Source organism: Cryptomeria japonica, chromosome 1, assembly GCF_030272615.1.
Source record: "Cryptomeria japonica chromosome 1, Sugi_1.0, whole genome shotgun sequence".
Lineage (NCBI taxonomy): Eukaryota > Viridiplantae > Streptophyta > Pinopsida > Cupressales > Cupressaceae > Cryptomeria > Cryptomeria japonica.
Window position 1 is genome coordinate 252,990,384 of NC_081405.1, and position 72,089 is coordinate 253,062,472.

Consider the following 72,089-nt stretch of genomic DNA (forward strand, 5'->3'; position numbering starts at 1 on the left):
TGGAAGATAAAGTTCCTTTTAAGTCACCTTTTAAATTTGAACCTATGTGGTTTAGAGATTCTTCCTTTTTGCCTTTGCTCAAAAAATGGTGGGTTTCTGCTCCTTATTGCTCTGGATCCCAAATGTTTCAGATTGCTAAGAAGTTGAGATTTTTGAAATTTAATATTAGAGAATGGAATATATTGCATTTTAAGAACATCTTCCAGGAAAAATAGAGGATTCAAGATATGATTGAATGTCTTAATTCACATGTGATTCAACATGGTATGGTGCCTCTTGTTTTTGATGAACTAAAATTGCTAAAAGCAGAGCTTGAAGAAGTTTTGTCCAGAGAAGAAATCTATTGGAGACAGAAATCGAGGGAGATTTGGCTTTCAGATGGTGATAGAAATATAAAAAAATTCACTCTTCAACAAACATTAATGGAAGTAGAAATAGGATATCTTGTATTGAGTGTATAAATGGCAGACTTTTAACAGAATAGGAGGATATTGCTTCAGAGGCAGTTAGGTTTTTTAAGTCACTATTGTCTTCGGAGCATGGAGATCTTCATAATAATATTTCTTCTAATATTCCTTCTTTGGTATCTTTGGAAGATAATAAAATGTTGATGTCTCCTTTTTCTTTGGATGAAGTTAAGAATGTTGTTTTTTCAATGAACCCTGATAAGGCTCCAGGACTGGATGGATTTACTCCTTTATTTTTTCAGAAATGCTGGGATTTTGTGGGGAATGATGTTTTGTTGGCCCTTGAGGAAGCTAGAAGGACTAGGTCTATTTTGAAAGAGCTTAATACTACAATGATTGCAATTATTCCTAAAAAAGAGGTTACCAAGACATTTGCTGATTTTCACCCTATTGCTTTATGTAATACTTTGTACAAGATTTTTACCAAGGCTATTTCTTTAAGGTTGGCTAAAATTCTGCCTAGGATCATTTCTTTAGAACAAGGTGGTTTTGTTCTAGGAAGGGAGACAGCAAAGGGAGCTATAGTGGGACATGAGGTTTTGCATTCTATTTCTACTCAAAGAATCCCGGCCACGATCCTCAAATTAGATATGATGAAAGCATATGATAGAGCAGAATGGGGGCGTTGTGTGTTGTTCTACTTAAATTGAGCTTTTCCAAGGCATGGGTCAAATGGATTCGTGCTTGTATTTCTTCTGCAAGGTTCTCGGTTCTAATTAATGGCTCCCCTTGTGGTTTTTTTTCCTCTTCTAGGGGTTTGAGGCAGGGTGATCCCCTATCTCCTTTCTTGTTCATTCTTCTAGCTGAAACGTTTAGTTGGGCTATTAGAGCCACTAAGCTGGGAGGGCTTTGGAAGGGAATTAGGATTCATAATGTTCCACAAAGCATTTTGCATTGCTTGTTTGCAAATGATACCTTGTTATTTGGTCAGGCCTCTTTAGGTGAGGCAAGAGTGATAAAGGGGATAATACAAAATTATGTATCCTTTTCTGGTCAGAGAGTCAATTTTAATAAGTCAAAGATTTTTTTCCTTCATGCTTCACAATTGGTTAAGGATAGATTGAAGATTTTTTGGGGATTTGCATCTGGAAATCTTCCTTGTTCTTATCTTGGTATACCTTTCTTCATTAAGAAGGATAGAGTTGAGTTTTGGGATAAGCTCATTTCAGTTATCTCTAGAAGGATCCTATCCTAGAATCATAGATGGTTATCTTTGGCTGGTAAGATTGTTCTTATTAAGTCTGTCCTAAATGTTGTTCCTATTTATCTCATGTCTGTTTTGCAGTCTCTAAAAGTGGTTCTTGTTAGTTTGCAAGATACTCTTAGGTCCTTCCTTTGGAGTAATAATAAAGAACGTAAGAAGAAACTCCCTCTGGTAGCATGGAATAAAGTTTGTTTGCCTAAAAACCTTGGGGGCATAGGCATTAGGAGTCTGGAAAGTCAGAATTTAGCCTTAGGTGCTAAGTTGGTTTGGAAATTATATGAGAGACCATTCTCCTTTTGGGCACAAATTATGTTTGCTAAATATTTAAATAACGGACCAAGAGAGTATGTTTTTCAAGTTTCTAATTTACCGTCTGGTTTAGCTATTTGGAATTTTCTATGTAAATGTAGATTAGTGATTTTGACTCATCTCTCATGGATTGTTCATAATGATAGAAAGGTCAGGTTTTGGGAGGAAGTTTGGAATGGACATCCCCCTTTGGTGAACTTGAGGGATTGGTCTCCTTTAATTTCCACTCTTTCTTCCCTTTAGGGTGTCTTTGTGGCTGATTATTTTGAAATTGAGTATAGTGGGAATCTTAAGGTGGCAAAATGGAAATCAATTGAGTTTTTAGATATTGATCAAAATGTGAAATTGGAATATGAAAAGTTGTTGGGGGAGAGAGTAATAATTCTTTCTGATGCCGATGATGAGCTTATCTAGACAAGGAATATCTCTGGTAAGTACATAGTTAAGGATGGCTATAATTCTCTCTTGGTTGCTAAAGATTTATCTACTTGGAAGATTTATCTACTTGGCCATACAAGTTGTTTTGGCATATGGCTTGCCTCCCAAAGGCTGGTGCTTTTGCTTGGTTAGCAATGTAGGATAGGGTCCTTACAAGAATGAGGTTGGACAGGTTGGGTATTACTGCAGTATTTTCTTGTGTCTTTTGTAATAAAAATTTAGAATCCTCTGCACACTTGTTTCTTCACTGGGATTTTGCCTATGCTTGCTGGCAGTGGTTGTTTGAAAAGCTTAATCTATCATTTGTTATTGGTAAGGATCTCCTTTCCCACTTTAGATCCTGGCCTCTCCTGTTTGCCTCATCTTTCTATGCATATCTTTGGATTATTTCTCCATCTATTGTGATTTGGAATATTTGGTTAGAGCGTAATAATAGGATTTTTAAACAAACAAGTTCTTCCTTGGCTGAGGTTTTGTTGAGGATTGAATCTTCCATCTCTAAAGTTGCTTTGTCTTTTATCTATAAGAATTTGGAAACCCTTACCTCTTTTTCTCATTAGGATGGTAGGGTAACTCAAGTTTGGAGAATGTTATCAGTCTTACCTTCTCATGGATCTCTTTTAAATAAGACTAATGCTATAAGTAAAAGAAATTTTGCTTGCTGGAAACCTCCTCCGCAAGGGCACTTTAAATTGAATTTTGATGGTGCTTCTCGTGGGAACCCTAGCCTAGTAGGGGCAGGTATGGTAATTTATGATCATAAGGTAAGATTTGTTCAGGCTCGTTGTCATGCAATTGGTTTCAAGTCTAACAATTGTGCAGAATTCTTTGCTTTGTCCTTTGGTTTGGATATGGCTATATCTTTGGGAATTAAGGACTTGATAATTGAGGGCGATTCTATGGTTATTATTCAAAGTGTCATGAAAAAGAAGTCGAATTGTTGGCAATTACAATATATACTTGATCATATTTTGCAAAAATTAGATTTTTTTTATTCCTTTTTGATTTCCCATTGTTATAGGGAAGTGAATAAGATTGCAGATTTCTTGGCTAACTGAGCCATTGACAGTGAACCTAATATGCGGGAGGTAAGTGTGGATGAGATCCCTTCCTCAGTTTTTGAATATTTGAAGTAAAGAAGGGCATAGTTGTATTCTTCATCAACCTCCTTATTTGGTGTGGGTTCTGCTATGCTTGGTCACAATGTTTATTTTGACAAGGTCTCTGATTATGGTTTCATTTCTGCTATGTGGTATCATTCTAACCAGTGGTTTGGAGAATTGTGTTTCATAGACAGGGGTGGTTCGGACTGATGTTTTTTGGCAGTAGTGGATATGCATCCTTCGGTGATCATACTTTAATCTTCCTTCTATATGCTTCTATTGGCGGCTTCCTTTATATCTAATGTGGCTTATGTAATTGGGATGGGTTTTTTGATGTACTATGCCAATGGGCATTTGGTATTGGGTAGAATAGGCTTGTGTTACTTAAGCAATACTAAAGGGTTTTCTTACTAGTTCTTTCCCTTAAGTGCTTTTTGAACTAGACACTGTAAAAAACTTTTAAAATTTAATATAGTTTAGTGGTTCTATCCACTTTTATCAAAAAAAAAAAAAAAATTATCTTGCTATTTAAATTAAATTAAATTTTGAATAAACATTACAAAATTTGTTTCCCACTAATTTGGAGGCAAGGATAGCATGGGAGTTTATTCCCTCATTATTACTAGTCAACATAAAAGTTTTGATTACATCACACCTAATAATTATAGGCTGTGTCCCACTTCCAACAACAATTGTTTAGCCTTCTTCCAAGGGAATTGGAAATTACATTGACCATTATCTAAAGGGAGAGAAAAAGTTGAAAGCTATATTCAGACGTTAGACTTGTGGTAATGTAGTTTTCAAATTAGAATTGAAAATATCAAATGATTCATTATTAATATGAAAGGGTATAAGAAATAAAATATTAGGCTTTCCTAAGTCAAGAATTCTTTGTGAAAGGTAAGTTAGAAGAGTTGATTTGGTGTGTACTAGTTTTTAAGGAATAGAAATTAGAAAAAAATAGGTTTCATTTCTAATGTCAATAAAATGTAGAATAAGAGTTGGAAGAGTTGACGACTTGATGTAAAAATCATCTAGGAAGAGAAATTAGAGAGGGACACATGAATTTGAATCTTTCTTTCTTTCTTTTTTTAGATTTTTCTATCATTCAAATTTAAATATAAAAGTAGTTCAATTTTTTTCTAGAGTGTTGAGAAAGAGAGTTATAATGTGGAAAATATACATTTAGATTTTAAATTGCAAATGTAAATTCAATTGGAAATTTAACTTGCAAATGTAAATTTAGATTTTAAATTGCATAAACACTCATAATTGAGAACATAAATTGAAATTAAAGGTGTAATGAGTTGGGTTCACCAAAATGTAATGGTGAAAATATTAAGGTTTTCACCACAAGAAGGATAAAATATGCTAATTTTTACTTGGGAACAATTACATTAGGGAAAGATAGGAGTTTGATAGATCTAAATCTAATAGATCAAGATGATGGTTTGATTCCAAGGATCTTGAATGAGCCTCTTCTTTCCCTTGAGTTGAATTGATTTTTTTAAGATGCTAAAATTAGGGCAAATGCACTGAAATAGAAGTAAAAATGTGTGAATAGTGAGATACAGTCATCAAATCGAGCCACAAACTTGGATCTAGGGATTATAAGAGTATTTGGATCTATTCCTAGAAGGAGCTCTTGGTTTGTTGGGACCATAGCGAGGATTGCTCTAGTCCTCCACACTTTTTTCACTCCAATGGGGGATTTGTTTGTCTATGTAAATAAATCCAATTATTAAGATCATAGATTCGTACCTTCTCTTGTGCACACTAGAGAAGGGAAATAGGTTGCGAATAGTTGTTTTCCTAAGTCAAAGCTCATTTTAGGAATTAACCTTGAATGAAATACTGTAAATACTGAAATAAGCACACAATAAACAATGGAAAGATATACCTTAGATCTATAATGACTGATAATGATGTTGTGCTTCTTGATTGTAAACACATATGTTGTATGAAATGGCATGGACATGACAAAACCCTAATCACACACATGCTTGCATATGAATGGTGTGATTTTCTCCACAATGATTGAAAGAAGGAAATGTAGCCTTGAAGATCTCTGTAAATGCTTGATGATGAACACTTCAATACTTGAATGCTTGATTGCTTGAATGAAAATTTCTAGTTAGGATTTAAATGGATTGATTAATGTCTTTATACATGAGATCCTAGGTCAATTTGTCGATTAGGCAAACCTCCAATTGTCACATAGAGCCACAAAATTCATTTCCCACTGGAGAGATGGGTCTCATCCCTCCCTTGAAAATTGGGTCCCATTGAGGGGGAGCAAGACATTGGGTGCTAGCACCTTGGTCCTCCTCAATTACGGACCAAATATATGGCCTCGAGAGGAGGACACCCCTCCAATGAGTCATTTGGTAGGTGTATGTGGCATAAAAAATGGAGTTAAGGCATTGAATAAACCTAGATAGGAGATGAGGGAGAGGCACGCTAAAGTAGGGGTGCAAACATGAGGTGTAAATTGGCTTGATGACAATTCACGATGCTACAGATTCACAACATTATCAAAATCAATACCAAGGTCATCTGGTGAAAATGCAAGAGACTCAAACTCAACCACATTAGTAGAATGGGAAGGCAAAGGATTGGTGAATATTTGGAGGTTTTGATTAGGAGGAGGTAAAAAAAATTTCCTTTCTCATTCACACTAGCTATGGATCTGGTATTATTATCAATGAAATCTTGAATCTTACTCTTTAAGGTATAACACTTCTCAGTATCATGATCAGGTTGGCAATGGTATTGGAAAAAGGCTTTGGGTTCATGGTAAGATGGCCAAGGTTTGGAGGTATCAATTATCTTGATGGGAGGAAGTTTCAACATATTATTATTTATCAATCTTGACATTAAACTATACAAAGACTTAAAAATAGGTGTAAATTATTTTCTAAAGTATTTGGATAATGGGGCCACACCTAATGTCGTGGATTCCACTTGAGTATTGATGTTGTCGTTTATCTTGATGTATCCTTTGTTTGGTTCAAACAATGCAAAATATTATTGAGCAATCTCATTCTTATCAATCAGAGCCATTAAAGGAGACGATTCAAATTGACTCACTTGAAGTTGATAATTATGATGCACTACAAACAATTGTTTAAAGGAAGTAAACTCATAAAATAGAAGCTTATCCCTAATGTCTTTGTGTAAATTAGCAATAAAAATTCGTTGAACATAATGATTAGGAATATGATAAGAAATTTGAGAATACAATTGTTTATATCTACCAATAAAATCAATCACTTTTTCTTCAACACCTTGCTTACAATGAATCAAATCAGTCAAAGTAATTTTAGGATTAATATTATTATGAAATTGTTAAATGAAAGCATTAGCCAATTGTTGAAATAATGTAATAGAATAAGGAGACAAAGAACAATACCATTGCAAAGATTTATCCCTAAAGGTTAGAGTAAATAATTTAACCATAAGTCTTTGGTCATGAGCAAAATCACCACACAAAGTTTGAAATGTTTTCACATGAGTCAAGGGATTACCTTTTCCATTGTAAAACTCCAATTGATTGAGGGGCTTCCATACGATTAGTAGGGACAACATAGACAATGTCTTCAGATAATGGGCTCACCACATCAAATGTGGGCACATTAAATTTGGATTGGGTAATATAAACCAATTGTTGTTGTGGAGATGTAATAGTTTGAGCTATGTTATTGATGGTTTCTTCGGTGGATGGATTGAAATTAGACATGTTGGATTGTGATGGAGGAGTAACATTGTTGTATGTAGGTGGAGGTTGAGAGTAAGGAATTGGAGCACTATGATATGTGGGTACGATAGATTATTGGGATACAAATGGAAGACTTATGGAAGGAGTTATATAAGAATATTGATTGACGATACTTCCCCACATGACTAACATGTGTAGGATTAACATTTTGTGCAGAAGTAGTCATGATATAATATGTAAATTTAGGCACACTAGGCAAGAATGTAGACATATGAATGAAATGATTAGCTTGATTAGTGAGTTAAGAGTAACCAAATATTTCAACACAACTTTTGATTGACATGATGTCAGTGTCAATAATATGAGAAAATCCATGCAAAAAATCAACACCAATTTTATCACTTTGCACCATTCTTTCTAATCCTTGAATCAATGAGATTGCCTCACTTTCTAGGTATTGTTGACTCATCCATTGTTGAAGATTTTAAAATTGATTTTCAATCTTCTCCAATTGGTCTCTAGCAACCCTAGTTAGCGATTCATCATCATCATCATGAGAATTATGAAGAGAATGTGGATAAAAGACATTATTTGTTGGGTTGTAGGAAGTACCAACATTCTCATGAAATAAGTTATCCAAATTAGGCTCAATATCCTTAGTATTTAAGCCTTGGGAATCCTTAATTATACAACTTATTCTCATGGGAATATTGTAGGTAGGAGTAATGGTAATAAAAATCATGCACAAAGGAGGGAAATTTGAATGCACAAATTAAAGGTTGTGACTAAACAATGCATTTTTTTGTAAAAGTTACTAATTAACCAATTAATTAAGTAATTTGATTTATGAATTTGAAAGATAAACACCTCTAAATCATAGCTTAACATGTCATATAGATTAGATCTAAAAATAGATTTGAAAAATTATGCAACCCACAAGTGGATTTTAGAATTATAAATTAGGGTTTTTGTGAAATCAACCTCTAAATTCATGTAATTCAATTGAAAATGTGATCTATGAGTTCAAATTTAAATTTTAAAATGTATAAACAATCGAATCTGAGACAATGAATCTAAATTATGCAACCCACAAGTTCAAATTTAGAATTATGAATTAGGGTTTGTGGGAAATTAACCTCTAAATTTATGAAATTCAATTGAAAATAAAACATGTAATTTTAAATGTGAATTTAAAAATGCATAAACAATCAGACCTGAGAACACAAATTAGAAACTAAGGTGCAAGAATTTGGGCTCACCAAAATGTGATGGTGTAAAATTAGGGCTAGGGTTTAATTAAGATTATAAAACCACTAAATGACCTAATTATCCAACACATTAAGGAGAAGAGGAATCTAATAGATATAGCCTTGATTGACCAAGATTTTAATTAGATTCATGGCTCCTATAATGGGGCTATATCCTCTTTGAATTGAATTGAATTGAATTGTTGAAGATTAGGGCAAGATAGTGAATTATTAAAATAATCAGATAGAAACAATGATCTACAGATGTCGTCTAAAGACACTAACCTATATATGAGCAAAAGAAGATGATTCAGATATGTTCCCAGAGGTTTGGCCTAATTTTTCAAGACCAAGTATCAATTCGCCATGGTCCTCTAATTTTTCTCATGGTAGAAAGTTGAACATGTTTGTTTCTGCAAATCCTATCAATCTTCCTGAACGTAGCTCTACAGTTGTTCCTGTACATAGTGAAAAGGGGGAAACTTTTGGGAATAGTGGTTTTCCTTAGGTCAAACCTTGGTTTTGGAATCAACCATGAAATTGGATTGAAAGTGTAAATGAAGTACTACAATAAAATAATTTCCTTTTGAGAGAAAGACTGGGAATGAATGAAAAAATAATGATATACCTTAAATGAAGTTTTGTTTGTCTCCATCAAGGAATTAAGGTTTCTTGTAGATTGTCTTTATAAAACATAGAAAATGAATGTCATCTCTAATGCTTGAATCTTGACTTCACTTCTATTCTAATGCTTGATACAAGACTGATTGCTTGCTCTCTTGAGTTGATTAGGAATTCGAATTAGGTTTGAAATGATCCTTTTATACTTTCTTTTTTGAAAATTAAATTAAATTTTTGACATAAGACGACATAGGATCTAATTGCCTACTCTCACTAGGTGACCATTAAGAGGGGCCAATTTGGGCCTTGATTGAGGGGTCTAGGGCGTATACACCTTGGTCCTAATTTAAGACCAGAGCATGGTACATCTTGGTCCTAATTTGGGACTAGGGCATTGCACATTGTAGTATTGGAAATCAAGACTCCAATAAAGGGTATCAAGCTAGATATGTAATGAAAATGTAAGATAAATAGGTGGTGTGAGTAGAATTAGTGTTGTAATTAGGCCTTGGAGGACAAAACGTCAAAGTGAGGCCTAAGTGAGGACAAAATTGTAGGCAAGTACAATTTAGGATGCTACAACACTATTGTAGTATCACCCTGGTGTCAAACATCATAGATAAAAGATTGACTATGTTCTTCAATGAAGGCTTAGTGAAATCACTTAAGGGGCTAGTCAATGTTTTGAACCACCTACCCTACAAAAAGTTGTCATGTAGTATTTGACATTGGAGAATTCGATTTCAAATAATTTATTTCAAACAAAGACCTTCATTCTAAATAATTAATTTCACAAAAACATATGACAACTAGATATTTTTCTATCAAGACCAAACATTGAGGCAAGGAATGAATTGAGAAGGAAAGTTGTGTTCAAATTAGAAGGAGCCATGATGACCCAGGAATAGTTGTGTTTCAACTTTTGTAAAGATCTAAAAAAATAATTGCATTAACCTCCTCTCAAGATTAGTGTAGAAATTTGTTTCACTACTGAGAACTTGATCACCTTTGGTTTTAGTTCTGGGTTGTAGGATTTTTTAAACTAATCTAGATTGGAGGGCAATTGCATAAAAGCTTGTTCCATACATTTTCAAATGAGAAGTTCATCAAGGAGAATAGAGCTAAAGAATTTTTTCAAATATAATTTTGAGATGTGAAAATTGGAGATGCAAGATATACTAATAGATCAAGATTTGTGTGATGTTGTTGTTGAGAATATTTAGAGGCCTACATATCCTACTTTGGTTGCTCATATGATGTTATATATTGTAAAGGCAATGGTCTAATTAGATTGTGCTTGACATTCTCTATTTTAATCAATGTTCATGAAGGGTCTTCTATAAAGAAAGTATGGAAGAAACTTGGTGATATGTATCAAGACAAATATTTAGGGATTATGATTTCTTCTTGAGGAAGAAATTATGTTCTTTTAGAATGGAAAAGGGTGGACAAATCATCAACCAATTAGAAGCATTCAATACGTTGGTGCCTCCGTTAGTGTCAAAATAGATGTAGAGGACAAATGTCAAATTGATGAAGAGGACAAATGTCAAATTTGTTTTCTTTTCTAAATTCATAGGATTATGTTGTTGTTACAAGTGCGGTTGTCGTGGCACCAAAAGATCGACCTGTTATTGCTCGATACAACCACTAGACTTATAGAATCCATAGGAGGTGATTAAGCCATGTCACAAATCCGAGCGTTGCGCTGCACAACACAAGGAGACCAAGGGCACACACCTTGCAACAATTTCCCCCTAGCGCAAGAGAGGGGTTTGAACCTGTGACCAAACTCTGATACCACTTGTTACAAGTGTGGTTGTCGTTGCACCAAAAGACTGACCTATTAATGCCCAATACAATCACTAGACTTATAGAATTCACAGGAGACGATTAAGCCATGTCACAAACCTGAGTGCTCTGTTGCACAACACAAGGAGACCAAGGGCACACACCTTGCAACAATTATTATGGATATTAGAAGTACTCATGTTATATTTACGATTGAATATGGTGTGAGTTTCTTACTTTCTAAAGAGATGCAAAAGAAGGTATCCATTAGTGCCAAGGAAACCCTAAATATTCATGGAAGGCCTAAAGAAAAAAGGCATGAATAATGAGAAGTGTGGTAGTTCCAAGTCCAAGGGGATATCCAAATCTCCTAGAAAATCCAAAGTTATGTCTTGGAATTACACTAAACTTGCACATAAGTGAAAAGAAGAAAAAGAAAAATATTATATTATGATCCTGAGCTTGAGAAGGAAGATGGTGATGCATTTATTGCAGCTTTGGTGACTCATACAGGTGTAGCATCCTAAAATTGTGACACTTGCAATTTTGACTGCATTTGGGTCTTCACGATGGCGATGCAACACGGAACCTGAATGGAGACCCCGAAACTTGTTCATGACACCAAAAACTACATTTTTCAGCACCCTGGCCTGATCCTCCTTGCACCCTGCTGTCCCTGGAGGTGGGACCATGGCGCCCAGTGCCCTGGTCCTTCAGGACCATGGCGCCCAATGCCCTGGTCCCCCAGGACCATGGCACCCAGCACCCTGGTCCCTGGCCCTATTTTGGGCCCGGTCTCTTATGGGGCTTCGGGTCTTTAAGTTTGCAAATTGGAAAATAAGGTCGCTATGTCGGCCCAAGGTCGAAAAAATCAGTCTTTCAACCCTAATTGGCAAGTATATAAACTACATTTCCTCTCCCATTTTGAGGGGGAAGGACATATGTGTACAAGACGCGGAAGCGATATTCAAACATTCAAGCATTCAAGCATTCCTTCAAGCAATTGATCATTCTAAGTCTCCATTCAAGGCTAAGTGTTGCATTCAAGACAAGGATTCAACCATTGAAGAGGAGATCACATATCACATACCACATACAACATACAACATACAACAACATTTACACCTTCGCATGTAAGAATACAAACATTCTTACAACAAGGTATTAGTACTTGTTTACATTACAAACATTTACATTTACAACATTCTCATTTCTTGGTTAATTCCAAAACTGGGGTTTGACCTAAAGGCAAACCCCTAATCCCTAACCCCCCAATCGTCCTCTCTTTTCTATGTGTAGGTTGCAGGTACGCGGCTGTAATTGAAGATCTAGAATCCTTGTGCAGAGACGAACATATCCCCCTTCGTTTCGCGGATTTTTCGGAGGACCGTGTGCACGCCGGGCGCCATCGTCCCGTCAACTTTCGCTCAAATTTGCAGGACAATGCCATCTCGACATTTTACTGCTAATTCCAGGTCCGCAGCTTCATCCTATATTCCTATCTCTTTTTATAAGTGAATCTTTCTCACTTTACATGCCTTCCTAGCTCAATCCTTCTATCTACATTCTTTACAAAAGAGGGTAGCCTTGTTGTCATAACCCTTGAAACTCATTTAGAATCCAATCTTGCATTGTGTGGGATTGGATCTTGTGGGTTTCAACCCCTCTTTTGAATGTAAAGTCTCTCCTAAGTGAAAACCGTCAACCCTAGTGACCTCCTTTCTCTCTCCTTGGAGTGGTGGGGGGAACACTTAGGGTTCGATCGCGATTTCCGGTTTACAACAGGTAATTATGCATGGTTAATTAACTTAGGTAAATATTTACATATGACATCTAAAAGAGATTGGTTTTCTATATATGAAGAATTTGATGGAGGTAAGGTGTACTTATGTGATGATTCTTGTTTAAATATTATAGGTCTCGATAAAGTTAGAATCATGTTTCCTGATGGTAGAATAAAAAAGGATTAATTGTGCCTTGATATCCCTAGACTAGTAAAAAAAAAATTGTGTGAGCAAACTAATAGATGTGGGTGTGCAAGTAGTCTTGTATGATGCAAGATGCAAGATGGTTAGAAGTGTTATGGTGATTGTTAGAGGTGTCAGATTTGGCACATTGTATAAGTTTGATGCATATGTTAATGAGTGCAATAGTACTTACAACATGAAAAGAAAATCTATGGATACTTTGGAAGAGGTGAGGGTTTTACCTTTAGTAGATGGTCATGGGTTTTGGGTACCCAAGTGAGCTCTTTCTTCTAAATCAAAGTTACCTATAGAGAAGACTATGTTATTGGCACTAGAGACGTGGCCACATTGGAGAAAGGGGTCTAAGGACCTTGAAATATAAAAACCTTATTAAAGATTTGATAAATTATAATGGAGTCGATTTGAGAAATGTGAGATTACACATTGATTAAGATGAATGAAATAACACTTGAAATTATGTCCAAAAGATATAATCACAATGATTTTGCATCCAAAGTAAGAAATATAAACCCCTAGAAATAAATTGACTAAAGAAAAAGATTACAATCAACTTATGATAATATACTTAATATAACTCAAACTCTAAAATAATAAATTACTAATAAATAAAAGTGAATATTAGGGAAAAAAATACTAAATATTCACTTTTATAATCTGCATCCTAATTATCATTATAAAATGTATCCATTTTCTTTACATTATTTTTTATTCAGAATTAAATAATAAAAAGAAAAGTAACTTCCAAATCGCGAATCTTCGACCTTATCTTCTGAAAAGAGACCTAACTTTTCTTGACTTGTAGAGGAAAACAATTTTTCCCTTTCTTATTCAATGACAATGACTAAAGAGCCATTTTCTTAATCATAATCTAAATGTCTGGAATATGGCCTACATATTTTCCACGCTTAGTCTAAACACTAGAGAAAAGTAGGTGAAGAATTGATGGAAGTGGGACCCAGTCACCAACTAGCATTTTTCTTGACCTAGTCAAAATGCGTATGGATTTCCTTAGTATATAAAATATTCTTTCTAAAATAAGGAGCTCCCCATTTTTTAGCGCTTCTAAATCTCCTTAAAAATGGTGTAATGTAGATTATAGCATTTTATAAAATTTTCCACCTTTATCATAATTCTAGGTTTAAAGAGGATGTTAACATAAACATAAATATATGGGTCATTTTTTATTTTAGTTAATTTTATATAATAGATTATTGAGATGAAAATGTGATTTATAAGATATTTTATATTTGAAGTTTAGAGTGTATTTTAAAAGTACAATTTAATATAATTGTGCATTAATAAGTGATATATTTTTGTGTTAAATTTAGTTTATTTTTTATATATTCAATCGTATTTCAATCCATTCGACTTATTTTCACACATTTGTCTTATTATCAATCTAGACTTCGATACAATTTTTAAAAAAAAAATCTTGAGATCTACATTTCTCTATTCTAAGTCAACCTTGCAACACTCGATTTTGATTTCAAGAGGCTAAAAAAATTAAATGCTAAAATTCAAAATCCTAAGTTTGCATGCTTTCCTACTAGCTATTGGGGACGAACTTAATATATATCTATGTGAGTTATTAATGTGTCCTAATGTTTAAGGAGATTTCATGTATAATTAGTTGGTAATAAGGATAAGATCCAAGAATCATTATATATCAAGGAGAAATGATTCTAGGAACAATAGGATTTAGATTTTAAAAGGAATCCACTACAATACAATCATATATAAATCGTTTGCCTGTTTGTTTATTTTGTATTAAATATTCACTCTAAGTCATAAAGCTAGTCCTTCAAGGTGGTTGACTTAAGAGGACTTGACTGCAAGGATTTGATAAATTTTGCAAAGGCATTTTTAAACTTTTACCCTTTCATATACTCAAATACGAGAGTTCACAACTAGAACTAGTTGGTTTTTCTTTACCAAATTAAATGTACAGTCCTTGAGACCAACCATAAACCACTCAAGATTAATCCATGTGTAGTTTGTTTTTATTTTGAGACTATATATATATTGATGAATTGATTATGCATAGCTTTAGCATCTATATTCTATCATCAAATTAAGAGCCAAGTGAAGTTCTCCTACTCATCTAGTTTCCAATTATTTATTCCTCCATTAATTAAGGTTAAACAAAACTAAGACTAGAGGATACAATTTAAAAAACCCTAGTTTTAAAAAAAAGGACCATGAGAAAGCACTAAACAACGAAGGAATCCTACCATAAGAAATATTGTGAATAATGCCTAGAAGAGGATATACTTGCAACAATATTGATCTAGTGACCCACGAAGGGAGAATACACAAACACTAAAATTGAAGCATAGATGATATGAATCAAATCATAGTTGCTTCACCTATAAAACACATGGATACTTAACAAGATACACTAAAATATTTAATAGATACATTCATTTGTAAATGAGGGCAAAAGCACAAACCTGTGTCACACTTGGGGCTAATCAGCGATAGTTCGGTCAAACTTCATCTAACTAGATTGAGTTTAGCTAAACTAAGTCCGGTTAGACTATTTCCCTGCCATGTGTTGTGGACGTAGCGCCTAAATGGCATCAATAATTTGGCCGAACTTTTAGTGCCATAATCCGAGTTTTTTGTGAGCACCCGAACACAAAAGAGTCAAAATAATTGAAAATAGTTTGGCCAGACTGAGTTCGGTCAAACTCACCTATGTGGCAGGCGATGTGGTAGCCAAAACACCTATTTTGTTTGCATTTCTAAAACTTTTTACTTCTGCTCAATTTTCTTCAAGTAGAATATTTTTTTACAAAAATTAAAAAAAAACCTTTTGGAGAGCTTTAAGTCACGAATTTGGACATATAATTTTTTTAATATTTTGATTAATTTTAGTATTTTTTATTTTTTAAACATTGCAAGTAGATTTTTATGTTAAAAAAGAGACTGATTTGAAATTATAAAAAATATATTAAATGATTATAAAAATATATATATATATATATATATTTTTCACTAGATGAGAGAATCTTTTCCAAAAGGGTATAATTTTTTTGATAATGATAAATTTAATAGACAAAAGGTAACGCCGAATGAAAACTACCAAATTCAGCTATGTTAGACTTTAAAATATTATTACAATAAAATATACATCAATTTTTTTTTTTAAACAGTGCATATATATGTCCTCTAGTTGAAAAATTAAAATCATTAAAAAAAGGTTCATTTTCATTTTGTTTGGTGATGTCGACTAGAACTCCTAATTTTCAGCAATAAAAAATCTATCTTTGAATTTATAAAAATAATGTCATTTTTTTAAATAACAGACAAATCTCATTAATATTTCTATATTTTACATCATTTTGAAATTCAATTTAGAAATGTCTCTTTTATGTGGCCAAAGTTAAACAGTTTTAGTTATGTTGGCCACTTCCTTTATAAAAGTGTGATACAACATTGTGCTTTTACCCATGAGCATAAATATTAAAAATTTTATCATTCCTAAAAATATAAAAAAATGTATAAAAAGAACAATTCCAACCACTCCAGAATGAAAATTAGTTAATGGTCTAACTATGCATTTTCAAAATCTTATGATAAAATTTAGACTATAAGGGAATAATAGAATACAAAATAATCACTCAATCCAAAAAGCAACATGTATACAATGATTAAAAGATTGAAAGATTGTTGTAGTGATTATATATAAGTTATTTTTTTCTTTAAAGTTTCTAAAATAAACAACATCTACTTAGGATGGATGTTTTTTCTTCTCATTAGCCTTTGGAGGGGGCTTGTTAGATAGGCCTGTAGCCAAGGTGGAGATTCCTAGTTGGAATGGATTGCTTGCTAGTATGTTGCCCGCTAACACACCGTGAGCCTTCATCCTTGAAAAGGTATGCCAACGTGTCACGTAGTGGACTTTCCCTTTTTGCATTTGCGGGCAGAGAGTGCCATGTGTTAGGTCCACAGAGTTTTAGGACTGTGGAAGAAGGCCTATTTTAAAGCTCCATCAGCACACCAGGTGTCTTAGCTATGGGATCTCCTGAAATGAAAGCGAATGAACATACATTGCTGGTGGCGAATGCCATATCTTGTGCATATGTTGTTTGTTCCCACATGTTTATCGCCTGTTTTGATGCATTTGCCTCTAATTTCTACACATCTATAGTTTTTTTGCTGCATATATGACCTTTTTGTCTATGCAATTTTCTTTTGCTCCTATGCAATTGATCTATTTGTCTATACAATTTCTCTATTTGTTTGCACAATTATCCTTTGTTCTTACATATTTGTTTGCATAGAGTTACCAATAGGTTTTGAGCATTCAAATCCTGCAATTTTTTTTTCACTTCTTGAGTTTTTCAATGGCTAATAACATTCTTTCCATAGTCTTATCTTCACTTTCCAAACATCCATAGAGTCCTTAGCTTTCCTTCTTGGTTATCCTATCATATTACTTCCTTTTATTGAAACCAAATCTTGTGTATTAGCATTTTATCCAAATGAGAAGTGTCTTTATTCCTCTTGATCTTGTACCTCTTTTTGACATTGAACTAGTTGGTTTTTATTGCTTGGGATCTATCATCCTTGGGTAGGAGATCATTCTAGTCCTCTTGAGTAGGGATCGATTTGACTTGGAGTTCATCATATCCTTATTAATTCACTTCCTCTTTAGGCCGTTAATTTGTGGCTATCTATCATAGTCCAAGTTAGCCTTGTCATTACCTAGCTTTATCCTAAATGCATAGAGGGACTTTTGAATTCTTTTTGTCACAAACATACCTTTATCCACATTTATAAGAGATGTGGGCAAGAAGACCCAGATTTCAATAAACTCCTTGAGGCCTAGATTCTAATAAACTCCTTGAGGCCTAGTGTTGAGTTCAAATCCAAATCATTTTTTTGGCACTTGCCTAACAAGGTTCCAATAAACCTTCAAATTTTAATGTGTTACAAGTTAGGAATACCAACAATACAAGTGATACTAGTACTAGTGGATATGGATTTGGACATATTCTTATGCTTGAATCACCATCATCCCTTTTACAAACCACCGCCATGAGACCTATTCATGATCAACATCAACAACAACAACAAAATGTTACCTTCCAAAAGACCAATTAGGGAGCTCAAGGACATACCCAACAACATAACCAACAACAAGGTCTACGTCCTACCAATACTCACTATGTGGGAGGTCAAACCAATAATTTACAATATAATGTTGGTCAAAATTTTGGTCAAAATGTCGATCAAACCAGGGTTTGACTACCAACAAATCCCTCGTAACCAAACCTACAACTACAAAAATCACCACCAATAAAATTCAAATTACATTCCTCCTCCACTTCCACTAATTTTTTGATAACAAAACATGAGAATGACTCAAGGAAATTCTTTACAACCACCAAAAGCTTTGACACAACAAAATCAAGACCTCCAACAACAAATTGCCAACATACAATTGAGGGTTTCAAGTAAGAAATACACACTTGAGGACATATGTACTTATTCTTTTGATAGGAACACACCAATGCAACATTTTTCTCCCAACTTTAAGGTACCAAACTTTTACAAATATAAGGGGAAGGGTGATCCAAAAGACCACATCAAATAATTTTACATAACTTGTCTAAAGGTGATTCACAATGAGACTTATCTTATGCACCTCTTTCCATGTATCCTAGGGGGAAAAGCTATAGTATGGTTTTCATGATTACCCTCTAGAATCAAGATCTTTAATGAGATCATAGAGAAGTTTATAGCACATTTTTCTTACCACATTGAACATGAGATGTCTATGACCAACCTTTGTAACACCAATAAAAAGAATGGAGATTCCTTTTCATCTTTCTTATAAAGGTGGAGACAACTAGAAAGTAAATGTCCTTACCACATTCTTGAAAAATAAATTGTTGGAATTTTCATGCAAAACTTAGACCAGGAAATGGGCTTTCATAACCAGGTCCAATGTTCAACCACATTTGATCACATCATAGAAAAGGGTTAACCACTAAATAAAGACTCATAAAAAAGGACTTATTAAACCTTATAAGGACACTAAGGACAACACTACCCTCAATGAAAAACATCACCTTTGGTCCAAAAATAAGAGCACTAGATGAATGATGGGGTTGTAGATGCCAAAATTTTTAAAATAACACAACCTGCATTGAGTCTTCCAGGACCTAGTACCTCAAACAATCAAGTCAACACCCAAAGAATTACACCAACATCTATCAACATTCCTTGAAGGAAATACACAACTTTGGGAAAACTTGTTCAATTAGCCTTGAAAAATCTAGTGACATCCAATCTCATCACACTTTTGGAGGTTATAAAATATGAACCTAAGGTATAGCCCGCATGGTGGAAAGACTCAAACTATTATGGATACCATCAAAATAAATGACACAAGACAAACAATTTCCACAAACTTAAGAACATTATCCAAGACCTCATTGACTAAGGAGAAATTGTTATAGAAGGTTACACATTCAATAAAGAACATGTGGTATGTAATGATCCTCTACCAAACCATGAGAAAGGAAAAGACTCTAGTTCAGGGAAGTCTAACAACAACAATGAAAACCATGCAAATATCCCTTATGAATCTATTGTCAATCATATCACCAAAGTGGACAATCATGTTTCTTCCACAACCATAAGAAATAAAACTCTTGAATTCAATGTCACTACCCATTTAGGAAGAGTAACACTCCAAGGTAATACATCCAAGTCCACCTCCATGTCCAATTAATACAACCTCATTAACCAACTTGGAAAAAACCTACACAAATATCTATCCTCAAGATTTTACTCATCTCACCTTCTCATAAGGTTATCTTAGACAAATTTCTCAAAGAAGCCTCTATACCCACTAACTTGAATATAGACATATTTCAAGCCATGGTGGGTTGCCTTAAACCTCACCTCAATCCCTTGCATTCACTTAATAAATATCATCTGTACAATGGCTTGTTATTGTTTTACCATTTTGTATCACCCCTCCACCTTTCCATGACAAAATTTTCCACTCTTCCTTCACCCATAATAAAGATGTCGCATCCCTAATTGGGATTATTTATCCTCAACTTAGTGTTCGAATTGGATCCTTGGTACTGCATGTTAAGAGGAACTTATTCTTCCACCATCTCACACATTCACAATCCATAACAAAATTGGCACCACCTATATGTAATAAAATTTCACCCATCACTCTCACCCTTCATAATAAAACATCCACTTCTTGGATTAGGACATTTTCCTCCAACAAACATAGCACTAGGAATTAACCAAATAATTATTTTGTTGGATCAAGATTTAGCATACCCGTGACCTGGCGAATTTTCAGACATTATCAAGCTTCATGAGGATATATATTTTCTCCACTAGAATAGTTCACTTTGACAAGAAGAGCACATCTTTGGCATGAAGATCCAATGGTTGTTGTTACGTTTGGTCAATTCTTTTTCTTTATGTGATTTGATTTTAAAATGATATTTTTATTATGCTACTCAAGGATTTCCTAGACTAGTGAAGCTATGATGAGGCATGGTCGTGTGCTTTCTATGCTTATATATATTGTTCTTTAATAATGCTATGAGTTCTCCAAAGATGTGATTTTCTATGATCATCAAAGACCTATGAATCTAGTATGAACGAGAATACTTTTTATTGCTTTAAAGTGTCCTCTATCTTTGCAAATGGTATGTGAGTCGTCTAGGTCTAACTCACATCTAGATGATTGCATCCACTTGCCATAATTTGTTATCCACAACTAGATCCACATCTATGTATGAGAAGTAAATGGAATGGTCTAGATGTAAGTTAGAACTAGATGAATCACATATAGATAGAGGATCTTTTTATACTATTATGATGATATCTTATTATGACAAGATTATTATGGAGCACCCTCATCCTTTTTGTCTATCCACATCTATTCATTCCTCCATATCCATAACTTCTTCTATGGCCATCAATTATCCATCACCTATTTCTTTTATCATCTCTAAGTAGTCCTACATTGAATGACTAAGTACAATGGCACATCAAAAACATAGGTCCTAGGTTCATCCCATCCATTGCATCTTCATTATGTACAAAACCAAATGTTGGCCCATAACATCGTATAGATAATTATATAGAATCACATCCTACATCAACATAGGTCATTCCATCATAATAAATCATATTCATCATATAACATAGAGTCAATCATAATAAAACCATATATCCACCTATAAATTCATACAATACATCCAAATAGATCAACATAAAGCTTAATCAATCCATATAGCATCCATTTATGATAAGCATCACATATATTAATCATAACATAATGCATCCATAACAACCACAATAGGAACATGCACATCATATAGACCACCACCAATATCATCTCATATATATCCAAAAAATAATCAGTATAAAAGTACAATGATGGACCAATACAAAATGCCTACCAAGAGCCTCCAAAATCACCATATCTCATGTGTCCATATAAAAAATGGTACAATGAGGATCTAAAAGAGCTATTATGTGCTACCACCCATAGACTTAGCTAGTCTCGCCTACTACTAATCTCTCGAAGGTCCAACCCCTCCTAGTCCTCTTGACCCCGATGGTAATCATGATGGTGATGGCCCCATAACTCCTATGCTCTTTGTCTAAGCCCTCCAAGAGCACTACCCATATGAGCTCTAATTGAAACTCCCTTCTCTCTAACCTAGTGGTAGTTCTCACTCATAGAGCATCCTCTAGAACTGAATAGCCTAACTAGTGTGCACGATCTCCCATGTCAATTCACATGCCAATCCTTATGCTACCTTATCCACCTTCTCAATAGTCATCTATGATCTCCCATATCAAGCAATAGATGTGTCCCTATGTAAAATGAGAGTAGAAACTTGTGTATCTTGGGTAGCTACATATCTTTGAAGCATTACTATATGTACATCCCTAGTAGCAACCTATCCCTATAACAGTGCAACTTTCGGCTCAAGTGTTGTAATTTGTGCATCTTTGTCATCCTAGATATAGGGGTGTTTTAGTTGATTGTGTTGGCATATGGACACTCCAATGAGACATAGTGTGTGATTCAAGGTTTTATCATTGATGGCAACCTTACAATCCTATGGCACCGACAAGACATTATACCGGCAAAAGCATTACACAGGCAACCTTACAATCCTATGGCACCAGCAAGACATTATACCGGCAAAAGCATTACACAGGCAACCTTGCAATCCTATGGCACCGGCATTACATTATACCGGCAAAGCATTACTCAAACAAGACATTGCACAGGCATCAGCAAGATCACTCTACACCGGCACCGGCACAGAAAAGAACATTTTACCGGCACAGAGGCCTACAGGATTTTTGATATATAATATTTTGTTTATTATTGTAAGACGACTTGGCAAATTGTAAAATGACTCTTGTATATAAAAGAGATCATTGTAGACATTTGTAATATATGGATAGGAAGCAAAAATAAATTATAAGGTAGACCTAATGTGCGAATTGTAGGTCAAGGGTATATGTAAAGAACAGAGCAAGAACCGGTACTGAATCTAGCATTGAAGATGCTATTGTAAAGCAATACAGAATATTGGATTTGTGTAAATCCTCATTGTAAGTCAATGTGACTTCTTATTGAGCAGTGTGCTCTAGGTAGTTGGCCTTCCTGCATGTGCAAGCCCCCTATTGTAAGTAATATTCTCTTATTGGCCAGTAAGTGAATATTGTGGGTCACAAATCCCATCGAGGTTTTTCCCACACCGGGTTTCCTCGTTAAACATCTTGTGTTATGGTGTTCTTTTCATGTGGATGTTTTTGATTCTGTTATTTGCATTAATTCTTGCATACCGGTATACTGTTACTTTATGTTCTGCATATTCAGTTTCAAGAAAATCTCATTATCAGACATATACTGATTCACCCCCCCCCAGTATCTGTGGGAACTATAACAATTGGTATTAGAGCTTGGTCCTCTATTTTCAGAAGCCTAACAGCTTGAGGAAGATCTTGACACTGGTAAAGATGGAAAATCTGATGAAGCAACTTGAAGGAGCTCTTACTGACTATGATGCAGAGAAGTTGAAAAATATCAAATTAGAAGATGATTTAAAAGCAGCTCAGGACATTATTCAGGGACTTCAAGAAAATCTTACTATTACAAGAAATAGGAGAAGAGAACTTTGTGAAAAATTGCAAAATGAGAATGATGAAAAGGAATCACTAAATGATATGATAAGCAAATTGAAACAAGAGATCATGACAACAAAAAATGAAATGCAGGATATGACTATGAGATTTTGCGAAGAAATTGAGTACAGAAAGAAGAATGAAGAAGAATTGACCAGAAGACTAAGTGATGCAGCAAATGAGAACACAAGACTTAGCTATGAAAATGACATGTTCAAAACAGATCTGATGCATACTCAGAATGACTCGAATGAACTAATGAGACAAAAAGAAATCTTGGAAAGGGAATTGGAAACTGCAAATCAACACAAAGAAAAATTCAAGAAAAGCTTAGAAGAACTTGGTACCTTATTGAAAAATCAAAAACCCAAAGGTGACACTTCTGGAATTGGATTTGAAGTTGGAGAAAGCTCCGGTACTGCAAATACCCAGGATCGCAGCAAACTGGTAAGACCTTCTAATACTTACAAATTCAATGGAAAATGCTTTAACTGTAATAAATATGGTCATAGGGAAAATGAATGTAGATCTAGGAATTATCAGAACATCAATCCTCCCACTGATCAATGCACCAAATGCAACAAAATTGGTCATAACTCTGAAAATTGTAGAATGAATGTAAGATGTTATGTTTCTGGAAGATTTGGTCATTTATCAAATAAATGTAGAACACAAACTGACATAGGTTATGGGAAAGCTATTCAGAAAAATAATGTAACTTGTTATGCATGTAACAAGATTGGTCATATTGCTAAATTTTGTAGAAGTAAAGGTACATCGGTAGACAACAAAAGTACTAGTTTGAAAGGTAAAGAAAAGGTTGAAGAGGTTAAGCAAGAATTTTCAAAGCAATGGATTATAAAAGTTGATTCAAATATTAAGGATACTCCTCCACTGGTAGAACCATCAAATACTTCACCAGCAGGATAGAGCAATGCTCCACTGGCAGGATGTTCTTCATCAAATTGAAGAAAATTATCTTGAGGGTTTGGCAATCTAATGACACGTGCTATTATTCCTTCAGTTAGAGAAAAGAAGTTAAAAATCATTCATTACCGGCAAATAAAGTTAAGCTAATAAATTACCAGCAAGCAATTAATGTGGTAGGTAGCAGAAAAGACTTTATAAAATAAGGTTTTTGGCTCCATTTCATTTCACCATGAATTCAAACTTTCAGAGAGCGTGAAGATTTCCGAGCTAAGGCATTTCAAACAAAGAGGCAAAGCACTTCAGCAATCAATCCATCCAAAGGCAAAAAAAGGTATTTATCATCATGGCATCCTCCTTTGCACTTGAATTCATAGCAAACCCTATAGTTGTCGAGGTTATAAAATGACCTAGGCCCATGTTTTAGCTAGTTCCCGAGGTAGCTAAGAAAGATGACAACACAGGTGCTTTTTCAAAAATTCCAAAAGGTGTTGTTTATGCAGAAGACCCTAGAATGTATATTCATTGCAACATAGAGGAATTAGGTGATGAAGAAATCAAAAACATGTATAAGTCTGTTATATGTGACAACTCTGGGAATGTGAAACCTGAACATAAAATTGTTGAAACCCTAGGATTCACTGAAATCCTCTGCATTCCTGAATTTCCCAAGGAAGTGGTTAGGATAGTTTTGAGCAGGGTACATGGTTCATTCTTTTGGCTTGACTCAGTGCATAAAATTACAAAGATAGCTGTGAAAGCAGTAACAAGGTTACCTTCCACCAGTAACAGACCTGACAAAACCAAGGTCTCCAATGACTTAGTAACAAACTTAACTGATGCAACATCCGACAAGAGATCATTGAGGGTTAATGATGTGACTGATACAAATGTTAGATTTGTTAGCATGATTCTAGGTTACAAGGCAACTCATGCTAATAGGCTTAACTCAGTTTCCAGTTTATGGATAAAGAGTGCTTATGACATGGTTAAGGACAATATAAAAATTGATATCTGTGAATGGTTAAAGGATGAGTTAGTTGACAATTTAGCAAAAATCAAGAAGGATAAGAAAGGAACCTTTCATTTTTTGTTGTCATGATCTCTTGTTTCAATTTGCTTCTCATATCATTTAGTGATTCCTTTTCATCATTCTCAATTTGCAATTTTTCACAAAGTTCTCTTCTCTTATTTCTTGTAACAGTAAGATTTTCTTGAAGTCCCTGAATAATGTCTTGAGCTACTTTTAAATCATCTTCTAATTTGATATTTTTCAACTTCTTTGCATCAGAGTCAGTAAGAGCTCCTTCAAGCTGCTTCATTAGATTTTCCATCTTTACCGGTGTCAAGATCTTCCTCAAGCTATTAGGCTTCTGAAAATAGAGGACCAAGCTCTGATACCAATTGTTAGAGTTCCCACAGATACTGAGAGGGGGGGGTGAATCAGTATTTGTGGGAACTCTAACAGATTGACATTTGTGTAAGGTTTTAGTTGGTTACCCAATTGCAAATATATCAAAATGGCTAAATATGGGGGTGTTTTATCCTAAGGTTTAATCAAGACATAATGCTCAATGAGAACCTATAATGTAGGCTCTAAGCTCTTCCTCCTTGTCCCACAAATTTTTTAAGGAACATGCCAAAATTCAATACTTGATAGAAAATTGGAACATAAGGTTCTAAGTACTCATTTACTTCAACCTCTTGTCATTCTTCTTTAGGTTCCAACTAAAATCAAGAATTTATGGGTTTTATTTCTTTCCACCTCCCAAGTCCAACTTCTTAAGGCTCTAAGTAGAACCTAGGACCTAATAGAAACCTAGAACCTAAGTTCCAGGTTTCTATTCTTTTTGGAAAGATCACCCTCATTTCATCTTTTAATTCTTCCTTTTGCTTGGACCATGGGTCTAGGTTGGAACAATGGAACACAAACTTTCATTCCAAGTTCTCAATGTTGGTATGTGGCGACTGATCATGCTAGTGTGCTTAAATATTGGTGAATTTTTTAGCCATGTTTTCTCCCCAAATCAATTAACGGGGGCATGCAGAGGGGGCAAAAATTTACCATAATTTAAGAAAGGAGTTGGCTATTATTTTGGCATGTAATCTAACCTTTGTAAACCACCAGAAAGGGATGATAAAATAAGTGCCTATGTAAAGTGAAATTATCATATTGTAATTTTCTCTTCATTGGATTATAGAAAAGAAATGGACATATGTTTCTTTATGGATGTAGCCCACATTGGGTGAATTACGTTAAATCTAGAGTGTTATTGTGATTTGTTATTTTTGCATTTTTTATTCTATATTATATTTAATATTGTTTATTTCTCTTGTCTGCCTAAACCCTAACACTTGGTTACATCTAGATCTCAACATGTCTTTTGTTTTCCTTTGTTTTGCTCTTCAGTTTTCCCTACAAGGTTTTATATTCAAGTTAGTAGATATAGGATCAGACTATCTATAGCCAGATAGAAACTTTATATAGGTTGAAAACAAATTTATCCTTTTTTGGAGGTTTGACCTCAAGTACAAGGTCCCACACCTTGAGATAATTCTAAGAATTTATTGAAATACTAAACAAGCTTTAGCATGGGTGTGATTTCAAGTGATAATGTTTTTTGACACACCTAGTGGGATGACTTTGATAAGCTTCTTGGAATATTATTTTTGGTCTTAGTAGCTACAACAATTAGAGGGAATTATTTAAGGACCTAGAAACTCTACAATCACATTTGGTGATTCTAAATTAGTATGCATTGAGTTCTCTAGTTTAGAGAAAATGATTTCTCTATTTTAAAAGCAGGATTGAATAAATCCATATCTCCTTTGAATCTTGTAGGCATGTCAAAATGTCATGCAAATACATTGTCTTTTTATCAATTTTATGAATGTGCACTTTTTATGCCTCTCCATACTCTATATCAAATTAGAAATATTCTTAGTTTACTATATAAACGATATATGTGTGTGTATATATATATTCATATATGTGTATGTATATGTATATGTATATGTATATATGTATGTATATATGTATATGTATATGCATATGTATCTATGTATGTATATATATATGTATATGTATATTTATAGGTATATGTCTATGTATACATGTATGTGTGTGTGTTTTATGTGTATATATACATATGTTTATGTATGTGTAAGTATATGTGTGTATAGGTGTGTAGTAAAATTTTCTACGAGAATATTTAGTTGTGATGACAAGGATCAAATTTGCCTCAACTTATAGTTGTAGAAGCTTGGACAAGCATGGATCATTTATGTGGATTTTACAAAGGGCAAATTTGGGCAAACTATTGCTCCTTAAATGCATTTAACCTAAAGCGATTCATTGAAAATGAATAAAAAATCTCTTTTTATATATGAACATACATTTTTAACACATTAAACATAAAAAGCTTTGAATTCAAAATAAAATGTTCTTTAAATTTTCTACTAGGAAATCTAGTTTAGATGGGAATGGTGAAACATGCCTCAACTTGATGTGTGTAGAAGCTTGGACAAGCATGAATCATGTATGTGGAAGTTCAAAAGAGAAAATTTGAGCAAATTAGGGTTGTCAAAACACATTTAAACAAGAAAGATTAATTGAAAATGACTAGAAAATCTTTTTGTTTTATTTTTTAATCGAAACATATTTAGCCTAAAGTAGTTTGGCTAAATATGTTTCTAGGCTAAATATGTTTCACCGAAACCTATTTATGTCACATAAGCACCACACAAGGTCCCGCAAATCTTTTTATTGATTGAAATATATTCAGCCTAAAATGTTTTAGCCAAATAAGTATAAGCCAAACCCATGTACATCATATAAATACCACACAAAATACCATAATTTTCAAGTTAATTTCTTTTGATTGAAAGTATATTTGATCAAAACTATTTTGATTGAAACCATAGAATAGAAGAACGGATATGATCTACTGTGTATATATTAATTGACTAAAAACAATAAACTATTTGTATCTGACTACCTACCATTGAATAACACCCCAAAAAAACATATAAAATTATTTATACATAACTATCTACCATTCAACAATGCCAATAACAGGTTTATATAGATTTTTGAAATACTTTACAGAAAACAGTGGCACAAGGACAGTGCAAAATCTTAGAAATTCAAGTCTGCAAGGCGTTTGTAGCGGCGCCGAGCATGAATCTGCAGTTTGGTCCTTTCCTTCATCTGACACTGCTTTCTTCCATTAAAAGAAACAAACAGATCTGATTTCTCTTTGCATTTTCCTCCTCTTACCTCAACCCTTGTTAATGCTTTCATCTGTTTACACTCTGAAATACTTTGCAGTTTGTCTGAGATAAATTCATTCAACCCACTCTTATAAACTTGCGTTTTCACCATTTCTGTGACTCCCGAGCTGCACCATTCGCATGAAAAACGCTCCAAATCTATATTTGGATACGATCTACTACAATACCTGCAATACCAACATTGCCAAAATGGGTTTTAATCATTTAAAAACACAAATCTCAGTATTCAGTAATGGACTGAAACTGAAGTATAATCAGAGATAAAAATGACTGAAATCTGGATAAAATTGATTGAATGAATTCTTCAGGGTAGACAGAAGTTAGAGAATGATAATTACGTGTGCTGATATCTGGATAAACAGGAAGCGCATTTGAAGAGCTGCTCCTTCAAACCCACATCACCACAGAGGCTGCACTCAATCTCCGATTCAGTGCTGTTCACAGTCATTTCACTGGATTTTAGCACCAGAGTTTCCATGCATTACAATCCTTGTTCGACTACTTTTAACAGAGTGGAGTATGGTAAATATAATAACAATGTAAGATTTAATTATGCAAGCAAGTTTCCTTGGGCGTTGTTTTGGGCAAAATAAGCTGTACGCGCAGATCTGTGAAGTCGGCGTTTATAACGTGTTTAATGAGTTTGTCAGTGGAATCGATTCGTTTTGTCGCTTGTGTTTCCCATGAGCTCCTTTGCCGCAAGTAAAGTTGTTTCCCATGTTGTCCTTTCGCTTGATCATCGGTTATATTTTAAGCACATTTTTCGTTTTTAAGAATAGTTCGATTCCCACGTGCACAACCATGGTCCCTGTGGTTTGAAAGGGGAAAACAAGGAAACTGCACGTGGTGGGGTATAGAATTCATTTTCTACTTAGGGTAACCCTCAAATCGACAAGATAGTCAAATGGTTTTTTTAATTGGAAATGGTTATCTATTCTCTAGGATGCATTAATATATAAGTTATAATGTATGAAGGTAATATATACATTAGTGCATTCTAGGGGCTCAATATAGTCATTGTCTTTTTTGTTCTGTTGTAGTGGAAAAGTTTTAATGAACCTATAGGAATAAAGTTTTGTTGAGTGCACAACTTTGAAATCACAAGGAATGACATGGGGAGCGTTCCCCAGACGATTTTGGCTAAATGACCTCAATCCTTGGCTCTTAGCAGAAGAGGTTCAACCTCAGACTCATGCTCCCACATCAGATAGCTAAAACGACATTGTGAATGAAAAGACCTCCATAAAAGTAAATAAATAAATAAAAGTTTGAGTTTAAGATTGAAAGAGTGAAAGCCATTTAATAAAAAATTGAAATTTTTTTATATATCTGATGGTCTAACTAAGCTATAAATCGCTAATGAATTTAACAAATTTTATCTTCTAACTTATTTTTCAAATGATTAGCCATAGATAGCCCTTACTTAAATTAAACCAAACATGGTTGGTACATTTTTTTTTTCATTATATCTATTCCCAAGATGAATTATATTTATTTAAAATATTCTCTTTGAAACAAGGAGCTTCTAAAACTCTAAGGAGGAACTTTGCCTTGAAATAACTTTTAAAATGGTTTGATGTACTTTCTAGCATTTGTTATTTTTATATGTTGTTATAACTGTAATTTTTGTTTATTTGAATAGAATGGCTTTATACAGTTGCATATTAATAACTTATTAATAATTGATATAAAATTTGTGTTAAGTTTCACTTATTTGGTTTAATTTTCATTTATTCTTATTCATTTTCATCTTCATATTTCTTAAAAAATTCACATTTCATTTATGTTTATTTCAATATATATTTTTTATTAGATATTTTTCTATGTACTTGTTTCTAATTCTAAGGTTTACATTTTTTGGCTTTAAGTCAATCCCATGATGCTTGGATTTGATCCAAAGGGGCTTGAGATTGACCCTAGAGTTAACATACTCATATTCAAACTCCTAAGTTCCCATCATTTTGTTCTCGCCATTGGGAGCTAAATCAATATGTTTTTGTGTGACTTAATGATACATTGTTGTATTTGAATAATTTAATGTGCAAATAATGCATAACAAAGAATATCCAATAATGGTCCAATTATGAAGGACCAATTGTTCCAAGAACATTTAGATTTGGATCTTAAAAGGAATCCATTGCATTAGAACCCACATTTAGGTCATCTACACAATTGTGTATGATGTCTTCAAATCGTTTGAACCTAATATTGTAAAGCTAGCCCATCAAATGTTGGCCTAGATAAGCATGACCCTAATATTTAAATAATAGAAGTTATAACTTGAATTATTTTGTGCAAGCATGTTGTCTAATAAATTAGATTTTGACAACTAAAAAATAATCCATAAGGGATTTAACATCTATTTTGATTTTGAGTCAATGAGCATATTAAGAATATCATTTTCTATACATAGGTGAATTAGTTATGAACATCTTCATCTTTCACGTTATTTCATCAAATTGAGAGCTAAGTACATTTATCATAAACTCATTTAATTTGAGATCATTTATTGCAATTATAAAATTTTATCCCTTCAACTTCATTAATTAAATATAGGTTAATATGTACTTGATTATATTCATTTATTTAATTAGCTTAGATTAATGTAAAAAATATTTTATTCCCTTATTTTTTGTGAACAATTAATAAGCTTCTCGAGTTGCGCTCTATAATTTATCATGATTTTCAATTAATGGTTTTAGATCTATATATTATAATTACTTTATCATTTTTTAGGTTTGATTTGGATTGTGTTCCTATTTATTGGTATTGCATTTCCATTTCTTTCCTTTTTAGGATTTTTTTCATTGTGTGACCTTGCATCTTCCCCCTTAATCACCCTTGGATTTCTCTTAGGATTTCATTTTCAAATTTCTATCTCTAGTAATTACTACTTTGTTTATGCGAAAAGCTACTCAGTACCCTAATCATCCTTTACGTAAGGAGTGCATATTTTAACCCTACCAATTCTACTCAATATGATGATAATTATGTCCTTTTGGATGCTCATATTGAGAACTATTTGGATGACCAACAAGATTATGATCAACATTCACATTTAGTTAAGTAATATTTTTCATTTATTACATGATTTTTTGATACATTTACTCAATCCAAATCTACACAATTGGCTCTTCTTTTAATAATACATTAATAGTATTTTCATTTGGCACAAATATCCTTCATGATATTTGTTATTATTGGCCTCTTTTAATTCTACATATCATCTCATCTCTCCTCTTCTTTCTATCTCAAATCTATCACTATATCTTACATACCCACTACCACCTATGTTGTTACACCTAGTGTGGTTCTTACCTCTACCATTCCCACTTCCACTACCCCTGTTCCCTATATGGTTGTACCCTCTTCGACATTCTGCATTAGCTTTATTCCTCAATATGGCCTATCACCTAATTATACTCCTTCTACCATGAATACATCTAAACTTTTCATCCCTCTAATGTTTAATGTACACCCCATATTTTCATACACATATGTAAGTTAGTTATATACCCATAACTCATGTGTGTCATACCATCCCTTTTTACCGACCTATAGCTTACATAATTCATCCATATTATGCATGACCAATCACTTCTATATTTTTATGTCCTTATCACTTACCTCACACCTTCACTTCTCTCCTTCCATTAGCTCACATGTTCCTAACCCTACTCTTATGTTTACTTCAATCTTAGATACACTACTAAAAGAATGACTATTTTTTTTCAGAAACAAATTAATGATAATGGTAAATATTATACCACATACAATTATCCATGTCACACACTATTAACCTTTTAAGTTATCATATACTCATTATATGTAGGATTTATGTCACCTAAACTTGTGTGACATGATGTAAACTAAGATCAAACTATACATTTACAAGATTTCGTATTTGCATGTGTAGATTTCACATATGATAATAGGACCATAGATATTTTTTTAATATTCTATACCATTAATAAAAAGACAAGGAATCCTTGAGTTGGTGACAAAACAATCTTTCTATGCATTATTTCTATATGTAGTCTTGTACTTGGAGCCATATTTCTATAGCTAAACATTTAGACATAATGATCTCAACCTAAATGAATATGTGGAATAGATAAGAGTATCTATCTCTAGATCTAGAGATAAGAAGGAACACAATGAATTTTAATTCCCTATGAGAAAGGATTACCATATAATTACAATACAAGATATAACACCCTAACCATAAATGAAGCACTAAGAAGGATTGTGTAAGTGTGTTGAAGGTAATATACCATTTTTTAACAATAAGTATAGCCTCATATCAAAACCATGGACATTTTCTAGAGTATTATCCCTATTTTTAGTTGAAAAATAAATAAAAATATCCTGAGATGATAAAGGGAGATTTTATATCAAGATCTTAAGAAAAGGATTCTATGTAAGGGAGATGCATGCATGTAAAATGGGAAAGCATTGCCAACAACTAGTAACCATACATTTAAAACCATGTTTTTATATTTTTCCTCTTTGATTAATAACTCCTTACCAAGAATCAACAAAGGTGGGTCTTGATATAATATAATAAGTAATTTTGTTTCATGGGATGAACCATAATTAGGTGACCATAGGTATTGTATAGGGTGGAAATAAGGATTCACTATTTCAATTATGTAAACATGGAATTACCTTATTTCCAACCAAGATACATTAAAGGGGAGAATAAGATTAATAGGTTCAACCTCAAATATATGAATGAAAGGGCTAAACATAGATTGAATTTCACTCTCCCCTTTGTTTGAGTTGAAATTGAACAATTGAATGTGGGAACTAGGGTTGATGATGCAAAATTGATAATGATAAGTATATACATACAACTTCACAACATATATGTAGGTCATGAAGCATGATCTGGAAATGGAAGGTGAGAGGAACCTATGGTTGAAATTTGGACTAAAAAATCTAGGGCAGTTTTGCTAGGCATCCTTGTTTAAAACTATCAAATGTAGACAAATGGAATTTTTTCAAAATCAGGATGCCTCTCTAAGTATCTCCCTAAAAGTTTGTCAAAACATTATTAGGCACTAAGGCTAGGTGACCTTGACCCAGTGCTTTAACTTCTACAAAATCTAGGTCTATGAACCTAGATCTAGAACTCTTATTAGATCTATAATGTTTGTCTCCTAATCCCGTCACTTGTGCACACAAGAGGAAAAATATTGTCAAGTTGATAGTGGTTTTCCTAGGTTAAACCTTGGGTTGAAATTAACCCTTGAATGAAATAGAAAGCTCTAAAGTAAAATGTTGAATGTTATATGTTGAGCTTGTTGAAGTTGATAATGGCGATGATGCAATGCTCTTTGAATGTTATCCCAAGTGTTGTGAAATAGTTAACATGACATGACAAGACCTAAAAGAATCAGTCACGAAAATATGCTTTCATGAATATTGTTGCAACTTGTTGCTCCATAATGGTTAGATCTTGAAGGATATTGTGGGCTAAAATGTTGCTTGACGGATGCTTAAGATGTGTGTGGATACTTGTGCATGTGGGTTGATGAATTATGAAAAATGAATTGAAAGGATTCTCTTATATAGGGTTCTCAAGGCATTTTTTAAATTAGGCTGACCTCCATTAGTTATATTAAAGTATCTAGATCAAGGTCCAGCTAGTAGGAACCAAGCATCGACATTTAAAAATGGGCCCTTTTTGGAGGGGCAGGGATGCCCAACACCCTAGACCTCCCAAAAAAGGATGAATCAATGATGTCTTTGGTGCACTCATGCTTAGGACAAAGACCTAGATCACCATATGATCATATGGAAAAAAATTGGTACTACAATGCCTAGAAATATGCTTGGATAAGAGATAGGAGAAAACACACTAAGGCAAGCGAACAAAAAAGTAAAATTGTAAAGGGTTACAATTTACAAAACTATAGGTACACTAACTATAGAATTCATAGAGGGAGGGGCGAGCGGGAAATGTAGGGGAGTGGATAATTCAAATGAAGAAGCCTCTGGAGGAGACAATGATGATGTTAGACAATTCAGATAACTAAAAGACAACTAAGAGGGGGATGAATCAATTGTCATAGATTACCAGAAGCATCAACAGTTTAAACTTTAATACCAGAACCCAAAACAATAATATTGGAATAGCAGTTAATCCAATTAAGCATAAACAATAATCACAGAATAAAAGCCATCCACACAACACTAAGATTTGTACGTGGAAAACCCGGTAAAGGGAAAAACTATGGTGGGAAGCCTACCCACAATCAAATAATATTTTTGTAGTAAGTATGTAAATTACAATGAAGGGGCCTGCACTTGCATGAAGGCCAACAACCTAGAGCACACTGCTCATCACAAAAGGAGCCTCACTGACTACATACAAGTCTAGACTACAATCTGGAGAAGTGTTGAACTACAAAAGATAGCATCTCCTATGCCAGAGTACAATTCCGGTTAAGCTCAATACTGGAGGACTAAATCCTCTTACGCAAACCCAATTCGATCTCCAATGATTGACCAACTCCTCTTCATGAATGATATTGCATTATTTGCACATTACATTCCTTGACCATGACCTCTTACAATAACCATGATGGTCTACAATGAGATCTTACATCTTATTTACACAAACCCTCGACCATAAACAATCAGGTCGGCCACCAGAAAATAAACTAATTACATAATTACAAACCATGTCGGCCTTAGACCAAAACAAATAATATCCATACATAAGACATCTAGAAAATACAACAATAGGTCCTATCCACATGTTTCATTAACGTCGATCCATAACCTAGATCAATCGGGACCAAGTATAGGTCCACATGCTTCAACAATGATTTCCAAATGCCAAGTCTCGAACAAGATTACCAAAAGCATCCTGAAACACCATCAGAAGTTGCACCATAACCAATTATGCAATGCATCAAAGATCTCCACCAAAAGCTCTGTCGGTGAAACCCTCGGCGGAACCAGAAACCAATCTTCATAGCAAGAAGGATAGCATCCAATCACTAGACTGAAACCAACTGACCAAATATAAGTATGAGTATCATGAACAAGCCAATTCCATCAACAGATTCTATCGGTGTCTACCGAATCATGTCGGATTCAAGTTAACCAAAAACTACTCAACCTACTGGAACCAGAAGGGTGCCGGTAAAGCATCCAAATAGCTAGTGTTGACATCAATGACAAAACATCAATGCAACACATAATTAATTCCACCAAATGGCCAACAAATGATTCAGATGATGAGCTTGACTTTGATCTGGCCTCCACTCCCTTTGATGTGTTATTTTGTTGCCCACATTGTTGCAGTCTCCTTCCATTGGAGAAGGGGGTCTTCTCGGGTTGTTGCATTGGGGTCAGCATGGATAGGGTTTGACCTGAGAGTGGTGGGGTGGGGTTTGGGATTTTTTTTGTTGCTTCGAGCTTCAGTTTGGGCCCCTATCTTCTAGAGATGATTCACTGTTTCTTGAGGTTTTGGGGTTTGTTTCTATCTATGGAGAAGATTGCCTTGGTCTGGGCTCCTAGCCATCCTTTGGTATAGATCTTGTTTCTTTGTGTGGTGGTGATAGGGTTGGTTGGAGATGTTGTATTTTGTACTGCAGGGACTTTTGTTGCTCTCTATTTTTCTTCAGAAGCCTCTAGTTGCTGCAAAATGCCCCTTTTGAGAGGTTGGTTGAGTGGTTTGCCCCCCTGTGGGTGTTTGAAGCTCTCTATCTATGGGTTGTATTGTATTTTACTATATTTTCCCTTTAGATGGCTTCCCTTTTATTTTTTGGCTTCTTCCTCACATGGGGGATTCACCAGCTAGGCAATATTATATCACGTGGGTTCATATTGGGGGGTTTAATATCCCAATAATAAGGGTACAATATATTGCTTATCAATAAAAATAGGGGTCTTTTAATTCAGGCTATGAAAAAATGCAATATTTGGTGAAAATAGGGGGCTTTTAATTTAGCTTGTGTATTACGAGGGGATGACAAAAAAGGAGTTTAGGGTAATATTTATTTGAAAATTAGAGGATTTTTTAGTATTCCATGATTGTACATGCTATAACCTAGGTTCACTAAGTGAATCCCCCTTGCTTTCTCAACATCTTTGGTTCTCCCTAGCTTTTCCTATAGAGGTGGCTCTATCTTCTTTAGAGGTGAAGATGGATGGTGTTGGAGATTGTTAATCCTATGAAGATTCGGTTAATACAAAGGGGGGGGGTGAATCAGTATTAAGACAAATTTAAACTTTAAATCAAAACCAAACTTATATTAGATCTAAAACCATTTAACAAATATCTCAACTTCTTTAATCAGATCTAACAACCTCTTGATCATATTTGCTTAATACATTTATCAAATTATTTATCACAACTATCAATAATTTCACCACTTAAGAAATCATATCAATTTGATCATATACTGTCTCTAACAACTTCTTATCTGTACTAGTAGCCTCTGATAAAACAACATAACTAGTGTCTCATAAATAATGCATGAAATGAAACATAAATAAGAACATCACATGAAAAACATTCCACACATGAACACCATAAGTTTTTGATGTGGAAACCCAAATGAGAAAAACCATGGTGGGACTTGGTACCCACAAGTATTTGTACTCTTTTGAAGTATGCCATGTTAGGAGCTTAGACCTGTTAGGAGCTTACAATATGCCTTGTTAGGAGTAGACCCTGTTAGGAGTCACCCAGTTAAGGGATTTTCCTAGCAACCTGATTAGGAGCTTGATGACATGTTAGGATCAACCTTGTCAGAGGATTTAACACTCTTTTGAGAGTTGTCCTATTAGGGGACTTAAATGTTTAAGGCCTATTAGGACCTACCTAGTTAAGGGTTTTAACCTGTTGCAACTGTTAGGCAACAACAACAAGAAAATGATCTATTACATGCATTTCTCTTCTTGCTAAATCAGATCCAGTTATTCTCAAAACTCCGCAACTCTTATGAAGATCTCACACTTCACTAGGACGGCTCAACATATTCTCTAAGACCACCAACACAATTAACATCAATTGTGTCAACATAAATAGCCATCTCAACTAGGTCAGCCACTAAAACCTAAATTACATCATGAATTACAATGTAAATCATAAGATATCATCTTAGATCAACCGTACAGATCATTACATCAAATTGCAATGTGATATCAACTGTCGGTTGATTGTAACATCACAAAAATTCAATCTGTACCAAAGTCAAACCTTAAAACACTCTACTAAGCATTTTGCAGATTCCCAAGAAATTCTTCCTTAATTCATGCAAAAACAACATTCAAATCTTTTCATGTAGGTTGTGTCACATTACCTCCTTCATGTAGACTCGTCATCGATCACCACCATAACATAAATCATTACCAATTTGATGATATCTTCATCGGTCCTTAGACCCTACTAAAACCTTAACAAAACTTCATTAGAAATTTGAAACACATCTTCCGGTAATCATCACAAGATGCAGTTCCAATCAGATACTCCTTTCCATGATAAAAGTTCACCATTCAAACCTCAAATCACCAAACATTACCGATCACCCAATTCAAGCAAAGCATTCCAGTTTTATCGGTTAAAGTCCTATTTTACAGACTTTAGTTCTCTGTCAGTAAACACTGTCTCCGATAGACCAAATCACTTAGATGACAAACTAAACATAAAAAAAAAATCAATGTTCATCATCAAACATCATTTCACATCAGTTTCCATCAATGACAACACAAATAGCTGATCATGACATCTAACCACAAAATATCAGTCTTCTATCCTCTATTGGTTCAGTCATTATCCTTCAACTGCATCACCCACATCATCTCATCTGCATCAGTTATTCCAAATCCCAACATTCTTCCCCTTTGGCATTGATGGCAACACCAATCAAATATACAATCAAAATAACATCAACATCTGCAACTTGTTTGCACATCATCTATCGATTCTCCATATTTTGTCTTCTCCCCCTTAACCAATGCTTCTCTCAATCTGATCTCTATTCTCTTTCTCATATCTGATCTTTTTTTCTTCTCTCATATCTAATTTTCTTTTCTTCTCGCATATGTGATTTTATTTTCTTCTCCCCCTTTGACAACAATGCCAAAGGTATAAATGCATCACTTGTCTTCAATTCTTATGTTGCCTCTTATATCAAAAAATTATATCAGAGCATTAAATCAGAGCTATACATCAGACTTGCTCCCCCAAAGGAGTAGCATGCACCTTCATCAATCCTTAGTGAAAGATAAACATGAAATCCACAGGATTGATGCATCTACAACATTCTATTTCTTCTGATGTAGGGGTCTAACCCCTAGTTTACCTCTAAGAAACTCAAAGGTAGCCTTCGGTAAGGTCTTAGTAAAGATAGTGGCTAACTAATCTTTACTCTTCACATATTCCATCTTTACCTCTTTTTCTTGAACTCTTTCCCTTAGGAAATGACACTTCAATTCAATGTGCTTGGTTCTAGCATGAAGTACAAGATTCTTAGAAATGTTGATTGCACTTGTATTATCACAATAGATAGTCATTGGTTTAACTCTAACTATTAATCTTCTATGATAATACCAACATCCTGCTGGTTCGTGAAACAACCACGGTTATTGGTTTTAGTTCACAGCAAGTGTCGATCCGTGGCTATTTCACGAACCAGCAGGATGTTGGTATTATCATAGAAGATTAATAGTTAGAGTTATATATGTATATATATATATATATATATATATATATATATATCTATATATATATATGTACATATATATACATGTATATATGTATATATATGTATATATGTACATCTATGTATATGTATATATATGTACATATATATATATATATATATGTACATATGTACATATATATACATATACATAGATGTACATATATACATATATATATGTACATGTACATATATATATATATGAACATATATATATATGTATATATATATGTATATACATGTATATATATGTATATATATATCTACATATAGATATATATACATGTATATATATCTATATGTAGATATATATATACACATATATATATATATACATCTATATAGATGTATATATATATATATACATCTATATAGATGTATATATACATATATATACATGTATATACATGTATATATATATATATATATAGATATACACACACATTGGAGGTAAAACATATTCATTGCAATTATCTTATTAAAGTCTATCCTCACTACATATTACTAGACTATTGTATTCTCTATCTCTAATCTAAATTCCTTAACATGGTATCAGAGCCATGTTGGTAGAGAAATAATAAAATAGTGACACCTCTTTTCTAAAAAAAATTCAGACTTGCACTCAAAATCAAAGGAAAAACAATCATGGTGAACAGTGTTAGAGTGGAGGATATACTCGAAGGTGCATCCAACTTCGTCTCATGGAGAATTCAAATAACAACAATTATTCAAGAACTCGAACTAGATGCATACATAGAAGATGATACTAAGATGCCCAAAGACGAGCCAAAGAAAACAATCTCGAAAAGACACAACAACAAGGCTAAGAAAATCATAATTGATGCTATTAAAGATCACATTCTCCCAACCATCTCAAAACTAACTATAGCTTATGATATGTTCAAGACCATTCAAAACTCATATGAAATAAATAATGCAAACTGATTGCTCACTTTAAAACAACAATTAATGCATATCTACATGAACAAAGTAGAAACAATCACATCCTATTTCATGAGGATTTCAAAATTAAAAGACCAATTTTCAACTATTGGGAATAATATAGATGATATGGAGCTATCTCTAATAGCACTTAAGGGATTACCATCCATTTGGGAATCCTTTATTCAAGGCATTAGTGCTCATCTGACACTACCAAAATTTGATCAAATCAAGAATGATTGTACTCAAGAAGAATCTCGACTAATCACAAGAGGATTGGGTCCAAACAAAGGGGGAGAAATTCAAGAACTACATGGCAACACAAGAAACAAAGGGAATAAAAGGAAGTTCAAATGGAAGAGAGGAAATAATCACAAAAGAAAACACTTCTCCAAGATTCAATGCTACAAATGTGATAAATTTGGACACACTCACAGGTTCTGCCCTGAAAGAAAGAAAGCTCAAGCGACCATAGTTGAAGTCAAGGAAGTAGATAATCCTCTAATTTTCTTAGCCTTATCAATAGAATTAAACTCAAAAACACATATGTGGATAATCGACAGTGGAGCATCTCGACACATAACCGGTTTTAGAGATCAATTTGAAACCTTTGAAGGCCACTCAATTGAAGAAGTTACAATAGGAGACAATTCTACCTATCCAGTGAAAGGAATTGGGACCTACTCAATTAAATTAAGAACAAGAGTTACATTACAATTGAAATATGTTCTCTTTGTACCAGGTATCAAAAAAGGAATTTGGTCTCTATTTCAGGACTAGCTGATCAAGGATATCACCTCACCTTCCATGAAGATAAAGTTCTACTCTGGCCTAAAAACTCTAACATAAAGAATGCTATTCCTATAGGATCTAGAGATGGTAGTTTATAAAAATTATGTAATACTCAAAAACAAGCACTAAATCATGAAAATTTGGCATAGAAGATTAGGACATCTTCGATTTAGTGCCCTACCTTCTATAGGAAAAATTACCAGAGGATTACCCAATCTAAAATATAATCATGTTGGAACTTGTAAAGGATGTGCTCTAGGGAAGAACTCAAAAGGGTCCTTTCCCTCAAGTGAACACAAATCAAAAGTTGTACTAGAACTTGTCCACACTGATTTGTGTGGTCGAATGTCATTACCATCACTAGGGGGATTCTTGTATTATGTGATATTTATTGATGATTACTCTAGGAAAAATTGGATCCATTTCATAAAACTCAAAGAATAAAATGAAGTGTTATTGAAATTAAAAGAATTTAAGGTCCTAGTGGAAAATCAAACTGGGAAGAAAATAAAGACTCTAAGATCAGATAATGGGGGTGAGTATATCTCTGAAAATTTTAAAGAATTCTACATTTCTATTGGGATTAAGAGGGAGTGTACTATACCTTATAATCCTCAAAAAAATGGAGTTGCAAAAAGAAAAAACAGAACCATCATCGAAGCTGCTAAAGCCATGATGCATGAACAAAATCTACATATCTCATTTTGGGTTGAAGCCTCAAATACAACTATGTAGATTCAAAATAGATGCCCTCATTCAATCCTAGAGAACATAACACCTAAAGAAGCCTTTTTAGGAAATAAACCAGATTTAAGCCATCTAAGAATCTTTGGTTGCCACATGTATCTTCATGTTCCTAAAGAAAAGAGAACCAAACTAGAACCCTCCGAGAAGAAAGGTATATTTGTTGGCTATAGTGAAACCACTAAAGGATACAGAGTCTATATTCTAGGATGAAGATCTATTGAAATCAGTAGAGATGTCAAATTTGAAGAAGATGTTGCTTATAAACTATCTCTAAGTGCAGAAGATGATCTAATTGCAGAATCAGATCAAAATCCTACAATTGAAAATAAGAGGGAGAATAGCATAGAAAATCATGAACTTCAATCACCTAATTTTGAGAATGCTGAAAATCCTAACAACAAGAAAAGACCACTAGGGGAAAGAAAGATGATTGAAGAAACTAATGTGGAACCCGATGAAATCTTCAAAGAGAATAAGAAAACAAATGTTGAAGAGGCTTTAACATGTCAAGCTTGGAAAGATGCAATGATTGAGGAATACCAATCCATCTTAAAAAATGATGTTTGGGATATTGTACCTAGACCAAAAGACAAATCAATTGTCTCATCAAAGTGGTTATTCAAAATCAAATATGCACCAGAAGGTAGTATTGAAAAACACAAAGCTAGATTTGTTGCCAGGGGGTTCTCTCAAAAGGCTGGAATTGATTACGAAGAGACATTTGCTCCAATTGCCCAATATACTTATGTAAGAACCATCATTTCCATTGCAACTTCCAAAGGGTGGAAGACACACCAAATGGACATGAAGACCGCATTTTTGAATGATGTTATTGAGGAAGATATATGTATATAGAACAACCTGAAGGATTTGCTACACATGATAGAAATCTCTATGTGTGTAGACTAAAAAAACTCTCTGTACGACCTTAAGCAAGATCCCAGGGTATGGTACGAAAGGATAGATAGTTATCTCTCCAAACTAGGATATTCCAAAAATGAAGCAGACTCTAACATATACTTAAAAGTATCGGATGGTGACATGTTAATACTTGTTCTCTATGTTGATGAATTGTTGATAACAGGAGAAGATCACCTCATTACCAAAATGCAAACAAGATCCTGTGGCTGGATTCGATATGAAGGATCTAGGTCTACTGCACTATTTTTTGGGCCTAGAAGTATGGAAAAAAGAGAATTATATTTTCCTAAATCAAGGAAAATACACCACTGATATCCTGACTAGATTTTGTATGATATATTGTAAGCCTCTATCCATTCAAATGGAAACAAATCTTCATAAGCTCAAAAGTGAAGCAGCAGATCTAGAACCTATAGATCCTACATACTATAGACAAATTATTGGATTTCTTATGTACCTGGTAAACACTCACCTTGATATTTGTTACACTACCAATGTGTTAAGCCATTTCATTTAAGAAACCTAAGAAGATTCACCTAATGGCTGCTAAGCATATTCTGAGATACTTACATGGCACTATTGGACTTGGCTTGAAGTATAAAAATTTGAGATACAACTCCAAGGGTATTCTATTTTTGACTAGGCAGGAAGTTCCATTGATCATAAAAGTACAACGGGGTGTTACTTTAGTCTTGGATCAGCTATGATATCCTGAATTAGCAAAAAATAGTCACCAGTTGCTCAGAGTTCCATTGAAGCCGAATACATGGCTGCCTCCATGGGAGCACGTGAGGCAGTATGGTTAAGGAAATTGCTAGTTGGACTAATTGGGAAGCCCCTAAACCCCATTGTGATTCACTGTGATAATCAAAGCTGCATCAAATGTTTTGTAAATCCAGTTTTTCATAATTGATCCAAGCATATAGAAATCCCATACCATTACATAAGAGATATGGTAGATAGAGATGTCATCAAATTGACCTACATCAACACTGAAGAGAAAAGTGCCAACATATTCACCAAACCTCTTACAAAGTTGAAAGTGGAGTACTTTAGAGGTAAATTTGAATGACTAAATTATAATGGAAATTTCTAATATTAATCTTAATCATATGTAATTGATATATTCATGAATATCTTGAATGCAATATTGCATGTATGTGTTATGTCATGGAAGGTGACGATCTTTCATGTGATGTAAGTGTTAGATCGCTATTGTAAGGTGACGAATTTCACAATAGCCTGATCTGTTATCAAGATTGACTACATTAAGTTGCTGTCTTGGAATGTGCCGAAAATATTGATACTAAATTTGCTATGATGAGTTATTGAATTGTTATCATTAAATGATTGTTCCAAAATATGTCAAAAATTATGACAACAATCATATCATGATTGACTACATTAATTTGTTGTCCCGTAATGTGCCAGATATCATGATACTAAAATTATTTCACCTGTGATAATGACAATTTTACAATTGTCACTAGAATCAAGGTTGTAATCTAATAAGACTTTAAGTAGTTGTTGTCCCAGAGTGCTGGATATCAGATAATCCATATCTCTCCGAGATATGAAGCGTTTCACTAGTAAGTGTTACTGAGTGAATGATCATGTCAAATGAATGTGTATATCTAGAATGTTGTTCCTTATAACTTAATTATGAAATTCAATCCTCTTTTGCTAAGAGGGTGTGTTAAGGATATAGCTTCCTTCGGATTGAAGCAAGTAATATATAATGACATTGAACAAAGGGTCATGTCCCCATAGGGTCATGACTCTACATGGCATAAGCCACGTAGAAGTCATGCCCCTACATGGACATGACCCTTCATCCTTTTATTTGTAGGCATCGACACATGCTATGAACTAAAACCAATAACTGTGGAAGTTTCACAAACCAGCAAGCTATCGATATTATCATAGAAGATTAATAGTTATATTTATATATATACACACACATCAAAGGTAAAACATATTCATTGCAGTGATCTTATTAAAGTCTATCCTCACTACATATTACCAGACTATTGTATTCTCTATCTGTGATCTAAATTCCTTAACAAGATCTACTGGTACCTTCTGACTTTCCAGATAGATCATCTACCTTCACATTAGCACTTTCAATAAATTTCTCAGTTGTCTTGTTGTAACAATTATATGTCTTACTCTTAGAAGAGTAACCAAGAAAAATTCCTTCTTCAAATTTTGCATCTAACTTCTCAATGTAGTTATCTCTCTTAATAAAACATTGACTTCCAAATTTTTTGCAATAACTTACACAAGGTGTTTTTCCAAACCATAGCTCATAGGGTGTCCTATTGTTACCTCTTTTCACTAGTACCTGGTTTAAAGTGTTTACAACAGTACTGACCACTTCTCTCCAAAACATTTTGGATGCATCCCCATAATAGCATGGTTCTTGCAGCTTCAACTATCATTTTGTTCATCCTTTCTTCTATGCCATTCTGCTACGGTGTTCTCAAAGGTGACATCTATCTCTTAATACCCCGTTCATCACAATACTTAACAAATTCATCAGATGTGAATTCACCTCCCCGTTCTGATCTTAAACATTTCAAATTCTTACTGGTCTCATTTTCAACCAGAGCTTTAAATGATTTAAATTTACTAAATGCTTTTGATTTCTCCTTCAAAAATGTCACCCACATCATTTTAGAATAGTCATTGGTGAAAAGAATGAAATACCTATCACCATAATAACTCTTTGTTCTCATAGGGCCACAAATATTAGTATGTACCAATTCTAAAATATTCTCAAAAGTACAATTCTTTCTCTTGAAGGAAATAGAGGTCATCTTACCAATTTGACAATCTTTACATATCACATTATCCAGTTTGACAATTTGTGGCAATCCTCTTACAACACTTGACTTACTCTAACCAAATTATCAAAATTAACATGACAACATATTTTATGCCACAACCAACTATCTTTCATTCTAGCAACTAGACAATTATTAACATTACTATTTAAATGGAATAAGTTACCTCTAGTTTCCTTCCCAGTAGCAATCAATTCACCATTACCTCCAAGAATTTTGCATACTCCACTTTTAAACTCAAGCAAATAACCTTTATCATTGAGCTGACCAACACTTAAAAGATTATTCTTTAGACCATCAACCCAAAATACATCACTAGCATTACTCTTCCCATTTAGAGAGATAGAACCTTTACCTTTCACCATGCAGGAAGAGTTATTTCCAAATCTGACAACACCTCCATCAAATTTATTAAGGGTTATGAACTTACTTTTATCTCTGGTCATGTGGTGTGAGAAACCACTATCTATAATCCACTCATCACTATTCTCCATATGAGATACTAGTGCCTTTTCATTTGACAATTCCTCCTTTACGGCTACAAACACAATTTCTTCATTGTCATCTTCACCTTCAGACTCTTCATCGATCACGCCTTCATCTACTGCAACATAAAAATGTTTCTTGCCCTTTCCTTTGAATCTTTTAAACTTTTCTTTCTTATCGGTGTTAGGGCAGTTATCATGAATATGACAAATTTTACTACAAGAGAAACACTTCAGAGGTAGCTCTCCTTTATACTTACTTGTGCCTCTTGCAAATCTCTTTGCTAACAATGCCTCAAGTTTCATCACTTGATCTTCATTGTCTTCATTTCCCCGGTTACTTCCATGACTTGTCTTGCACTCATGGTTTTGATAGATATCTTTTTCTTTTATAGCAGATGAACCATTAACATAAGCTTTAAAGGAAGATTCAATAGATTTTGTCACACTATTGTCAAAACTATTTAACTCAAAATTTGTAAGTTTACTAATTAATGAATCAATAGTTACCTTATCCTTTGAAATAGATCTAATTTCTTGGATTGTGGATACTCTTATAGCATATTGAGATTGAAGAGTTCTAAGCATCTTACTTACTATTGCATCATCTTCTATTGTACCTCCAACACTCTTTATGCCACCAATAACTTCTTTGATTCTCTAACCATACTATGCAATATTTTCTCCTTCAAGCATTCTCATGTCGTCAAACTTTCCTCTTTGGCTCTTTGTACATGCTCATCTTCTCCATAGATTGTGTCTAGATTTTCCCATACCTCCTATGCAGTTTCCATTCCTTGAACATCAATATTTTCTGAATTAGATAAAGTAATTACAATAGCTTCTAAGGCTTGCATGTTCTCTTGCTACTCTTTGAGTTCATCTGGTGTCAAGGGAGTAGTAGTCGGAGCAACATATCTTGTTTCAACTTGCTTCCAATATTATGCACCAAGACCTTTAATGCAAATATTCATTCTGTCTTTCAAGATCTTGTAGTTCTCCTTGTTGAACTTAGGACCCTCTTTCTTCATCATCTTGACTTCCTCAAAATATTTTCCTCAAGCGGTTAGGCTTTCTGCACATAGAGGACCAAATCTCTGATACTAATTGTTAATCCTATGAGGATCTAGTTAATACTGAGAGGGGGGTGAATATCTTGGCAATTGACACTCAATTGGTTGGTTTCAATATGTTGTCATTGATGGAAATATGACATTGTGTTATGGCTTCATGTTTTGGTTATGTTGGGTATCAAATCAACAGATTGGATAGATTCTAAGGAAATGCCAACTCCTATGATCAAACCCTCCAATTGACTTCGCCAACTTATAGAGTGAACCTATTTGGTTACTAACTTTCTCACTTCAGGCCTTGCAAGACCTAGGCAAGTATACCTATTCACTAGTAGCTTTCGATGACTACTGCCTTTTATAGAAGATTGAGTATCTTGATCTAACTTCCTCCTATCTTAGAATGGCATAAGTTCCTAGGATGGAGATATAGCAGATGAGTTCAAGATTGTTGTTATGGAAGTTATTCGATCCTTGTGCTTGAAATTTATATGTATACACTATTGCTAATTTATTCTATATTTCCTACTCAACTACTCCTATTGCTTTAAAGTAAAACATGAATTGATATGGTGATAAATTGTATTTTATTGATGATCAGTGCCTTCTTTGTTGTTTGGGCTACAGAGTCTTTATATTTCTTTAGGACATTATGTAAACTTATGAGACAGTTTTTAAACCCACCCCTTTTGGAAAGTCTGTTAGTTACTGTTTCTTATGAGATCTACTTTGATGTTTATATTGTAAACCGCTTGAATGAATTTAACTCTAACTTTAAGAGACCATCCAAGGAAGAGTTGTAGGGAACAATTACAATTCACAAGCAAATCCTTTTGATCCAAATCTACAATACAGAACACAAAAATTCACTGGAAGAACATAGATAACCTTATCTCCTTTAGATAATATCACAAGCAATTGCTTGCAGAAAATGTAGTACTCCACAACACATATGCAAAAGAAAACAACTGATTGTATTATATATTCATCAAAATGGTACAATGGTGAGCCCGAGGCTATAATGTATCTCTATTTTCTTCTAAAAAATTCCCCTTATCTTTGGTTTTGATTTCTCCTTTTATAATATTCAAGGAGTTTTTTCAAACCGTTACAATGCTTAATAACAAATTCATGTTGCTGTAAAATATATTAATTACCACCTTTGTTAATTTACACTACAATTTTAGGGTTATGACCCTTCACTTTGAGTGATGCAATCTTTCATTTGATTAACCATCTTCAATAGGTTAAAAATATTTTAATTTTAGTCCCTTTGTGTTTCTTGAAGATAGTTATGATAACGCTCCTTCACTGGCAACTTCTCATAATAATTTTCACTTGAGAAATAATTCTTCCTTGCAAAAACTGTGGGTATTAAAAATGAGAAAATACCATAATGCATTTTGTATAAAAAACAAATATATAAAAAAAAAAAACTAAGCAAAATGGGGGAGCCTTGACCCCCCCCCATGCTGTGGGCGGTGACTCCCAGCGACAGTTGCAGCTGCCATTGTGGGTCGTAACCCACAGTCGGGGAGGCTTCGACACCCCACAGTGATGATGTAGCCAGGCTGCGGGCCGTGACTCACAGCGGCGGCCAAGGCCGCCTCTATGGGCCGCGACCTGCAGGCATGACTACGGCTGTCTGTGCGGGGAGCCTTCCCCCCCATAACTTTCCACTCTCCTCCGCTCCCCGTCGAGTCCCTCCATGGCTGCCGCCTCCTGTACCCTGCAATAACAAACACACACCACACAAATAGCTTACGGTTTGTTTGATGACATTTTCAAAAAAATAAATTAAAAAAAAGATATATATCATAAGCAACCCCAACCCAATTTCAGGTTAGGGTTTGCATAATAAATAAATAAATAAATAAACTCATGAAGAAAGAAAAAGGGGGAAACCCTATTCAAATTTTGAATAGGGTATTCCATGTTTACTTGGGTATTAATCGATTAAATTTAAATTTGTAAATTGTATGAATTTAAGTAGTTATAAATATATGTACATTTTAAATGTTTATATATATATGAATTTATTAGAGTAAACTTAGATATGGTATTTCAAAATTATACATAATAATAGATTTGATATAATTAATGCTTCGTGTAATTAAAAGATTAATTGAGATTAATAATATCTCTTGTTCATTAATTTTAGAGATTTGTGCTTGATGAATTTATTAATTGGTGTGATAATAATAATTTCTTTGGAAGAGGATATCGTGGTGGAATTATATATATTTGAAAATAAGTCCAAGACCTCGATCTTGTGAACTCATTTAGCCTAGATGGAATCTTATACTAAATAAAGCAATTACCATTTTAACGTTTGACACTTCAATTTTCATTTGCTCGATTAATTAATATTATTACGTTAAAATAATATTAATAACTAACTTATAGACGGAAGATTTAATCAAGTTATAAAGGAAGGATGTATTATCACGGATGGAGGAAACTTGTTAGGAGATAAATAATTATTATTGAATCAAGTGAATACATTAATGCCTATTTAGTAGAAGTCGATCTAATTAATAATTTATAATTTGTAACTATGATAAAAGGGACATTCAATGTGAATTTATTATTGTCCTTGTAAAAATCATTTTGTTCCTTTTGATTATAGGAGTTATCATAATTTGTTATGTTAGGAATATCCTAACTTTGTCGTCTAGGAGTTTTCTAGAAACCTAAGGCTTCTAGATAAATATGTTCTATTCATCACTCACATTAGAAAAACATTTTATTATAATTTAAGATTCCTCTTGAAACAACTTGTTAAGTTGTCACATCAAATTAACATAGGTTGCATATAATTAAGTGACTCAAAAAAAAAATTTGGTGTTTGGGTTTTTGCCCAAAAGTTTGGGCATGACAAGAAACAAGAAACCGGGAATTAGGACCTTAACCAGTAAACGAGGAATTCTTTTTATTAGATCTTGCAATTGGTGACGATTGAAGTGTTGCGGTTTGAAATGTGAGTTTGTATCATTGTAAAATGTATCTAACCAGAATTTCATCATGTTTTGATTACCAGAAGTCATGTTTATGATTTATGTTGTATTTTTGCTATAGTTTAAGAAGGGTTTAAGGACCAGTAAAGAATTCTCTTAACTAATAATGATTTTTGGTTTGGCGGTGATCTATAGCAAGTTCAAATGTTGGAGGTGATGTGGCACAACCCGCTTAGATGGATGAATTAATGTATTGGCATGTTTGAAGATGAAATTTCTTGGGAAACAACGAAGTGCTTAGAAGAGTGTTCTAAGGGTTTGACTTTGTATCAGATCGAGTTGTTGTGATGAGTTACGAACACTCAATAGTTGATATTGTATTGTAAAATGTTTTAATGATCTATATGATGATCTGATATGATTTGATATGATCTATATTGTAAATTCTTGATGTATCTAGGGTTTAGTAATTGACCTAGTTGTAAAGGTTATTTATGTTGGTTTAGTTGATGTTTTTGTTAGCAATTGAAACTCAATTGGTTGGTTTCACTATGTTGTCATTGATGCAACACATGGTAATTTATTCTGGCTTCATAGTTTGGGTTAGTTGTATACCGGTAGGCACTTCACAGACATTTCACCGACAGCGGCAGGTTGGAAGGAATTCTTTGGTCACCGACAATGCATGCCGACATGGTTTAGAATCAGGTTATCGGTATTGGAGGCCGACATCTTTTGGATCCAGCATCAGAAATTATTTTTGATATTCGTGTATTTATGTTGTCTAGCTGACATGTATATTGATATTGTAATTATCTTTGTAAGCCGACATAAGGCATGATAAATTGTAAAGGGTATATATGTCAGTTGGTTAGATCATTTTGAGATATCATAGGTGATGGATATGCATTGAGAAGGAAATAATGAAGGAGGTGCAAAATATATGAGTGAGCTTATGTATGTGAGGATATTTTGTAAAGGGTTATTTTGATATAGGGTTTAGGGTTTCAAACCGGAAGAGATAGAGCTAAACTGGAATTATATTCAGGTATAGAAAATGCAATTTTTTCATTTCAGTCATTTCTCCAAATTGTAGTCTAGATTTGTATGTAGTCAGTGAGGCTCCTTTTGTGATTGAGCAGTGTGCTCTAGGCTGTAAGCCTTCCTACAAGTGCAGGCCCCTATATTTTGTAATATCTCTTCATATGGCCAGTGGATTGATATTGTGGGTCACAAATCCCACCATGTTTTTTCCTCTTTGAGGTTTTCCACATATAATTCTGTTTGTTATGGTATTCATTTATGTGATTGGCTTATTGGTTGCTTTACTTCTTTCAATTCTATATGTACTGGTATACCAGTTGGTTTATGCATGTTTTAATAAGGTTAAAATTGATCATTCTGGTAGAGCACTGATTCACCCCCGCCCCTCTTAGTGTTCTTGGATTCCAACAATTGGTATCAGAGCCTTGTGCCTCAGAGGAAGTTTAACAGCTTGAAGAAGATCCTGAATCCAGAATCCATGGATATGAGTTTGGATAAACAACTTGAGGTGGCACTTGAAGATTATGATGCTGAAAGGATGAAAAAATTGAAGTTAGAAAATGAATTGAATTCTGCTCAGGAATTCATTCTTTTCCTACAGGAGAGGTTGTCATCTATTCAAGCTAGGAGGAAGGAACTTTTGAAATATGCACTTAAAGAACAATGTCAGAAGCTAAGTCAAGAGAACATGGTCATGAGAAATGAAATGCAAGCTATAACTATGAGAATGTCTAAGGAGATTGAAGACCGAAATAAAAAGGAAGAAAATCTTACTGTATCTCTGAAGAACAAGTTTGAAGGATGTGGTAGGTTGGTTCATGAAAATGAGATGTTGAGAACTGATTAGTACAATCCCAGAGTAATGAACAAGAGCTTGAGAGACAAATGATAATTCTGAGAGATGATCTGACTATTGCTAGTGAGTATAAAGAAAAATTCAAAATTAGTTCAGCACAACTAGATGAGTTATTGAAGAGACAAAGGTAGAATGGAGATTCTAGTGGACTTGGATTTGAACAAGGACGGAGTTTTGGTATTGTAAATGAAGATCAAAACCATAAGGTAGTTTAATGCTTATAAATTTAATGGTAGATGCTTTGTTTATAATAAATTTGGTCACATGGCTAGGCAATGTAGAAATAGAGAAAATCAGAACCCTGATTCTACTCCCGATCAATGTTCTAAATGTAATAAGTATGGACATAAGATAAAAGATTGCAAAATCAATGTTAAGTATTATGCATGTGGAAAATTTGGACATATGGCTAATCAGTGCATGTCTAGCAATTACACTAATTTTAGCAAAGCAATTCACAAGAACAATGTTACATGTTATGTATGTAATGAGGCTGAACATATTGCTAAATTCTGTAGAAGCAGAAATCTATTGGTTGGTAATGGAGGATCAAATGAGAAAGGGAAAGAAAAGGTTAATGAAATCTGGCAAGATCATACCTAGAGATGGGTCAGAAAGTCAGAAGATCCATCTACAGATGAGAATGCTCCAATTACTCAACCGATATAGGAGGTTTCTCTTGCATCGGTAGGAAGCTCATCTGGTAACTAAGGCAGATGCCTTAGGGGTAGGCAAAATTCATGAAGATGCTGCATATGCCCTGGAAAAAGGTTTTGGAAGACATTCCAGACATTGGAGATGCTTATCTGACATGGAGATGTTTGATCGAGATCTAATATCTTCTACTGGAAGTCATTTATATCAATGAAAGACTAGGGTTTCTTGGAGGATTAAAGGTTGAATTCACTTCATTTCTGATCACTTTGCATTCAAAGCAATTTTAAGAAATTTAGAGGAAGTATAAGGTGAATCAGATTGATTGATATCATCTTGACCGATTTCACCAGTGATTGGAAGAGGTCTTTAGGGTCTTTCATCGACAATGATTCAAACGTATTTATATTCAATCATGGAAGCAGGATCATCATCTGTACCTATCTTTCTTGCAAATCCAATTGTTGTTGAGGTCAAGGACCGTCTAAGGCCGATTTTCAAGTGATATCTGCATGTTGCTATCCTGAATGATTCAGTTGGAGCTTTTTCCCATGTTCCGGAAGGAGTCGTGTATGTTGAAGATGTAAGAGCTTACATTCACTGTTATATTGAGGATTTGGAAATGATTGATATCAAGAGCATGTACATGAATGAGCTAATGGGAGATTTTGGAAAGTTTAAACCTGAATACCAACATATTGTTGATTTAGGGTTTACCAACATTTTGGAAATTCCAAAATTCGAAGATGAAATCGTTAGGTATGCTTTGAGAAGAGTGCATGGAGAGTTTATCTGGTTGGATAGACCATATAAGATTATGAAGGAGGCCATCAGGGCAATCACTGGTTTACCACAGGTTGGACAATGTCTGGAGAAGAAAGTTTCAAATGATCAGGTTAACAAGATTACCAGCACAACATCAAATAGATGATCAATGAGAATCAATAATATCACTAACACAGACATCAGATTTAGAAGCATGGTCATCGGTTACAAGGTAACACAATCAAGCTGACTGAATTTTGTTTCTAGCTTCTGCATTTATGCAGCTCATAAAATGATGAGGGAGAATGAGAAGTTGGATCTATGTTGTTGGATGTTGGATTAACTGTTGATTAACCTAGGAAAGATTAAAAGAGAAAAGAAAGGCACATTCCAATATGGTAACCTAATTTTCTATTTAATGTTATTTTTCATCAATGAGACTCTCAATTTTGGGAACAGAAAGTGGGCATTCGATATCCCGGTATGGAGGCAATTAAAATAGTCAATTGCTACATTGGGTAGTCAAACAGATGACAAAGTGTGGGGTTATTTTAAAGAATTTCAAAAAGCTATGAATTATAGGATGATGGTTCCCAAGCACATTGTTGAGAAGTATTCAACTGACATATGCTTCATGGTCATGAAAGATGAAAATTTGATGGAAGATATAAAACCCCAGAAGATTTGGATTGAGGAAATGGGTTATGAATTTGATGCTCAAATTCTTGATGCTTATGCACAAATGCTAATTCATACACCAGTAGATGAAACTGTAAAAACCTTTGGCACTGCTAAGAAGAAGACACAAGAGGTTGAAACTGAGTTCAACTGGAAGAAGAGAGAGAAGCGGGAAGGTAAGGCAAGTAAATTTGTTGAAAAAGTTTCAAAGGACATTAAAGCATTGATTGATGTTGTCCCAGAGAAAGAAAGGAAGAGGAAAGAACCAGAAATATTCATAGAGTCCATTGCAATAGAATCTGCATCTGATGATGACATAGCCTTGGCATTCAAAAGGGTAATAAGGAAGAAAACTTAAGAAACCAAGGTAGAGGTGAAGAAGCAACCGGTTAGGAAAGTTACTATCAGGGTATCAACACAGAGAAGAGAACCAAAAGAAACACCTTCAACCCCATCCGGTAATGGGATAAGGAAGAAGAAGGATGACATAGATCTTACAATTGAATCTAGTAATGTAACTATTATTCCACCAAAGACTTGTGCAGAGTTAGTTGATGAAATTACTAAAGATGGTATGTTAAAGAATGTACAGTTTTATTATGAACATTTAGATAATGATGAACAAAGAGACGTAGAGGAAGCAATTTTGTTATATTTGGATATTTATAAGAATGCCCTGTTAGAAATTGAAGACCAAATACCGGCACAGTTGTATGATATGTTAGATTCTAGAAGACTATCAAAAATGCAAGAGGACAAGCATATAAAAATTAAAGAGTTGTTATCTATTTGTGTTTCTATTGCTCCAGAGGAGATGGATAAGACACTTGAAGTTGCAGATAGGAAAATATTTAACAACAAGCATATAATAATCAATTTTATGTTAGGAAGGGTCAATGAGATAATTCAGGAGACCCACAAGGCACGGGTTAATTTCTTTGAAGAAAACCGTGGTTTTTATACTTAACTAGAATCTAAGACAGATATTGTAGACATCCCAATTGAAGGAAAAGGAAAGGACCGTATTATGGGTACTTCACCCTCAATTTTGAAAAAAATAAGATAATGGATATTGAGCCCCTGGTAGATAGAAATGTATAGGCAAATGTTGAGATACCAGAAAATATAGAGAGTGTAAAGGTTGATAATGCATTGGATACTAATGTTGAGGACAAGAGTCCTCCGGATACAAATGTGTAGGATGAGGTTACAGTTCCTAGGGAGGAACCGACAGTTACTGAGACTACACCAAGTAGTGAAGCCACCAATGCAATTGAGGAAGCTATAAAGGTTAAATCATCAGAGGAGAAGAAAGAGGAATCGGGCAGGGAATCGGTAGTGATTCCATCATTTTTGTCAATTGACACCTCACATGTTCAAAAGAAAAGCATAACCAAGATGAGTTCTATTGAACTCATGATGATGGCTACACTGAAAATGATGAAGGAGGGATCTATGGATATAGGTGTTATTGATCAGTCTATTATTGTTTTGCATAGACTTGTCCCAGAGTGCAAGTTTGATAGAGAAGGAGCCCATCTGACAAGCTTAAGACAATCACAGAGCACATTTCATAGGATTTTCAATCCTTGCAGTAGATATCAAACCAACAAGCACTAGATAGATTCACACAAGCAAAAAGAGATACATTTGATCAAGTGATTGAGTCTAAGAGGAAGAAGATTAATGAAAAATTGAAATTGATAGAGCATGCATTGAGGCAGTGTACTAATATCTACATAGTATGTTGTAATACAAGTTTACTCATAGCTGAGACAGATAAAAAGATTAAGGATATTTAGGAGGAGATTGCAGGTATAACCAATTCTTTTTATGGATTGAATTCATTAACTACATCTATAGATGGTCAAATTTTGGTTTTGGAAGCCCAAGTTTTTTCTCTTGAGAAGGAAAAAGACAAAATCATAAGAAGAGCCAGAAGTCTTAGAGGTTTGGTGAGTCCCAGGTTGGATTCACTTAGTGTACATAAGAAGGGGTGTATAGATCTGGTTGGTAAGCCCACATCAACAGAGCTTAATGAGAAAGAGTCATTTTCCCATATGTTAAATGGACTTGTATCTATTTCCGAAACTTTCAAATGTGGTTGGGATACCTATCTTCAACTATTGGAGAAGGCCTATCCAGATATTTTCAAATACATCCAGCTCCGGTAAGGCATTTTGGGACATATTCATTATACAATCTTTCATTCTTCATCTTGGTTTTTGGCTTTTTGGTATTTTTGATGGCATTGATGTCAAAGGGAGAGTGATGTAGATGTGAAAAAAAAGGGAGTTGTATACATTAGAGAGAGTATAGGTGAAAAATTATGGAGGTATGGAGTATTTTTTATTATGATCATAGATGAATATTCAACTCGGGGGGAGCAGCTTCAGGATGAAACTAGCAGTTGGAAACCATGACCATTTTTCACACAAGTGTTGCCATCAATGCCAAAGGGGGAGATTTTTGGCAATTGACACTGAATTGGTTGGTTTCACTATGTTGTCATTGATGCAACACATGGTAATTTATTTTGGCTTTATATTTTGGGTTAGATGTGTACTGACAGGCACTTCACATACACTTCACCAGCACCGACACCGACACTGACAAGTTGGAAGGAATTATTTGGTCACTGACAATGCAGGCGGACATGGTTTAGAATCAGGTTATCGGTATTGGAGGCCGACATATTTTGGATTCGACATCGGCAATTGTTTTTGATGTTCATGTATTTATGTTATCTAGCTGAGATGTATATTGATATTGTAACCGTCTTTGTAAGCCGACATAAGACATGATAAATTGTAAAGGGTATATAGGTTAGTTGGTTAGATCATTTTGAGATATCATAGGAGATGGATATGCATTGAGAAGGAAATAATGAAGGAGATGTGAAATATATGAGATAGATTATGTATGTGTGGATATTTTTGTAAAGGGTTATTCTGGTATAGGGTTTAGGGTTTCAGACTGGAAGAGACAGAGCTAAACTGGAACTGTATTTAGGCATAGAAGATGCTATCTTTGCAATTCAATCATTTCTCCAAATTGTAGTATGGATTTGTATGTAGTCAGTGAGGTTCCTTTTGTGATTGAGTAGTGTGCTCTAGGCTGTAAGCCTTCCTGCAAGTGCAGGCCCATATATTTTGTAATATCTCTTCATATGGCCAGTGGATTGATATTGTGGGTCACAAATCCCAGCGTGGTTTTTCCTCTCTGAGGTTTTCCACATATAATTCTATTAATTATGGTATTCATTTATGTGATTGGCTTATTGGTTGTTTTACTTCTTTCAATTCTATATGTATCGGTATACCAGTTGGTGTATGCATGTTTTAATAAGGTTAAAATTGATCATTCGGGTAGAACATTGATTCACCCCCCTCTCTTAGTGTTCTTGGATTCCAACAGTTTGTTGTGTTGGTGGTTTTGAGAAGAGTGTGAAGATGAACCAGTGTGAAGTATCTACAAGAGAGTAGTAGATTTGGATAAGAATTGGATCTAATCAAGCAAGCAATTAATTGCTATACCCAGATCAATCACTGTTGTTCCCAAACAGTTGCAACAGTCCAAATCCCTTAACCGAGTAGGTCCTAACAAGCCTTAATTTGTAAATCCCCTAATAGGGTAGCTCAACATTTGAGTCTTAAATCCTCTTGGGAGGTTGATCCTAATAGGTGAAAGCTCCTAACAGGGCTCATCATCTAAATCCCTTAACTGGGTGACTTATAATAGGGTTTGCTCCCAACATGGCATCTTTGTAAGCTCCTAAAAGGGTGCATTCCAAAAGAGTGCAAATTCTTGTGGGTACAAGTCCCCACCTTGGTTTTTCAGTTTCCACATGAAAAATGTGGTATTCAAATGGTGAATGTTTTTATGTGTTGTTTGTTGGCCATTTGGAGGAATTGATTATGTTTTGCATTGATGTTTTGTCATTGATGTCAACACTAGCTTTTTTTCATGCTTTACTGACACTCTTCTAGTCCTGGTAGGTTGTGTAGTTTCTGGTTGGTTTGTATCTGGCATGATCCGGTATGCTTTGGTATGATTTGGTTATGGAATTATCTTATTCATGCTACTCATGTTCATATTCAATCAGTTTGTTTTGGTTTGGTGATAAGATGCCATCATGTTTGCTTGAAAGCTTGGTTTGTGGTTCCGATAAGGGTTTCACCAGTAGAGCTTTGTTGAATATCTTTTATGGTATGCATAAGTGGTGTTGGTGCAGCATCTAGTGGAGATTTAGGATGCAGATGGTGATCATGTTTAAGAATTGGCCTATTGGAATCATTTCTTTAGAGTGTGGACCTATATTGGGTCTCAGTGTTATCTAGGTTATGGACCAGTTTAATGTAATGTGTGGATTGGACCTCTCAATGTGTTTCTAGGATGTATTATGAGTTGGATATTATTTGTTTGATCTAAGGCCAACATGTTTTGTAATTATGTAATTGGTTTATTGTCTGGTGGTTGACATGATTGTTTATGATCGAGTGTTTGTATATATATGATGTAAGATCTCATTGGAGATTATCATGGTCATAGGAATGGGATATGGATATGTAATGTGCGAATAATGTAATATCATTCAAGCAAAGGATTTGGTCGATCATTGGAGATCAACTTGGGTTTATGTAAGAGGATTTATTCCTCCGGTATTGAGCTTAACAGAAACTATACTCAGGCATAGGAGATGTTATCTTTGCAGTTCATTTATTCTTCCGGATTGTAGTCTGGATTTCTATGTAGTCAATGAGACTCCTTTTGTGATGAGCAGTGTACTCTAGGCTATTGGCCTTCCTACAAGTGCAGGCCCCTCAATTGTAATTCATATACTTACTATAGAAATATTATCTGATTGTGGGTAGGCTTCCCACCTTGGTTTTTCCCTTTACTGGGTTTTCCACATATAAATCTTGGTGTCATGTGGATGGTATTTATTCTCTGATTATTCCTTATGCTTAATTGGTTTATTTTTTATTCTGGTATTTGGTTTAAGCGTTCTGGTATTAATTTTTTTGGTTCTGGTATTAAAGTTTTAAATGCCAAATGTTCTGGTAATCTGTAAAAACTGATTCACCCCCCCCGCTCTCAGTTGTCTTCCAGTTATTTGAACTATCTAAAAATTGGTATCAAATCTTTGGTCCTCTCTACAAAAAGCTTAACCGCTTGAAGAAGATCCTATGGTGACTAACAATTCAAGTTTATCTAGTGCATCGGTAGCTATCTTTCAGAGAGATATTCCTAGGTTTGATGGAACAAATTACACTGCATGGAAGATTCAGATGGAGACTCATGTAAGATGTCTTGGTAAGGAGATTTGGGAGATCACATAGAATGGTGTTATACTTGATAATCTAAGATCTGACAACCCTCCTCCAGAAAACTTGGATAAGGAGCTTGAGAATGATTGTAGAGCAAGAGAAGCCCTCTTGTGTGCACTTTCTGATCAGCAAATAATGAGATTAACTGACAAATCATCTGGAAGGGCTATATGGGATAATTTGGATACTCTTAATGAAGGTGACCCTACTGTGAAGATTTATAAACTTGATGGTTACCAAGTGAGATATGAAAACTTGAATATGGAAGAAAATGAAAAGATTATTGCATTCATGGAAAGGATAAATGAGATTGTTATGAGAATTCAATGTTGTAGTGGAACTCTGAGTGAAGATGAAATTGTTTCTAAAGTTTTGAGAGCCCTACCACTGGCTTACAAGATGAAGGATACTACAATTAATGAATTGAGAACAATGGATAATACTTCTATCAATAAAGATACCTTGGTTGGGAAATTATCTTCTTTTGAGACTAAAGAATTTGGACCTTCTAGAGCTGTGAAGTATGAACCTGCTTTTCATGCATCTGCATCATCAAATGGTAAGAAAGATTGGAAATATTTATATGCAAAGGAATCAGATGATATGAAGAGGGAAGATGATGAGTTTGAGCAACTTGAAGGACTATTTGCTAGAAGAGTACCTAAAGGACCAGTAGGAAGTAAGTATGAAGGAAAAGCACCTTTTAAGTGTTTTGCATGTAATAAGATTGGTCATTTTGCATCTAGATGTTCTGAAAAGAATTCAAGATTTGAAGAAAGAGTGAGAAGATCATTTAAGCCTAACCCTAGATATCAAAACAAGTATAAGTATAGGAAAAACAAAGACAAATCATGCTACATAGCAGATGAGGAAGGTGTTACGGATTCTGATGATGAACTGGCAGAAGACTCTACTAGTGGATCTGGCAATGGGAAGGAATGGGTGTTCTTGGCTATCAAGGAAGATGTTTTGGCACCGGAAGAAATTGTACCTAAAGAGAAGGCACCTGATGCTAAAATTGAAGACAATGATGAATGGGTAATTGATAGTGGTTGTTCACATCACATGACAAGAGATAAAAGGAAGTTTCTATCTTTGCAAGAATTTGATGGCGGCCTGGTTAGATTTGGAGATGGCAAAGCATGTATGATCAAAGGAAAAGAAACTATATCATTGGATGGTAAGCACAATACTGATAATGTTTATTATGTTGAAGGTTTAAGGAATAATCTTTTGAGTGTAGGACAATTGGTGGATAAGAAATTTCAATTACAATTCAAGGATGGAAAATGCAAAATCATTAACAAATCTAGTTTGGAGATTGCAATCGGTATACAGACAAAAGGTAATATATTTCATTTGAATTTTAGTGAGAAGACATGTTTGATTACACAAATTGATGAAAGTTGGCTATGGCATAAGAGGCTATGTCATGTGAATTTTGATTGTATTGTAAAGATCAGTTCAACTAAGGTAGTTAGAGATATACCTAAGATTGTGAAGCCCTATAATCCAATATGTAAAGAATGTCAAATGGGTAAACAGGTCAGAACCTCTTTTAGGAGTATACAAGATAAATCTAATGATGTTCTTCATCTTATTCATACTGATTTGTGTGGCCCTGCTAGAGGTAAAAGTTTTCAAGTTGATAGATATTTCATGCTAATCATTGATGATTATTCTAGAATGATGTGGGTTACTTTTCTAAGGGAGAAATCTGAAGCTTTTGAAAAGTTTAAAATATTTAAAGCTAAAGTTGAGACAGAGACATGATTGAAGATTAAATGTTTGAGGTCAGATCATGGTGGAGAATTCACATCCGGTGAGTTTAATAACTTTTGTGAGAAGCATGGTATAAGGAGACAATTTTCTGCTCCCCGGACACCTCAGCAGAATGGAGTTGTGGAAAGGAATGTTGGTATTATGGATGAATTTGTCATGTGTTGCATTGCTTTTGTCATTGATGTCAACACTTATCTTCTTGGAGGTTTACATAATGTTCACCAGTATGGTTAGTGGCTTATGCACAGTCATCGGTATGTGTTCACCAGTGAGTTATATTGTTCACTGGCAGCAATGATAACCTGGAGATCATTTGGTTATGTCAAAGACATGGATTGGAAGTTTGGATTTGGTGTTTTTCTTATTGGTCTAATTGGGTTGACAGATTTGCCTTTTCCGGCATATAAGTCTAGGTTATGGATCAGTACATTTTATCTATTCTAGATCAATGCAACACGTCATGGAGATTGTTTATTCATTGGTTATTATGGTAAATGTATTGAGCCGACATGTTGTATTGCATCAAGACTTATTTGTAATTGATTTAATTGTAATATCTTTAGTGATCCGACCTATTCATTTGGTCTTAGGTTTCGTATATATGATTGTAAGATCTTATTGAAGATCATAGTCATGTCATAAGTGAGTGTGGATATTGAAGAGCGAAGATAAGTAAATCCTTGTGCGAATCACACAGACATTATTTAAAGGTTGAAGGAAGGTTATGAAGGTGTTTTGAAACTCATGTTCAGAGCTTAACTGGTACTGAATCTAGCATTGGAGATGCTATTTTGAGCAGTACATTATAATTGGATTTAACCATCCAATTGTGTAGTCAGTGTGACTCCTATTTTGTGATTGAGCAGTGAGCTCTAGGGAGTTGGCCTTTCTGCATGTGCAAACCCCATTTGTATACACATACTATCTACAGTAGTATCATCTGATTGTGGGTAAGGTTTCCCACCATGGTTTTTCCCTTACCGGGTTTCCACGTCAAAATGTTTGTGTTATGTGTTGTGGATGTTGTTTCTCTTTATGTTTCATGCATTAAGTTATACCAGCACTGCTATATCTGTTAATCTATTTTACCAACACTTAATTTTGGTTTACCTACATTAAGGTTAAATTGGAATAACTTGCATTTAGAATACAATTTATTAACAACTGGTTCACAACTGATTCACCCCCCCTCTCAGTTGTCCTTCCCGGGACCTAACAAGGAAGAACAAAACTATCTTGGATGTTCCTAGAACAATGATGATGGAAGCTAGTCTACCTCATATTTACTGGAGATAAGTAATGAGCACAACAGTTTATACATTAAACAAAGTACATATCAAAGGAGAAACTGATAAGACACCTTATGAATTATGGTTTGCAAATACACCTACAGTTAAGTATTTCAAAATATGTGGTAGTAAATTTTATATCAGGACAGATGGTATCATTGGCAAATCTTATCCTAGATGTAATGAAGGCATATATCTTGGTTATTCTAATGAAAGCAAGGAATATATATGTTATAACAAGAGATTGTAGAGAATTGTGGAGAGTGCTAATGTCAAGGTGGATGAGCTGAATAGAAGTCAAATCAAATTTTATGAGCAAGAATCGGTGGTGGAAATGATTATATCTGAACCGGTAGCACCTTTACTAGAATAGAGTGTTGAACTAGTTACTTCGGCAGTATCAGAAAATTCAACAGTAACTAAAGAACTGGGAAGAGGAATAAAGAGTCAAAAGACTCCTAGGTATGTGAGATTGAATGATTCAGAAGACCAGATCATTGGGGATAAGAACAATGGAGTGATGACAAGAAGAAGATTAACATCTAATGAGATATGTTTAATTTCTCAAGTTGAATCAATATCAGTAATTGAAGCATGTAAAGATGAATGTTGGTTGAAATCTGTATATGTATATATGTATGTATATAGGTATATGTATATATGTGTATATATGTATTTATGTATATGTATATATATGTATGTATATATGTATATACATATATACATATATACATACATATATATACATATAGATATATATGTATACGTGTATATATATGCATGTATATGTATATACATATATACATATGTATATACATATATACATATTTATATACATATATGTCAACATATGTTGTGTTAATTTGATATAGGTTAGATCTTTTTCATTGTGATAATTTATCTCATAGGTTTCTTTCTAAATGGTTTGACATGTTATTTCAAATCATCTTTGTACTTTGTATTGTATCTTGAAATTATTTTACCACTCTTTAAAATAGCACCATGTCTTCAATTTGTACATTTTATTTATTATATATTTATATAATTTTAAACATCTTCATTCACAAATAGATCACGTTCCTTTGATCCTCAATACACCATGCCATGAAAATACAAAATGATACAATGCAAGAAAATTGTGCTCATTGAAATTGGCCAAATCCAATTGAACAAACAACTCAACCTATCCCAATTGGCCAAATCCATACTCTCCCACCTTTCTCTCAAGATTATTTTACTGCTAGAAATAACTTTCTATTAGAGTTGGACAACCTTTGAAATATTTCAACATGTCTAGTCTGCATGGAAAAATATCGAAGTATTAAAATTAGACAATCAAATGGAAAAAATACTTGTTATATATGCACAACAGAAAAAAAACAAAAAGCAAACAAACAATGCTTCTCAAAATGGAACAACATGGATCCTAGTGAGAAACCTTGATATTTTTAAATACCAACTAAAGTTGAAGAGATGTTGATAGCAAGGGTTAGCCCTGTCCTTCAAGTTATTTATATAAGAGGGGGGTAGCTCAAATATAGTGGCCACACTATTTATTTTCCTTAGGATATTTCTGCAATTGCATCTCATTTGCCAAGGGGTATAGATTCATTGAACATGATAATAGTAAACAAGGTAGGCATTGGCTAACAACAATACAACTTCTATGTTAGTAGAGGATGTGTGCATGAGGCATTGCAATGTAAGATCTTCCATGACTCATACTACAAAGATGTACAATCAGATAACTCCACATTGTCATATTTGCCCCTTATCCCCACTAACATATCAAACCTCATATATGCAACAAATTCAAATCCTGATCCCAATGATGTGAACTTAATGAAAGATGTTACATAGGATGATCCATTACTAGAGAACTTGTAAATGAGTACTTCATTTGTGTCAAACCTTCCACCTACATGCAGGGAAGTTGAAGAAGTGTGCTCTTTACTATAGCTAGGGAAATGATGATCAACTCCTATAGTATAATGGCCACCTATTTCCCCATCTCCCATAAATGAATACACCACTAAAATATTATTTGTAATGTCATTCCCCACTTTTTTTCCAAAGGGCACAACTACATTCAAACAACCACGTCTCAAGGAAGTTAAGTTACATGGCTATGGTCTCCATCTTCTAGGATACCATGACAATAGGTTTGGTCCACACCCACGGTTTAGGTACTTCATATTAAATATACTTATGCGTCATCGAAGTCAAGCCACAACATCTATTTTTGTTCACAAGCAATTAGATGATTCCCTACCTAAAACAATATCTGCCTTTCACCAGAGATTAAAAGACTTGCCTAATGAAAAGCTTGTTGATCAACTTATGTACTTTGGCTCATCAATTCATGGTACAAAACCATTTTGGAACTAGCGAAGAAGGGAACTTATTTACATGGTCATTCAAATTTTTTGCTTGACACTATGTTTTAGACTAAGTGCAACAAATACAAAATGGCTATACTTGCATAACATCATGCCATTCGCCACACCTACAGATCCACATGCAACTTTTAAGTGGAGGGTACAAAATATTGTTCAAAATCCACACCTCACTACACTATACATGCATCACAGATTTGCTGCATTTCATGAAGAGGTCTTGGAAAACCTCCTTGTTGCAAATGACTACTAGTATAGGTATAAATATTAAAACACTTTGATTTAACATTTAACTCTTAGTCTTACTTTGTTTTTCTCTAAAAACTCTCCTTTACCACATATGAGTGGCAACAAAGAAGCTCTACACTTATCCATGGTTTTGTACAAAGTGCACTTGATTAAATTGATACATATGGCTCTGCATGGAACCCACAAACACTTGAATTGAGAAACCAAATATTCCATCGATCTATTGTTGATGGCCCTTGCTTGATGGACACATGAATGATTGTGTCAACAAATTCTTCCATCGACTATTATGAATTGGTCAATTGTGTTCAACATCATACAAAGTGTACTACCCAAACATGTCTTAGGAGGAAAGGGAGAATCTCTTGTATGTCATTACAAAGCTCCTTGGACCATTCAAGAAAACTCAAGGGACCAAAGCACAGCGTTGTGTCGCACTTGGGGTTAACTGGAGTAATTTGGTCGTACTTAGTTCGACCGAACTAATTTTGGTTGAACAATTTTTTATATAAACCTAGTTTGGCCGAACTTAGTTCTGTTGAACTAAGTTCGACCAAACTATCCTATGTGTCATGTGATGTGACAACAAAATCAACATTTTTGTCTACATTTCTAAAACTTTTCACTTCTATTATATTTTTCTTCAGGCAAAATATTTTCTTACAAAAAATAAAATACCCTTTTCTAGAGCTCGAAATCACGAATCTAGACATATAATTGCTTAAATATTTTGATTAGTTCTAATTTTTAATATTTTTTAAACATTGCAAGTAGGTTTTTCAAGTTCAAAAAGAGGCTGATTTGAAATTAAAAAAAATTAAATTAAATGATATTTAAAAATTTTATAAAAAAATATTTTTCACTAGATGAGAGAATCTTCTCCAAAAGGGTATAATATTTTTTTTTGATAATGCTAAATTTAGTAGACAAAAGGTGATGTTGAACGAAAACTGCCAAATTCAGCTACATTGGACTTCAAAATATTATTACGAGAAAAATATAAATCAAAATTAATCTATTTTTTGAGCACTGCATATATAAGTCCTCCATTTGGAAAATTAAAATCACAAAAAATAGGTACGTTATCATTTTTTTTAGTGACACCGACTAAAACTTCTGATTTTCAACACTGGCAACCTTCCAAGAAAGCATGTACTTCATTTGTTACATTCTAATTCATGAAATATGTGTGATTAGATTATGTTCATGAAACAATAATGTAAACCATCTCTTCAATTCCACAATCTTTGTAATTAGATTATGCATTTTGTACATATTTTATTTAGATTATGCATTTTTTACTATTACCCATTTACCTTTCTTTCATCTTTATATACACTACAAATTCTAGCATTTAAATCTCCCTATCCTCCTTTCCAATCACCCCATTTTAGTGGGACATGAATTATGGCTATATGATATATTATTGAACTTGTTTCGTTTATTAAAATAAACTACTCACACTATGCTACTTTACCGTTTAGATTATACCAATCTTCTCCTATTTCTCCTAATTATTGTCTTTCCCAATCTTCTTTTATTCAGCGTACCCATTGCACACCAAGATGTAATTACTTGTTCTTAGAAGAATATGATATCTAATAGTGGGCAGCATGTGGAAAAAGTGGAGACCATGCATTTCTTCCTCAGGTTTACCTAAAGATTCAGTGTCCTATGTGGACACTTGATGGTAAAAGCTCGGCTAATTTTCTCAGCAATATGAGAAATTTCAAGTAGTCCCGCTTCATAGAAGTATCCCAATTCAAAGGCTTCAAGACTGTTGTGATTCTCACACTTAGAAGTAGGATAACGGCGTTGCCTCCCTCCAAAACACACTCACTGCTTCTGAAACGGTTGATTGCTCGAAAAAATCAGAATGGGCTTACTTGCAGTCATGGCGTTTATGGTACTAGCATTTCAAACACATTCCATTGAAGCAGTTAACAAGGATGGAGCCGTTCTGCTTTCTCTTCTCAACAAGTTCACTGCACCTCCCAACTTTTTCAGCACTTGGAACTCCTCGGACAACAACCCCTGCCACTGGAAAGGAGTCACCTGCCATCCTCATCACACGGTGCGTATACTTGATCTTTCTAAAAGCCAACTCTCTGGAATGTTGTCTTCAGGCATTTGTGGTTTACGCAATTTGAAAGAGCTGGATTTGAGCTTTAACAATCTCTCTGGGACCATTCCTTCTGAGCTAGGAAATTGCACAGAGTTAGAATCTTTAGATCTCTCAAACAATTATCTCCACGGGCAAATCCCTGCCGAACTGGGTGGCATCAAAAGTCTAAGAACTTTGTCGCTCTATGATAATTTCCTCAATGGAAGAATTCCACTCTCCATTTTTGGGCTTCCCCTGCTCGAGGTGCTTTATTTGTCTACCAATAATTTGACCGGAGAGATCCCGTCAAATGTTGGGAGTCTCACCCACCTCTCCAAATTATGGCTGGGGGAAAATCTCTTGGTTGGAGAGATACCCTCCTCCATTGCCAATTGTGAGCATCTAATAGAACTTTTTGTGCACAAGAACCAGCTGGTTGGGGAGTTGCCACAATCTGTGGGCCGGCTTTCAAAATTACAATATCTGTTTGTTACTTCCAATAAGCTTGGAGGCCACATCCCCAAATCACTTGGTAACTGCACAAATCTCATTGAAATTGAACTGTCCAACAACTCTTTCAGTGGAGAAATACCATGGGAATTCGGCAAGTACAACAATCTCACCGTGATTGCTGCCACCCAGAATCAGTTCACAGGGCGCATACCGTTCTCGCTTGGATCGCTGCACTGCTTGACCCAGCTTTATTTGAACCAGAATTTGCTCTCCGGCGGCATCCCAGTAGAGCTTGGGAACTGCAGTCTTCTGGAGGAGCTCAGCTTGCATACAAACAAACTTGAGGGGTTAATTCCTCCCAAGTTGGGTCAACTGGGGCGTTTACAAATTTTGTTCTTATCTGACAATTCATTCAATGGCTCAATTCCTCCCCAGCTTCTCAGGGCAAGGAGCTTACGGGGACTGTATCTCTATAATAACAGTCTCACGGGAAGCATATCCCCAAAAATTTGCAGCCTCACGCAGTTACAGTACCTATATTTGGAGGAGAACCAGCTATCAGGCCCAATACCCGCAGAACTTGGGAATTGCAGTCTTTTGGAGGGGCTTAGCTTACGTACAAACTTACTTGAGGGGTTCATTCCTCCCGACTTGGGTCGACTAGAGCATTTAAAAGCTTTGTATCTAAACAACAATAGGCTCACTGGAAGCGTTCCTCCATAGATTGTTCAATGCCAGAGCTTGACGAATCTGAGTTTAGGACACAACAATCTAAGTGGCGTTATTCCCTCGTGATTTCAACATCGCAACAGTTGGATTCAACTTACTTTTGTATTTGGTAATTTGCAGCTCATATCATGATTTCTCTAGTGAAAGTTTAGAACTAACTAGGGATTATATTGTAATCTACTCTTAAAAATAATTAGTTATCTTAAAGTATATAGTCTGCAATGTTCTATAATGTTGAGAAGTTTATGTAGGACTTAATCGTAAGTAGATTCTCTATTTTGTAGTATATAGTTTGTTTCTAGAATTTAGATTTTATTTTTTATTATTTTATTGATTTATTATGATTATTTATTATTCAAAAATATAATGGAAAATGTAAGAGATTTGAATTAATGTATTTTTTAGATGATTATGCAAATTTTTATAATCATATAGAATATTAAATTAAATAATCGTATTTTGAAGTTAAAAGATAAGAGCATTCTTTTGATAAGATTTCTAAGTTATGACATTCATTTAACATTTTAAGATATTTTGAGAGAAGTGACTTATCTTAAAATGATTTTTGTTGAAATATCAATGTTGTGTAGGTTTATTGTTTTGATATTTGACATAGTTAAAATCACTTTGAATCAATTTAATCTTGTGTCTACATCAAATGATCTTGATGACTCTTTAATTAGATGTGCAAAAGAATATAAGATGCTACCATATGTATCCCTTAAACAATTAACATTAATGCCCTTGTCCTTGTGTTTTTTAAATATGAGAGAAGGTGAAAGTCAACCTTAATGATGAATTCGATAAATTTTTCATTATCTTTTAAAGAATACACAAGATAATAACACTTCATCAAAATCTTCTACATTAATAAATAAAGATTTTATGCACAAAAATCTTTCTCCACTTATTTTTATTTGTCTCCCGAATTTTTTTGCGTTCTCTTCCATGTAAAAATGAAGTCATTTAAGTGGAAAACACCATTTATAAAATGTTACAACTAGAAAAAAATTCTATTAAAAAGACAACTTGAAATTATTAGATGAAAAATCTAGGATGACATGAGCGAAAATAAGTTGCAAGAAAGAATTCCACGAGCCTTGGGCACTATAAAATCCTGAGCTCCATTGACCTCTCTGTGAATCAACTGAATGGTAGCCTTGTAGCAGAAATAGGATAACTCTCTAAGCTACAACACTTGAACCTTTCCTCTAATGCTCTAAATGGCCCTCTTCATCAAGAACTAGGTAAAAAATTATCTCTTGTATTCGCTAGATTTGAGTTTTAATTCATTCAATGGTTCTCTGCCACATCAATTAGCCAGTCTTAGCATCCATTTTTACAAGGAAATCTAGAGAGAATGGATTTGTCATCCAACAACCTTTCTGGCATCATCCCTTCTGCACTGGACAGTCTGTTGTCCCTCGATGCAATCAACATCTCCAATAATCAACACAGTGGATGCATACAAAAGTCATTGTTCAAGATGAAGAATTTTTCTGCAACCTCATTCAATGACAGTTCAGGTTTGTGCCGTTTATAGAAATTGATGATTGTTTATTGATTTATTTTATTTTATTATTATTGTTAATTTTTTAATTTTTGTTTAAGAATTTATGAAAAATGAAAGACATGATTTATCTGTGTATTTAAAACTTTCCCAATTACATTTACTGATAATATATAAATTATAAGTGAAAAGGTTATGATTTAAATCTACAAGAGGAAAACACTGAAAAAATTATTAAATAGTCACAAATGTTCAACATTTTTAGACATTGATAGTAGTGAATTATTTGTACAGTTCAAAAGTTTGTACTTGTTGAACTAGTAATGGTGTAGGTTTATTACGTTTTTATATGATCTTTGTCTAAATTACTTTATGTCATTGTAGTTTAATGTTTACATTGAATGAATTTGGTTACTCTTTGTGTGTGCAAAGCAATATGAGATATTATCTAGTCTTAAAATTATTGAAATTTGTGTCTTTATATTTCCGTCTTTAAGATATATGAGGCAATGACATTCAATCTTGATAATGAATTAACAATGCATGCTAATGATTTTATTGTTTCATTAATAATCTCTATTTGACAATGCAACATTTAGATCAATGTTTTTTCAATTGATAGATTTTTTTTCATACCAATCTCTCTCTCATATTACTATTTTTTTCTATCAAATTTGATTGTGTTTGACGACATTTTTTATAAACCATTACAATTAGTAAACAAATATATTTAAATTCAATCAGTATACTTGCATTTTACACTTAAAAACTAAAACCTTTTTATTTGTATATATTGAGTTATCAATCCTTTAAGAGAGGTCTATGTGAGTGTGAACAAATTGTTAGCATTTGTGAACCATGATTATTTGTTTATATAATTAAATTTCTAATTATGTCATTGATTTTTAACAAAATGTATCTAGAAAGAAAAAATGGATTATATTTCATTCATATTTAAATTATTTTGAACATTAAAGGAATACAAATATGAGATAGAGGGTAATATCAACCATGAATCTTTGTATTAATACTTTCTATAGAGCATTTTTTCCCCTTTATTAATTAAAAATATGTGTAGTCACTTAAAGGTTGAAAAAAAAGAAACCTAATAATATTTGTATTCAATGATATGTATATACTGATTTGAGTGTTTGATGATACACAATATTTAATTTTGATGTATGTCTCTATTGCATGCATCTATTACATATTAATATTATTTTAGTTAAAAAAATTAATTATATTCATTATTATATATTTTTTTAGAGACTTGTTGATATGTTGAGAGAATGTAGACAATGTATGTTGTCATTGATGTCAATGTCAATGCCTGACAATTTGTGTTATCACTTAGTTTGGACAGATGGAGAATGTGTTAGTGATATCAATATTCCATACAGTAGTATGGATATTCTAAAAACTATACTGGGTATATCAGATGGCAGTATGTTGGAAGATGTTTTGACAAGTTGGCCATTAATGTACAAGTCAATTTGAAGCCTAATTAGTGGACAACATATTATCTTGGAGTTCATGGTATAACTTATGTTCACAATGGGGACACTTTTGGTTAGAGGGTACATGCTTGGACATATCCTGTTATTTGTCTTTCTTCAATACCATGATAATGAGTTTGAAGGAAATTATCTAAGTGTTGAATTAATGAGTTTCTCTATGACTGGAGGTCATTTTTTTGCTCAGCATTGTATCATTTTGTTATTTTTTTTTATAGTTAGGCTTGGTGATGGATTTTATGTATTGTATAAAGATTTCGATTGATTTCATTGTCTAAAGAAAATGTTTTTTTATTTTATTTCATCTTTCAAACCCAATTTGACAAATGAACATTTTTAGGTCATATGGAAGAAGAATGCTCTGCATTTCCTGCATTGTCAAATTTGATAGTATCCATTTGGGGACATGATAAAGATAGTGCCTTGGACTTGTGACAGGAATTTCAAGTCTATTAGTGAAACCGTGAGTGATTTTTTACTTAGTATTGCTACGCAATCTATCAGTTCTACATAGTGTTTGTTAGATCAATGTTTTACTACTTGTGCATCAATTTTCAATAATAGAATATTAGCCTGCATAACCTCAAGAGGCATGGATTCCAACTAAAAAATAGATACATGTGCTTTGTGAAAACAAGGAGGAAAGTATTGAACATCTTTTGTTCCACTGTCCTTTTTCTTGGAATGTTAGATAGAAGATTATTGGCATGTTTTCTCTAGACTAGGCTTGAAGCTCTACTGCTAAGGATAATCTCTTGGGTGGTTTACCCTCCAGTCATCCCCTATCTCTTGAACTTTGGAGGCAATCTTTCTTTCACACTTGTTGGAGCTTGTGGAAAGACAGGAATAATAGAATCTTGAAGGAAAGAAAGTGTGGATGGGAGGAACTATTGAATAGAATTATTTCTAATGTTGAGGAGACTATGATCTATTTTGTGAATCAGAA

The 72,089-nt window shown here is 34.1% G+C and overlaps 1 protein-coding gene across 1 annotated transcript; it reads right to left on the reverse strand.

Annotated features, from left to right (window-relative positions):
* Nucleotides 1-28,071: 28,071 nt before the first annotated feature.
* Nucleotides 28,072-28,840, reverse strand: LOC131030779 (uncharacterized). Its single transcript, XM_059207234.1, has 2 exons — nt 28,645-28,840; nt 28,072-28,473 (listed from the first exon to the last, which is right to left on the reverse strand). The coding sequence occupies exons 1-2, from the start codon at nt 28,782-28,784 to the stop codon at nt 28,152-28,154; spliced, it is 462 nt and encodes a 153-aa protein (XP_059063217.1). The 5' UTR covers nt 28,785-28,840; the 3' UTR covers nt 28,072-28,151.
* Nucleotides 28,841-72,089: the final 43,249 nt, after the last annotated feature.

Bases quoted from the DNA above. Each gene is read 5' to 3' on its own strand.
- LOC131030779 (XM_059207234.1), bottom strand. From the start codon at position 28,784: ATGGAAACTCTGGTGCTAAAATCCAGTGAAATGACTGTGAACAGCACT. The intron at 28,474-28,644 runs GTAATTATCATT...TTGGTATTGCAG, and splicing joins TTATCCAGATATCAGCACAC to GTATTGTAGTAGATCGTATC.